At 39.2% G+C, this 72,089-nt stretch overlaps 1 protein-coding gene across 1 annotated transcript; it reads right to left on the bottom strand.

Annotated features, from left to right (window-relative positions):
* Positions 1 to 20,509: 20,509 nt before the first annotated feature.
* Positions 20,510 to 71,388, bottom strand: LOC130077158 (uncharacterized). The gene is made up of 16 exons (XM_056242303.1): positions 71,193 to 71,388; positions 70,855 to 71,075; positions 70,621 to 70,809; positions 69,970 to 70,030; positions 69,704 to 69,786; positions 31,197 to 31,389; positions 28,880 to 30,056; positions 23,721 to 23,763; positions 23,473 to 23,512; positions 23,390 to 23,439; positions 23,131 to 23,280; positions 22,509 to 22,752; positions 21,979 to 22,077; positions 21,834 to 21,904; positions 20,964 to 21,062; positions 20,510 to 20,881 (listed from the first exon to the last, which is right to left on the bottom strand). The coding sequence occupies exons 1-9, from the start codon at positions 71,386 to 71,388 to the stop codon at positions 23,489 to 23,491; spliced, it is 2,187 nt and encodes a 728-aa protein (XP_056098278.1). The 3' UTR covers positions 20,510 to 20,881; positions 20,964 to 21,062; positions 21,834 to 21,904; positions 21,979 to 22,077; positions 22,509 to 22,752; positions 23,131 to 23,280; positions 23,390 to 23,439; positions 23,473 to 23,488.
* Positions 71,389 to 72,089: the final 701 nt, after the last annotated feature.

The raw sequence follows: 72,089 nt of genomic DNA, 5'->3' as shown, positions 1-72,089 counted from the left end.
TAATACGAGTTTAACACCCACTATCACACAGGGATCTACTCGCACAGTAATCTCAAAAATTACAAATCCCTGGAGGCTCACAACTTTAACGGGTTTGTTGGTTGTAGAACTTCAATGTATACATTTTGTTTATATTGGCACTTGGCAGTAGAAAACGACCAGTGTTGGGCAGTAACGCGTTACTGTAACGCAGTTACTTTTGACAGTAACTAATACTGTAACGCATTACTTTTAAAATAAATTAACTCCGTTACCGTTACCATATGGCGCGTTGTCCGTTACTTTTTTAAATTAATTAGTTGCTGGAGCGGCTGAGAAGTGTGCGCTGTCATTACACAGTACGAGAGCACTGAAGAGACTGCTAGCATTATACTGAGCGAGAGGACACCTGAGGACACATAACAAACTCACTGGCTGAGTTGTTTACGTACACGTGAGGCAGCGCGAGCACGGAGATTACAAGCTGCACAGAGAGCGCTGAGCACTTGATGCGCATTTAAAACACAGACAGCGAAACGGTATGAATACAGAACACTTAAGTACACATTACCATATCATTATAAAATAATAAATTTTTTGACTAGATGCTGCATCAGCAGAGAAAGAACAGAAGCTTGCCGTCGAGTCTGAGAGGAATAACATTAGTAACGGCTAACTTACCTCAAGCGATTAAAGCAATGTGACAAAAACACACGCAGACCTGACCCACATGTTTTATGTCGCAATTGTTACCATCTATTTGCATTAGTTTATGTCCAGCTGGTCACTTTTATGCATTCATTAGCCGGCGAAGTTGTATTTTTAAAACTAGTGACGTGATTGATTGCTTACATTGATGTGTTCATGCAGCCGACATCAAGTCTAATCAAGTGTTCTAAAATTTAAGCAAATAAAGTGAAAGACTGTACATGTAATATAGGTCTACATTTATGTAATTTTAATGCTCTGGCCTTTGCAGATATTTAAATATGGCCATCTTCTTTAAGCTTGAATCATATAAATGGCAACACTTTACAATAAGATAACAATTTTAGCATTAAATATGGTTAATAAATGTTGTAGAAGTATCATTCATTGTTAGATGTATTTGTATCTCCTTAGTTAATGTAGGCCTACTATGAACTAACAAGAATGATCAAGGTACAATTGTATTGCTCAAATATTAATTCATGCAGTAAAAACCACAGTAGTAAAAACGTATACTGTCAGCTGCATGAACATATCAATGTTGAAAAAGCAAACAAGTCACTAGCTTTAAAAATGCTTGTTTTGTTATTTATTTCAGAAATCCTTGATATATTCAGTTTGTGCTGGTCTGACTTAAATAAAATAGTGTTTAAAAATTACTTTCTGTTTAAGTCAGTTTTGTGTTTGTATAGACCATAACGCATTAAAGGGCATTAATGGGAACATTTAAGAACTTTCTTTAAAAAAGTTACTAAAAAGTTACTTTTAACAGTAACGCATTACTTTTTGGTGTAAGTAATCAACAAAGTAATTGAGTTACTTTTTGAACGAAGTAACTAGTAACTGTAACTAGTTACTATTTCTTAGTAACTAGCACAACACTGAAAACGACACAACAACTCTTCTGCATGATTGTCGCGTGTATTTCAATGAGCGCCAAGCCAATGTTTTTCCCCACGGGGAAAATTCACATCGTGTGACGGGGAGTTCCCAGGGGCGTTCCCAGACCAACCGTCTGTATCTATGGGATGTATAATGTTCAGTGACGTGACATCACTACCAGATTCGCGCGTTGGTTGGCACTGAGTCAGAGACGGACGAGCTCATGCGCTGTCATTTATCAAAACTATGCAGTGTTTTCAACCTCATAATGTTTTATTTTAGGTTTTAGACATTGAAATACACATAAACACTAGTAAAACAATACATTTGGAGTTTGTAAAATACACACGGATGTCTGTGGAAGCAGTAATAAATTAAAAAGGCTAATTATATATTCAAATATAATTAGCCAACGTGTGTTATTCATATCAGACAAACATAGTGGAACTGAAGTGACTATAAAGTTGACTCTATTCTTCTCACAGTTCACCGGCCACTTTCTTACATATATTTCGGGAGAAACTGATGACTGACTTCTGACAGGACTCTCTGAGCTGCGGCGCAAATAAACATGGTGGCGGGCTGGCGCGCCTTTAAATGATAATGAGCTTAGCTCACCCCGTCTCTCTGTTCTGTGCTTACACCGTTTGTAACACAATAACACAATAACCATAACGCGTTGTTCAGTATAAACGTGGGATTATGAATTATATTGAGAACGTCATACATAGAAAACATGCCGTAATGTACCCTGAGTGTAAACCTTAGACGCATTCATTGTGAAGCTTGAAGCGTGCAGCTAGCGAATTGCACAGATTCATGTAAATATTATAGTGCTGGGTAACGATTAAACATTTTAATCGCGATTAATCGCATGAATTTATTGCGATTAATCGCATTGTTACGCACAAGAGTGAATAATGAATTCTAAAGTAGTGTATTGCGCACTTTTGATTTAAATGTATTGCTATATACACAAAAGTGCAATAACATGTGGTTTGCAAAAACTTTAAACAAACAAGGTGCTTTATACCAGCAGTATTACCTTTACACAGTAGCAATAAAATATTTATTGTAAATCTGAACAGGTATTTTTTATCAGGGAGCAGCAGAAACAGTCTATGTAGTCAGAGGTCATGACCACTACTACAGATATAAGTCGACCAACGTTACTTCTCTGATAGTAGCTTATGACATGGTTTCCCACGTACACGAAGATTACATTAAACAGATGTAAAGCCCAATTTATACTTCTGCGTCGAACTCACGCCATAGCTATGTACCTGCTGTGTGTAGCGCGCGTACCCTGACGTGCACCTCTCCAAAAATGTAACAATGCGTCAATTCTACCCGTACCGCAAGCGCTGTGATTGCTAGAACCGCTCCCAGGGTTTCACATGCATGCTCCCTCTGCATGTGTAATTGCGCGTCAAGGGGGACAACGACGCAGAAGTATAAATAAAAACCAACGCGTAGTCTATAGCGTAGAGGCTCCGGCGTAGGTCCGACGCAGAATTATAAATCAGCCAAGAGTGAGGTGAAGTGGTTGAGCACAGGTGCAGCGACAAGCGGGTGAGTTCCTGTGAAACTGTTGCGGTCATGCTCGCCTCACGCACGCGCCCGCGCTCTCCTGTTGCCGAAATTGAATGGTCTATGTTTGTAGCTACACGACGCGCAGCACAAATCATTGGAAGAGACTGGACCTCGGCTCGCTGTTTGTGAGTTTCCCAATCTAAATAGTTATCAGGACGTCATCAACAGAAGGGAATTCACATGGCAGAGCATCTCCGCTAAACTAAACGCAGGCCTATCAGGTAAAGTTATGTATAATTTTAATTTAAGTTAAAAAGGCTACAGCTGCGTAGCGCACAGAAGCCATTGCCATGGTTACTATCCATGGAGCGCCTGTCATTCACTTGCGGAGCGCTGTCTCCCTTTCTGTTCACCTGAGAGAACCGGCCAAAGCCTCTCCACTGCTTGTTTGGGTGGGTTATTTGCTGGCTGACCAACATCCCACCCCTCCTGTGATCCATGGTTTGACTGTAGGCCTATGTGTATTCAGAGCCAGTGAGCAACGGACTTTCAAAATAATAATAATAAAAAAACTGCGTTAACGTGCGATAAAAAAATTGGGTTACACTTTATTTTAAGGTGTCCTTGTTACAGTGTAATTATATATTTAAGTACAGAGTAATATTAAGTAACTACATGTACTTACTATAGGAATAGGGTAGGATTAGGATTTGGTTGAGGGTTAGTTACATGTAATTATGCATAATTTACTGTTATTACTACAGTAAGTACATGTAACATGTGTAACAAGGACACCGTAAAATAAAGTGTTACCAAAAATTGTCGGCATTAATTAATAAATGTGTTAACGCGATAATAACGCGTTAACTTGCCCAGCCCTAAAATATTAATATAAAGTTTAATAAAACGTTACACTCACTTCAGTTCTTCTGGAGGTTCAGCAGGAACTTGAATATCTGGTACCGATCCTTTTTTCATGAGCAGCTTCTTAGCAAAACCAGCTTTATACTGACCCTCGTTTATAAAGCAGTCTGATGAGAAATGATTTGCACAAACATGAAAGCATTGACGTTGCTCGTGGGGAATATTCCCTTCGAAAACAAACTCAGCCACTGCGTCTTAAGCGGTTCGGATTTAGGAACATTTAAATGACTGCTGTGTTCGTTATTACACCCAAGAGCAGAACACCACAATCGCTTAGACGCCATTCTGCTCATAGACAGTGCTCCAGCATATCAACAATGACCGCACCGGTCCGCGTGGACTATGATTGACAGCTCGCTCACGAGCGAGGGCGGGTCTGTGTTGAAACGCTGCTGTCAATCAACAATCGTGGGAGGGGCTTCCGACCGTGTGACGTCACACGGTCGAACGGCTTGATTTGAGGCAGGGGAAAACATACAGGTCCTTCTCAAAAAATTAGCATATTGTGATAATGTTCATTATTTTCCAAAATGTAATGATAAAAATTAAACTTTCATATATTTTAGATTCATTGCACACCAACTGAAATATTTCAGGTCTTTTATTGTTTTAATACTGATGATTTTGGCATACAGCTCATGAAAACCCAAAATTCCTGTCTCAAAAAAATAGCATATCATGAAAAGGGTCTCTAAACGAGCTATTAACCTAATCATCTGAATCAACTAATTAACTCTAAACACCTGCAAAAGATTCCTGAGGCTTTTAAAAACTCCCAGCCTGTTTCATTACTCAAAACCGCAATCATGGGTAAGACTGTCAACCTGACTGCTGTCCAGAAGGCCATCATTGACACCCTCAAGCAAGAGGGTAAGACAGAAAGAAATTTCTGAACAAATAGGCTGTTCCCAGAGTGCTGTATCAAGGCACCTCAGTGGGAAGTCTGTGAGAAGGAAAAAGTGTGGCAAAAAACGCTGCACAATGAGAAGAGGTGACCGGACCCTGAGGAAGATTGTGGAGAAGGACCGATTCCAGACCTTGGGGGACCTGCGGAAGCAGTGGACTGAGTCTGGAGTAGAAACATCCAGAGCCACCGTGCACAGGCGTGTGCAGGAAATGGGCTACAGGTGCCGCATTCCCCAGGTCAAGCCACTTTTGAACCAGAAACAGCGGCAGAAGCGCCTGACCTGGGCTACAGAGAAGCAGCACTGGACTGTTGCTCAGTTTTGGATGTTATTCGGAAATCAAGGTGCCAGAGTCTGGAGGAAGACTGGGGAGAAGGAAATGCCAAAATGCCTGAAGTCCAGTGTCAAGTACCCACAGTCAGTGATGGTCTGGGGTGCCATGTCAGCTGCTGGTGTTGGTGCACTGTGTTTTATCAAGGGCAGGGTCAATGCAGCTAGCTATCAGGAGATTTTGGAGCACTTCATGCTTCCATCTGCTGAAAAGCTTTATGGAGATGAAGATTTCGTTTTTCAGCACAACCTGGCACCTGCTCACAGTGCCAAAACCACTGGTAAATGGTTTACTGACCATGGTATTACTGTGCTCAATTGGCCTGCCAACTTTCCGGACCTGAACCCCATAGAGAATCTGTGGGATATTGTGAAGAGAAAGTTGAGAGACACAAGACCCAACACTCTGGATGAGCTTAAGGCCGCTATCGAAGCATCCTGGGCCTCCATAACACCTCAGCAGTGCCACAGGCTGATTGCCTCCATGCCACGCCGCATTGAAGCAGTCATTTCTGCAAAAGGATTCTCGACCAAGTATTGACTATTGAGTGCATAACTGAACATAATTATTTGAAGGTTGACTTTTTTTTTTTTGTATTAAAAACACTTCTTTTATTTGTCGGATGAAATATGCTAATTTTTTGAGACAGGAATTTTGGGTTTTCATGAGCTGTATGCCAAAATCATCAGTATTAAATCAATAAAAGACCTGAAATATTTCAGTTGGCGTGCAATGAATCTAAAATATATGAAAGTTTCATTGTTATCATTACATTATGGACAATAATGAACTTTATCACTGTACTAAATTCCTTATACTGATATGGTATGGGTAGCCCTTTAATGTATATTATGCTGTTGTGCACGTACAGCGCGCTCACGCGCATTCCGCCAGAGTTTTAGTTTACTTTCAGTTTCGTCTCTGCCGCCATCTTCTACGAGTGGTAAATGTGCGTGCATGAATGTAAGTTCATTTATCCTTATATTTAGCTGTTATATTGTGATATATTAACACTTTCATGTCGCAGCTGTATATCCGATTGTTGTTATTCTGTTCATATTGTGATGAATGTGTTTAGAGGCGAGTGATGCCAGTGTAATTCCCGCGCATATGTTTAGCGCCATTTACCGCGCTGTGGACAATATAAAGATGATGTATACTGAGGTGAATCTTTATGTTTACTGTATTCAGACATATTCTGATATATTTATTTGTTTATTTCAGACTAAACCACATTTTACCACCTCAATTCTAATGCTGTATAGCCTAATGCTGGATATGTATATCGACACATCTGAAGAGATAAACAGTTAAATTATCTTCTGTCTCTTGTCACACTTCTTGCCGGAGTTCCGTAGTGGACTAGCCTTCCACCTAACTTAACAAAATAGAGTCCTTTACATTTGGTCCTTCGAGCCGGATTGCTATAGCCACTACGGTGACATGGAGCCACAGACACCATGTTGTTCTCCAGATACCACGCATCCTGCTCAAATGCAAGTCAGAGCACGTCAGATCCCTTCATATTTGCAAGCTTACGAGGTAGCCTTGCCTAAATCCCTTCTACCAGTTACTGGGCCTCACGAGACATATCAGCAGCTGAAGATGGATAATGCAGCGGCACCGTTGACCTTCAGTGGGCAGGCCGAGCCCGCCTCGACTGGGGTTCAGACGTCTCCAACTACAGCTCATATGGTGTACAGTACACCCACACCGCAACCATTTATTCAGCTGCCAGCAGCAATGTATGCGAGGCAGACAGCAGTGGCATGCAGTGCAATGTCCTCCCCTGCTTCCTATAATGTTATATCATCTTTGTCACAAACCATTACGTCATTGAAGCTGCCTACAGTCACAACAGTGCACAACACTCTGGCGCCACCAGTTTACCAATTACAGATCCCTACACATAGCCAACCAACACACGTGTCACACCCGTATCAGCCATCACCCATGGTCGCAGGATATTACACACCGCAGCCCTCCATTCAGTCATCAGTACAGAACTGGCATCCTCCTCCAGTGGCATCTACCGTGCCATATCTGGCCACACACGCACGTCCAGTATATCAGCCAGTACCTGCTGCACCTCCGCTCCAACCAGTCCCAGTCCCATCGCTACCAAAGCTTGTGAATGACAGTGAAAGAGAGTTCACAGATCTGAAAATAGCCCTCGACAATCTGCTGAACCCCCACACTGAGCTCACAGAACATTACAAATATCGTGTGCTGATGGAGCAGTTGGTCCTTGACGAAGCAAAGCTGATAGCCCAAGCGTGCCGTCATCACCCTGCACCTTACACAGCAGCCATGGCAGCCCTGCAGCGCCAATACGGCCAACCCCACCAGCTTGCACAAAGTGAGGTTGCGGATCTAATGAACTTACCAGATATCAAGGCTGGAGATTCAAAAGCATTCCAGAACTTTGCTCTTAACATTGATCTTCTGGTGGGTATGCTTATGTCTCTAGAGGGACCACAAGGAAGAGAGCTTACCTGTACCGGTCATGTTGACAGGTTGCTTAGTAAACTCCCTAAACACTACAGGGATGGTTTCATAGAGCACTTACAACTAAGGGGAAGACTGAATACAGACAGTCTTAATCCATATAATTTACACGATCTTGCAGAGTGGTTGAAGGTCAAGGCCGAAGCCCAACGGCTTTCATCAAAGATGGCTCAACGTTACCACACTGAGAAGGCTCCAGCTCCACGTAGGGAGCGTCCAGCTATTATTAAGCCACAGACCCGGGCCATCTCCGTTTATCATGGTAGTAATTAGCCCAAGGAGGTTAAAGAAGTAAAGCATGTCCGAACAGAGGCTCTTTCCAACCAGCAATTAGTTCAGAGAACAAAGCGCCTGTGTTTATTCTGTCACAGTGAAGAACACTACCTCTCTCAGTGCAATGAAATCGCGGAATGCCCACCTGAGCGACTTATCAAGTGGATAAAAGAAGCTAAGAGATGCTGGAAATGCGGACGCACCAACCACAATTGTAATGAGTGCACATTGAGAAAACCATGCGGGGAATGTGGGGACGTGCATCTTAGAGTTCTTCACCGCATAGCACAGCAAGGGCCGAGCATCATGCTAGTTACTACCTCAAGTGACCGCATCTATGTGACACCACCTAGCCATACAGGTCGGGTCTTCCTAAAGGTCACCCCCGTGTTGCTGTGGAAAGGCGAGAAGTCTATTCAAACCTACGCAATCCTTGATGATGGTGCACAGCGCAGCATTATTCTTCCCGCAGCGGTACAAGAGCTAGGACTACAAGGAAAGAAGGAAGTTATGGCCCTTCGTACCATTCGTCAAGATATTACCCAGCTGGAGGGACAGTCAGTCCACTTTCAGCTCTCACCCCAGTCCAGGCCGAAAGAAAGGTACAACCTCGCTGGTGTATTCTCTGCACCTCTCCTGACCTTGACTGAGCAGACATACCCTAGCAAGAGACTTCAGAGGAGCTACTGCCACCTAAAGGGTATTCCTCTTCCATCATTCAGCAAAATTCAGCCCCTTCTTTTAATTGGATCTGATTATCCAGGTCTAATCAGTGCAAAAGAGCCCACCAGATTAGGCCCAGATGGCGGACCAGCAGCTGTACATACGCAGCTCGGTTGGGTTCTCCAGGGACCAGACGGGCTTCTCCCGCACCAAATACCATCTCAACAGTGTTTGCTCACTTCCCTTACATCTGTGCGAGATCCGATACTCCAAGAGGCCGAACGGCTGTGGCAGTTGGACATTCTTCCTTACCGCAACGAGAAGCTAGTAACGCAGTCACGACAGGACCAAGTAGCCATGGAACTTTTGGAGAGCAGAACTCAGCGTGTGGAAGTGGATGGAATCTGGCGTTATGCTACCCCCCTCGTACGCACTCCAAATGCACCACCATTGAAGGCTACCAGGGAGTCTGTTCTACCCAATCTTAGGGGTACGGAGAAACGCTTGGGCAGGGATCCAGGGAAGGCTAAGGTTTATGAGGCAGAGATCCAGAAGCTCTTGGATGCAGGATATGTTGTCAAGATCCCGCCAGAACTTCTACATATGGATAAGGAATCGTGGTTCATCCCACATCATCTTGTCCACCACAATGGCAAGGACAGATTAGTTTTCAACTGCTCCTTCATTCATCAAGGCCTCTCCCTCAACCAGCAGCTCCTTCCTGGCCCATGCCTTGGTGCTTCATTATTGGGAGTCCTTATTCGGTTCCGACAGCATCCAGTTGCTATCAGCGGAGACATACGCGCTATGTTCCATCAAGTAAGGCTCCTGCCGGAGGACAAACCTCTTCTGAGGTTCATCTGGCGAAACATGCGGAAAGGAGATCAGCCTGATATCTACCAGTGGGAGGTCTTGCCTTTCGGAACAACCTGCAGCCCATGCTGTGCGACCTTCGCACTGCAGAAGCATGTCAGAGACCACCAGGCAGGCGACGAAGCAGTGAGACAGTCCATAGAACAGAGCTTCTATGTGGACAACTGTCTACAGAGTCTCCCCACTGTGGAACAAGCTAGGCAGTTAGTCAACAAGATGAGATCCTTTCTTGCCTCTAAGGGGTTCGAAATACGGCAGTGGGCCAGCAATGTCCCCTCAGTGGTCGACCACTTACCAGTGGATGCTAAATCACAGAGTATAGAGCTATGGCTGCAGAAGAATCATTCTGACCCTCAGGAGCCAGCTCTAGGTCTGATGTGGCACTGTCTCAATGATTGTCTGGGTTACAGACACCGCCCGACGACAGAGTGTCTCCCGACAATGAGACACATCTACAAAGTCCTGGCATCCCAATATGACCCTTTAGGGTTCGTCAACCCCTTCACCACCAGGGCTAAAGTTTTAGTCCAAAAGCTCTGGGCTAAACCGAGAAGTTGGGATGACCCAAACCTTCCCACAGATCTGCTTGAAAGCTGGAGAGCGTGGGAACACGAGTTACCGAACCTTGCTATGGTTGTGTTTCCCCGTTGTTACATTCCTTCACGTTTCAAGGATGAGGCGCCCGATTCAGCTTGCACATTTTCTGTGATGCAGCCGAGGTGGCATATGGAGCAGTGGCGTACCTGCTCATCGAGCAACAGGGTGAAGTCCACACTTCCTTTGTGATGGCCAGGTCAAGGGTAGCTCCAAAGCGACAATTGGCAATGCCGCGGTTGGAACTTTGTGCAGCCTTGGCGGGGGCACAGCTCGCTAAGCTTCTATTGCAAGAGCTGACCATTCAAATTGAGACGACGACACTCTGGACTGACTCTACTACCGTCTTGACCTGGATACAGTCTGAGTCCTGCCGGTATAAAGTTTTTGTCGGCACAAGAGTGGCCGAAATCCAGGAATTGACTGATCTGCATTCATGGAGATATGTGGACTCAGCAAATAACCCGGCAGACGACATCACCCGGGGGAAGACACTGGTAGAGCTGGCAAATCCCAGTCGGTGGAATCAGGGACCTCATTTCCTCCGTGAATCACCAGAACAGTGGCCAGCTATACCCCCTATGGAGAATCGAGATGATTCCTCAGAAACCAGAAAGACTGTATTCTGTGGATTAACTGTAGAGGACCCGAGTCCGCAAATGCCTGATGCAGCTCAATTCACCTCCTGGAAAGCTTTGGTTAAGGCAACATACCAGTCCCTTTACAGGGCGGCCAACTCAGATGCTGGAACTCCGAGTCCTGATTATCGAAGTGCTGAAGCGTTTTTGTTAAGTCGGTCTCAGGCCTTTCCTCTAGATTTCAAAGCTTTGAAGGCAGGCAAACCAATGGGCTCTTCTAGTTGTCTGAAAACACTGGCACCGGAGTTTGATCAGGCATTAGGTCTAATTCGAGTTGGAGGACGGCTCCGGAGATTGGAAGGCCTGAGTCCAACCGAGACTCATCCAGTAGTTTTAGACTCCCATCATTCTGTTACCAAGCTCCTGATCCAAGACTTTGATGAACGCTTATTTCATCCCGGTCCTGACAGAGTTTTTGCTGAGCTCCGTCGTTACTACTGGGTTCTGAGAGGCAGGCAAGCAGTGAAGCAACACCAGAGGGGGTGCGTTCAATGCCAGAGGTGGAGGGCTAAGCCAACAGTACCCATAATGGCTGATCTACCCTTGGCTCGTCTACGACTTCATCAACCACCATTCTTCTCGACAGGTGTCGACTGCTTCGGCCCTTCACTGTAAAAATAGGCCGCCGCTCAGAAAAAAGATGGGGTGTGATCTTTAAATGTCTGACTACCCGCTGCATACATCTCGATCTCCTCAATAGCCTGGATGCCGATGCTTTTTTACTTTCCCTGAGATGTTTCATAGCACGGCGAGGTACTCCTTCGGAAATTCTCTCTGACCAAGGGACTAATTTCAGAGGTGCCGAAACAGAACTGAGAGAAGCTTTCAGGAGACTGGAACCTCAACTGCAGGAACGGGCTGGCAGACCATCAGATCACTTTCAAGATGAATCCTCCTGCGGCACCGCATTTTGGCGGCTCATGGGAGCGCGAGATCAAATCTGTGAAGTCAGCCCTGCAGGTCGTTGTAGGAAGTCAATCCCTGCCTGAAGATGTCTTGCACACTGTGTTAGTGGAGATAGAGGGTATCCTGAATAGTAAGCCACTGGGTTATGTCTCGTCTGACGTTGCAGATGTAGACCCAGTCACGCCTAACTTCCTCCTCATGGGGCGGCGGGACTCTTCACTACCCCAAGTGGTCTACACTCCAGAACCTCTGTCTAAGCGTCGATGGCGCCATGCCCAGACTATAGTTGATCACTTTTGGGCGCATTATACCCGGCATTACTTACATAACCTCCAGCCTCGTCTTAAGTGGCAGCGTGAGACTCAGGATCTGACTCAGGGTACGGTGGTAATGGTGGTGGACCCACAACTGCCTCGTGCTCACTGGCCCATTGGTAAGGTTGAGAGTCTGGTTCCCAGCGAAGACGGCCATATTAGGTCAGCAAAGGTCAGAATAAAGGATCGCCTGTATCTTCGACCAGTGGCTAAACTAGTTCAACTCCCAGCACTCCCGGATGATGATGAAACCGACGTTAAGAACTAAGGAATTTACATCTTCTACATTTTAGCTATGCTAATCTGGGGGCGGCTGTACTAAATTCCTTATACTGATATGGTATGGGTAGCCCTTTAATGTATATTATGCTGTTGTGCACGTACAGCGCGCTCACGCGCATTCCGCCAGAGTTTTAGTTTACTTTCAGTTTCGTCTCTGCCGCCATCTTCTACGAGTGGTAAATGTGCGTGCATGAATGTAAGTTCATTTATCCTTATATTTAGCTGTTATATTGTGATATATTAACACTTTCATGTCGCAGCTGTATATCCGATTGTTGTTATTCTGTTCATCTTGTGATGAATGTGTTTAGAGGCGAGTGATGCCAGTGTAATTCCCGCGCATATGTTCAGCGCCATTTACCGCGCTGTGGACAATATAAAGATGATGTATACTGAGTGTTAGGAATAATAGACAGAAGATTCAATTGCAAGTAAAAGCTGGATGTTTATTGTAGTACACTAGTGGATGCACAAAAGTCCGTGGGACGGCCGTATGGCAGCACAGGGACGCTGTGGGGTCTCGCAGGATGAGCAGCGATGAACAGTCCGAGAGTGCAGGAGGAGGAACAATCCAGACGTGCAGGTGAAAGTAATCCGAGGTGACCAAACAGAAGTGCCAAAACACCGACGAACCGAACAGGACTGGAACAGGCAGGAACACGGCGAACAAGAGACAGGTGGGTAACACTGGAACATCCAACAACGATCTGACAAAGACAGGGAGAAAACAAAGGGACTAAATAGGGCTCACTGATCAGCCACAGCTGACGCGCAGATAGAGCGCAGCTGGAACAATCAACCGCGGTGATCAGCGACCCCGCCCACGCACAACATGAGACGAGAAGGAGACAGCGAATTCATGAACCGTGACAGTACCCCTCTCTCTAGGAGCGCCTCCTGGCGCTCCCAGACGCACCTACCTTTTGATTGTAATCATCAATCAGGGAGTGATCCAGTATGTCCCTGGCAGGAACCCAACTTCTCTCCTCCGGACCGTAACCCTCCCAGTCCACCAGATACAGGAATCCGCGTCCCCTCCGTCTCGAGTCCAGAATACGGTTAACCGAATATGTAGGTTCCCCGTCTACGAGTCGCGGCGGTGGGGGAACCGGGGCCGGCGGATTAAGATGAGAATGAAAAACTGGTTTTAATTTGGACACATGGAAGGCGGGATGAATTCTCCTGTACGCCGGAAGAAGTTTGAGTCGGACTGCCACCGGACTAAGGATTTTGGTGACAGGGAACGGGCCAATGAATTTAGGAGCTAATTTGTTAGACACGGAACGGAGCGGAATGTTCTTGGTAGAAAGCCACACTTTTTGACCCACGACGTATACGGGAGGCCTTGACCGGTGGCGATCGGCCTTGGCCTTGGTGCGCGACCCCACCTGGAGCAGAGTCTCGCGGGCTCTGGTCCATGTGCGGTGGCACCTCTGGACGAAGGCGTGAGCGGAGGGAACCGCGACTTCGGATTCCAGACTTGGAAAAACAGGTGGCTGGTACCCTAAACTACACTCAAACGGTGAGAGGCCCGTGGATGACACTGGTAACGAGTTGTGTGCGTACTCCACCATAGAGAGTTGTTGGCTCCAGGACGAAGGATTCTTGGACACCAAACATCGCAACACTCTCTCCAAATCTTGGTTGGCTCGCTCGGTTTGACCATTGCTCTGGGGATGAAAACCCGAAGACAGACTGACCGTGGCTCCTAGTAATCTACAAAACTCTCGCCAAAATTTGGACACAAATTGGGGACCTCTGTCAGAAACCACGTCCATCGGAAGGCCATGTAAACGAAAGACGTGATCTACGACAGTCACCGCTGTCTCCTTGGGAGATGGTAATTTGGGCAAGGGGATGAAATGTGCCGACTTCGAGAACCGGTCCACAATGGTCAAAACAACCGTCATGCCATTAGAAGGCGGGAGGGCGGTAACAAAATCTAGCGCTATGTGGGACCAGGGTCTCGAAGGGACAGACAGTGGTTGAAGTAACCCATCAGGAGGCCGGTTAGACGTCTTACCAATGGCACAAATCGAACAAGCCAACACAAAACTGCGAATGTCGCGAGCCATTAACGGCCACCAGAATCGTTGCTTGACTAAACAGCGAGTGCGATTGACTCCTGGATGACAAGCCACGTTGGGGCAATGACCCCATCGTATGACATCGGACCGTAACCCCTCCGGCACAAATAATCGATTCGGTGGGCAACCGGGCGGAGGCGTTACCCCTTCTAAGGCCGTCTTGACCTTCGTTTCGACCTCCCATGTGAGTGTGGAGATAACTATCCTCTCGGGTAAAATACACTCGGGGAGTAACCGGGCGTTCGGATGGATCAAAAATACGAGATAAGGAAATGGGTTTGATGTTCTTAGACCCCGGGCGGTACGAGAGAGAAAAGTCAAAACGTCCGAAAAAAAGTGCCCACCGAGCCTGCCTGGAATTGAGTCTTTTAGCAGATCTAATATATTCAAGGTTCTTATGATCGGTCCAAACGATAAAAGGTACCCCCGAACCCTCTAGCCAATGACGCCACTCCTCCAACGCCAATTTGACTGCCAACAACTCTCTGTTACCAATGTCATTGACTCCATTGTGAAAAAGCCCCAGCAGAGACTGTACTTCCTTCGCCAGCTGAGGAAGTTCAACTTGCCACAGGAGCTGCTGATTCAGTTCTACTCAGCCGTCATTGAGTCTGTCTTATGCACTTCCATCACTGTCTGGTTTGGTTCAGCTACCAAATCAGACATCAGGAGACTACAACGGACAGTCCGGACTGCGGAGAGGATTATTGGTGCCCCCCTGCCAAACCTCCAGGACCTGTACTCTTCCAGAGTGAGGAAGAGAGCAGGTAAAATCATCACAGACTCCACTTACCCTGGACACCACCTATTTGAACTGTTACCGTCAAGACGGCGACTCAGATCATTGGCCACTAGAACATCTCGGCACAGGAACAGTTTCTTCCCACAGGCCATATCCCTCCTGAACAGTTAACACACCTCCCAAGGCATATGCTTTAAGTGCAATACTCCCACTGTTTAGTGCAATATCCTACAACTCAGGTGATACTTATATGTAGATTTATTTATTCATAATATTCACTGTAATTCACATAATAAAACACTGTAATATATGTGATACTTGTGACAACTGTGATACTTTTATTCTCATATATTTATATTTTTATTTTTTATTCTTAGAATTTGTAGTATTATTAGGGGCCAAGCACCGAAGGTGCAGAGGCACCTATTGTATCTGTTGGTTTTTAGGGGCCAAGCACCGAAGGTGCAGAGGCACCTATTGTATCTGTTGGTTTTCTTATTATTAGGGGCCAAGCACCGAAGGTGCAGAGGCACCTATTGTATCTGTTAGTTTTTAGGGGCCAAGCACCGAAGGTGCAGAGGCACCTATTGTATCTGTTGGTTTTCTTATTATTATTCTTCTTCTTCTTCTTCCGCAAATGGAAGTCTATGGCAGCCCTATGAACCGTACATAGGAAAATGATGAAATTTGGCACACTTGTAGTGATGCTAGTGAATAGTAATTGGACCAATTTTTGACCCTCTAGGACCAACTCTATAGCGCCACCACCAGTTCAAAAATTCAACATTGAAATGGTTATAACTTTTGAACCCTTTGATCTAGAGACATGAAACTTAGTACACCTGATTCCACTCATCATGCTGATCACAACCAATACCTTACATTAAGACCCCGCCCATTACAGTAGTGGCCATTTTGAAATGTACAGTATTCAGTTTTTTCGCTACTCCTCCTTCAAATTTTGTCCAATTTTCTCCAAACATGCACTCAAATGATCTTCAGACTGAGCCGCATAAAAGTACTGTTCCCGATTTTTTTGTTATACTGGAAAAAAAAAGTTATAATGTCGCAAACTTAACGAGGTCCACCCAAAATAGGCTAAGAGGCTGTATCTCGGCCAAAGTTTGATCAATCAAAACGAAAATTGGTACACTTCATCAGAAGCATGTGTTGAGGTTCCAATGCAAAGTTGGGAATAGCGCCACCTATGGGTCATGAGATATGAACAATTGCTATTTTGACCAATAACTTTTGAACAGTTTGTCAGAAAATCATAATTGTGGTATCTATGGATTCCTTGCATCATGCCGAATCCGTGGATATCGATTTTGCCATGATGGGATGTACCACGTGTCCGCCATTTTGAATTTTGTCATAAATTGCAATATCTTTTAAACTATTTGACATATCAGCACACAATTTGGTAGGGATGACCGACACCATGTCCTAAAGCGACATGAGAAGTTTGATCACAGCGCCACCTAGTGTTCCAGATATATCATTGTTTTTTGAAAAAACGCTTATAACATTTGAAAATATTGTTCAAATTTTGAGTTCTTTATGACAGTATGTTCCTTGGTTTATGCCGATTTAGACGATATCTCATTTGTCATTTTCCAACAATGTGACTGGCCGCCATATTGGAGCGAATGTAAAACAGTTTTTTCGCTACTCCTCCTTCAAAATTTGTCCAAAATTGTCCAAAATTTGCTCAAATGATCTTCGGACCGAGCCGCATAAAAGTACTGTTCCCGATTTTTTTGCTATACTGTAATAAAAAAGTTATGATGTCACAAATTTAACAAGGTCAACCCAAAATTGGCTAAGAGGCTGTAACTTGTGAACAGTTTATCACAAAATCATAAAATTGGTGTCTATCGATTCCTTGCATCATGTCGAATCCGATGATATCTATTTTGCCAGGATTGGATGTACCACGTCATAAGCTAAATTAGCAATAAGCTAGCTTAGCATGCTAATCTGGTTAACATGTCATGGAACTTTTTTGTGAACTCATTCTCACACTGAACCCTCTCCTCTGCTGGTTTGAAATTCACGTCCTCTGAGTGGCGCAATCGGCTAAACCATGCTTCTCGAATCCCAAACCATTGTGGTTGTGGGTTCGAGTCCCATGTGAGACGACTTTAAAATTGTGTATAAAGTTGTCATTTCAATTCCTTCCGGCTCTGCTCTGCTGTTGGTGCTTAAATGCTCGCTGTGCTTCATTTACATGTATATTCAATTTGTTCTCTTTTTGTTCTTGCGGCTCTGCACTGCTATTGGTGCTTAAATGCTTGATGCGCTGCTGTACTTGCAGTACTTGCTGTGCTTGCTGTGCTTGCAGTACTTGCTGTACTTGCTGTGTTTGCAGTACTTGCTGTACTTGCTGTGTTTGCTGTACTTGCAGTACTTGCTGTACTTGCAGCTTGCTGTACTTGCAGTTTGCAGTACTTGTTCTGCTAAGCCTTTGAACTTTGCTGTACTTGTTCTAATTGCGGTGCCTTGCAGGGCTTGGCCCCGTGTTGCTGCTTGCAGCTATATTCTTATTATTAGGGGCCAAGCACCGAAGGTGCAGAGGCACCTATTGTATCTGTTGGTTTTCTTATTATTATTATTATTATTCCGTGAATGGGAGTCTATGGCAGCCCTATGAACCGTACATAGGAAAATGATGAAATTTGGCACACTTGTAGTGATGCTAATGAATAGTAATTGGACCAATTTTTGACCCTCTAGGACCAACTCTATAGCGCCACCACCAGTTCAAAAATTCAACATTGAAATGGTTATAACTTTTGAACCCTTTGATCTAGAGACATGAAACTTAGTACACCTGATTCCACTCATCATGCTGATCACAACCAATACCTTACATTAAGACCCCGCCCATTACAGTAGTGGCCATTTTGAAATGCACAGTATTCAGTTTTTTCGCTACTCCTCCTTCAAATTTTGTCCAATTTTCTCCAAACATGCACTCAAATGATCTTCAGACTGAGCCGCATAAAAGTACTGTTCCCGATTTTTTTGTTATACTGGAAAAAAAAAGTTATAATGTTGCAAACTTAACGAGGTCCACCCAAAATTGGCTAAGAGGCTGTATCTCGGCCAAAGTTTGATCAATGGAAACGAAAATTGGTACACTTCATCAGAAGCATGTTCTGAGGTCCCATTCCAAAGTTGGGAATAGCGCCACCTACGGGTCATGAGATATGACAAATTGCTATTTTGGCCAATAACTTTTGAAAAGTTTGTCAGAAAATCATAATTGTGGTATCTATGGATTCCTTGCATCATGCCGAATCCGTGGATATCAATATTGCCATGATGGGATGTACCACGTGTCTGCCATTTTGAATTTTGTCATAATTTGCAATATCTTTTAAACTATTTGAAATTTCTTCACCAAATTTGGTATGGATCATCATTAGCATGGCCCGAAGGTACCTGAGAAGTTTGATCACAGCGCCACCTAGTGTTCCAGAGATATCATTTTTTTTTTTAAAAACGCTTATAACATTTTAAAATATTGTTCAAATTTTGAATTCTTTATGTCATTATGATCCTTGGTTTATGCCGATTCAGACGATATCTCATTTATCATTTTCCAACAATGTGACTGGCCGCCATATTGGAGCGAATGTAAAACCGTTTTTTCGCTACTCCTCCTTCAAAATTTGTCCAAATTTGTCCAAAATTTGCTCAAATGATCTTCGGACCGAGCCGCACAGAAGTACTGTTCCCGATTTTTTTGCTATACTGGAAAAAAAAAGTTATGATGTCGCAAATTTAACAAGTTCGACCCAACATTGGTTCAGAGGCTGTAACTTGTGAACAGTTTGTCACAAAATCATAAAATTGGTGTCTATCGATTCCTTGCATCATGTCGAATCCGAGGATGTCTATTTTGCCAGGATTGGATGTACCACGTAATAAGCTAAATTAGCATTAAGATAGCTTAGCATGCTTATGGAACTTTTTTGTGAACTCATTCTCACACTGAACCCTCTCCTCTGCTGCATTGAAATTCACGTCCTCTGAGTGGCGCAATCGGCTAAACCATGTGTTACAAATCCCGAGCCGTTCCGATTGTGGGTTTGAACCCCGTGTTGGATGAGTATAAAAATTGTGTTGATTCCTGCATTGTTCTAATCTATTGCGCTGCAGCAGCTTGTTTTCATTTCATCCATAAGTACTTCTGAACCTATCTCTTCTTCATGTACATTCTATTTCTGCTCTTTTTTCTCTTCTGGCTCCACATTAGCTAACCATAAGTTACATTAGCATTAAGAGATCTTAGCATGGTTAACTGGTTGAGATGCCAAGTAATTCTTTTGTGTGATTATTGTGTGCTCATTCTTACACTGAAGCATATCCTCTGCAGCTTAAGCGTAAGCTTAACCATGTGCCATGAGCCAAAACCATTGTGTTACAGACATAGTGTCTTTCTGAAAAGTAATCATTAGAATATGATGTGGCACATTCATATAAAGATTCATGCTTGACTTGATTAATGGAACTTTGGCATCTTGGTAAAAAACATATATAAAAAAAAACAATTTTCCCCAATGGTCCTACTAGATGAGTAACAGTCACATCACCCAGAGATTGTGAGTTAGAGTCCTGTCCAACTTTATAAAATTGTTCCTTTATTATCCAGGTAAGCATTGTTTTAATCTTTCTTTTGGTTTTAGAAACATTGTTCATTCTTTCATTCTCGAGTATCCAGAAAGTTTTGTGAAAAAAGGATTGCTATAGCGGTCCTTGACAATCTACTATTCTTGCAATGTAAGCGGTTTTCTTCATATTAATACTTTTTGCCTTTGTGTGTTCATGGTCATGTCAATTTCCTTTTGTGTATTGTGTGTAGTGAGCTAGAGAGTAGAAGGGTGTGATTGGATGTTTGTCATGGTCTAAGTAAACTTAATTTTTTTTAATTAGGCTGGCTTTTATAAATTTCAAGTTAACTACATAAAGCTTTAAACCAAACAAATGCATATATAATAGTTTAACTTTGCCCACTGACAATACTTAAAGTTAAAACATTCAAGTTTGACAACATTTTAACTGTTGTCCTGAAGACAGTCACTTACTAATTTTAATATTTCAAAATAAAAACAACTGTTAAAAAATTATAGCTTACTACAAATTAAATGAAAATTATGTAAATGCTCGATCCACTAAGCTGTTTTATGATGCACTTTTTGTAAAAGACACCAAGTTTGTAGAATCAATTCATATACTAAATATAGTGTCTACATCCATTTAATACAAGTAGAAAATCAAAGACATTAAAATGAAGTATATGGCTACAGAGACAAAGTATATTTCACTCAATTTATTTAAAAAAAAATCTTTATTACTTTATTTAACATGTTGTGCCTTAATACCCCAGTGAGCAAGCCAAAAAGGCGACAGTGGCAAGGAAAAACTCCCATAGATAGCAGTGTGGAACATCATGGACCAAGGGCTGGAGCATAATCAGCGTAGTGGCAAAGGAAGAAACCTTGAGAGGAACCAGACTCAGCAGGGGCAGGCCATCCTCTTTTGGCTGGCACATATTAAAGTAACTATACATAGGCCAAATGTAATACAAGCCATCCATTCAACATTGTTACTGTGGAGATTATGTATTCATTTGTAAAATAACAATTGACTATTGACTGCCTGCATAGGTTTAAAGTTTTTTCAGAACAATTTTTGAATTGATAGTTCAGAAGAATGTTGTTGTCACTATTTCTAGAAGGGGAAAAGAAATAAACCAAATCACAAAAATGATATGTTTTCAGTAACTAGTTTGAATATATGCATTATACATTACCTTTTTTAATCAGTTGTACACTTTAGAGAAGTTAATGCCGCATACAATCTTTTCATTGGTATATGTGAGGAAGTTTTGACTTCAGTGCATTTCAGATATCTGAAAATATTACATTCATTGAACAAAGTGCTATAAGTAAAGTCTTCACATTAAACATTTCACAACTAACATAGCCATGGTCTGTTACCTTTCTGTTTGTGGACATTTGTTTAGGGATATGTGGACTTCAAAATATCAATAGTACGAGTTTCTGCACAAATCTGAAAGTGTACCATTAGATTAATCAGTGCTTGTATAAATGTCCACAACTTAAATTTACTTTAATAATAAAACTTACCGTTTTATCAGTTGTGCGCTTCTTTATAAAAGTTCATGGAGCAGAGGATCTTGTGATGGGTATATGGAGGAAATTATGACTTGGGTGAATTTTAGTAATCTGAAAATATTACATTCATTCAACAAAGTGCTATAAGTGAAATCTTAACATTAAACATTTCATAACGAACATGGACATGGTCTGTTAGCTTACTTTTTGTGGACATTTGTATAGGGATATGTGGACTTCAAAATATCAACAGTAGTTAGAGTTTCTGCACAAATCTGAAAGTGTACCATTAGTAGATTAATCAGTGATTGGATAAATGTCCACAACTTAAATTTACTTCAATACAACTTACTGTCTTAATAGTTGTGCGATTCTTTATAAAAGTTCATGGTGTAGATAATCTTGTGATGGATATATGGAGGAAGTTAGGACTTTGGTGAATTTCAGAAATCTAAAAAATATTACATTCATTCAACAAAGTGCTATAAGTGAAGTTTTCATATTAAACATTTCACAACTAACACAGACATGGTCTGTTAGCTTACCTTTTGTGGACATTTGTATAGGGATATGTGGACTTCAAAATATCAACAGTAGTTAGAGTTGCTGCACAAATCTGAAAATGTACCATTAGATTAATCAGTGTTTGTATAAATGTCCACAACTTAAATTTACTTCAATAAAACTTACTGTTTTATCAGTTGTGCGCTTCTTTATAAAAGTTCATGGAGCAGAGAATCTTGTGATGGGTATATGGAGGAAATTATGACTTCTGTGAATTTCAGAAATCTGAAAATATTACATCCATTCAACAAAGTGCTATAAGTGAAATCTTAACATTAAACATTTCATAACTAACATGGACATGGCCTGTTAGCTTACCTTTTATGGGCATTTGTATAGGGATATGTGGACTTCAAAATATCAACAGTAGTTAGCGTTGCTGCACAAATCTGAAAGTGTACCATTAGTAGATTAATCAGTGCTTGTATAAATGTCTACAACTTAATTTACTTCAATAAAACTTACGGTCTTAATAGTTGTGTGATTCTTTATAAAAGTTCATGGTGCAGATAATCTTGTGATGGATGTATGGAGGAAGTTAGGACTTTGGTGAATTTCAGAAATCTGAAAATATTACATTCATTCAACAAGTGCTATAAGTGAAGTCTTCACATTAAACATTTCACAACTAATATAGACATGGTCTGATAGCTTACCTTTTGTGGACATTTGTATAGGGATATGTGGACTTCAAAATATCAACAGTAGTTAGAGTTGCTGCACAAATCTGAAAGTGTACCATTAGTAGATTATCAGTGCTTGTATAAATGTCCACAACTTAAATTTACTTCAATAAAACTTACCATCTTAATAGTTGTGCGATTCTTTATAAAAGTTCATGGTGCAGATAATCTTGTGATGACATATGGAGGAAATTATAACTTCAGTTCATTCAGAAATCTGCAGAGATTACATACATATAACAAACTGCTTGATGAAAGTGAAGCAGTTTACACAAAAACATATTGCCATTAATGTAGATAATCTGTTAACTGAAATTGACATGCTTTCATTCAAGCTTTGCAGACATAGCTGATCAAAAAAGATATTATTTTTATTTTGTGTGCTTCTATAGAGGAGTTCATGGAGCAGAAAATCTTGTGATGGGTATATGGAGGAATTATGACTTCAGTGTTTCAGAAATCAAAAAAAAAAAAATTACTGACAAAAAGGTAAGATAACATACAGTTTATAAATCTGAAATTATATTGTTAGTTGATAGTGCCTTAAATATTTTCTTTTTAAACTATTAAAATGTACACAATCATGTCAACTTACCTTTCTATGTGAAGTTTTCTAGATCATTTTTAGATGTTTTCTTGTAATCCTATTAACTTAATTGCATTTTATAAGACAACTGTAGGAATGCAGGCAGTCTTTGTGGATGCTTCCTATGCTGATTGGAAGCATCCAGTGTTGTTTGGATGGCTTAGACTGGCAGAAATTAGATCAAAAACAAATTCAGCTAAAAAACAAAACCATTGTCTAAAATGAAGAAAAATCAAACACAAATTTAATGCATAAAAACTACAAAAACCTTGACTGGATGTAGCTTTGGAGCTCCAGAAAGAAGAGCAATTATGGGAGGTGCTGGTTTGTGCCCGATGAACAATGGATAGAACTTGGTATGGAATGGTCAGGACTGTATAGACCTTGGAATCTCAAGATGTGCGTCACATTGTACGAACAAAAACAGAATAGACAGTGTAATTATATACATTTCTTAGTTCAGCGTGCTGCATAAATCAGACATATTACCTTACATGAGTAAACCTTTCTTGATAGCATACTAGTGGACTTGCAGAAATTACAACAAATGAATCATTTTCTTATTGAAATGATTTGAAATAAATGGTCTAATAACATACCGTTTTCACTTGTGAACTTGAACAGACCTTCATGGACCTCAATCTCAGATTAATTGTAGCAGGGCAGGGGCACAGAAAAGAAAAATGCAGTTATACAGTCTTCATTATGTGTCAGAAATGTCAATTACCTTACTGAAACTAGTATTGCTTCATGGTAACTATAGTAAGTTGAAACAATTTCAATTGTAACATTTTCTGCATCTTTAATATAGACATGGTCTATTAACGTACCCTTTTCAGTTGTAGGACATTGCACATGTTGACTGTATCCATGGACTTCCATTAGTGTCCCAATTGAAGATGATGTTAAGATGTCCTCATTGAAGTCTCCCATAATTACTTTTTTTCCTGGATGTTTTTCCAGCTCAGTAATGACATGTAACAGATTTTGTCGAAACACATCAATTTGATATGAATTAGGCCTGTACAGCAGAGCAGCATTCAAACTGATATGTGGAACTGAGAAGTACAAACATTCCAAATTGCAAGGTTCTGGAATGATGACTTTAAAAAACATGTTTTCACAACAGTAAATAGCAACCCCACCTCCTCGCTGTTGTTTTAAATTACTGAAAAGGGGAGTGCTGTTGTCATAGCACTTAGCTCTTGGATTATGCTTGAAAATAAATCCTGGTATTTGTACTTGGTCTTCAACTTTTAGCCATGTTTCAGTTAAACAAATACAATCTGCATTCATAAGTTGTCTGTGAGCTTGAATATCTTGAACATGAGCTTGAAGACTTTGCACATTCTGAAGAGCAATTGTAAATATACCAGGTGTCTTTGAGAAAGTGTGACTTTCTAATGGAAATTTTGGTATATTTTTCATTGCCAAGTCAATTTGATCATTACAGTATATTACAGACTCCTTGAAGTTTTGAATAATTAGTCCATTGAGAGTTCTCACACGACTCAATGCAACATATGCTTGTCCTGAAGTAAAGATCTTGTCAAGGGATACGACAGCTTTATCTACTGTGAGCCCTTGGACTTTGTGAACAGTGCATGCCCATGCCAGTCTAAGTGGAAATTGGCGCCTTAATCCACCGTTGGTTGTGACTTGATCTTCTTGAACTTCAATTACTGTAGAATTTTGGGAAAATCTATGTCGTTGGTTTGATCTCTGAATTTTTCCCACATTTGGATCATCAAATTCCACATGAATGGCTGATGGAAAGTCATCATCATAATCATCGTCGTCCTGATTTTGACTTCTGCTAATATGGACAACTGTACCAAATGCTCCATTCACAAGTCCATCCGAAACATTAATATTTTTCTTTAACATAACTCTTGCTCCAACACCCAAGGAAACACATTTAGCCAAACAGGAGTTGAAAACGGTTAAATGAAATCCAACTTTTTTTTCAATCCTTCCAGTTTTTGGATTTCTCTCAAAGTCTTGAGCTCGAATACTGATTGCCTCAGGACAAACCTCATTTAGTCTCTGAATATTGTATTCATCAACCTCTTTATTTGTAGGAAATATATGAACATCACCGCATTCTTCTCCTGTTTCACGTTGCTTCAACATGTTGATGTCACCTGAGCTTAGAGGTTCATTCTTTTTACGAACTCTCAGACGATTTAAGGTTTCAGCAAAAGTTACATCTTGTTGCCGAACAACTTCAGTTAATTCAGCAATTTCAAAGTGGTTTTCCCAAAGGTTCACTCCTTTTGTATCAGCATAGAGTGGAGTTCCTTTGACAGGCGGCAGCTGATAAAAATCTCCTACAGCTACAAGACTTACTTTTCCAAAGAGGGAGTAATCACCAGTTTGTTTGATTTGTCTCAATCTCCCATGAACATATGACAAAAGGTGATGGTCAACCATGGATACTTCATCAATAATCAAAATCTGCAAACATCCAAGTTTGGAACGCAGAGAATTGATTTTGTCATCACTTAGTGGTTGATATGGCAGTTTGACATTAGCACCAATTGAAAAAGTGTGGTGTATGGTAGCAGCGCCAATGTTGTATGCAGCTACTCCAGTTGATGCACATAAAATCACACTCCGCTCATCAGGGTTGTCAGACAGCTGAGACAAGAGTCTAGAAGATTCATAGCATATTGCTTTGATTAAATGGCTTTTTCCTGTGCCTGCTCCACCAGTAACAAACAAGCGAAACGGTTCAGGATTTTCTCCATGCAGTTTTTGTAAACACCAGTCGCGAACTTTGTAAAATATTGCAGACTGTTTAGCATTTAATGATCTTAGTAAACCCAATGCTTCATCTCGAGACATTGCAGCATTACTGTTCTCAATTGTGAATGCAGTTCGAGGGTTCGCTACAAGATCTGGAATAAGTGTGTCAGAATCATCTTCTTCAGGAAGTACGTTATTCTTCTTTAGCTCGATACATTCATGGCGCTCCTTCTCTGTTTCAGGACACAATGCAGCCCAAGCATCTTCCAAATCAACACCCAGCTCCAAAACCTGTTGAGCTCGGTCCATTTCATCGCTGTCCTTTTCAAACAGTGCTCGATTAGAATCAACAATAGATTTTACTTCAGTCACATTACTTCCGCATTTCACAGCACCATTGTTGTAGAAATCCTCATAAGTGTGGAACTTCTCAGGCTTCAGCTGGTAATCTTCATAATGTGGTAAAAAAAGTTGTAGCAGTGAATGATAGTACTTCTCAGGATCTTTTGTTGGTGAAAATCTTGGATACCTTATTACTGCAGGTTCAGTTCGAGTTCTTCTTATCATATAACCACAATTGTTGTCAAGCTTGATCACATTTTCTTTGTTTTGTGAAGATAGCTCAGATGTTGACAATATCCTGTATTCTGAACAAAAACTGCCCAGACACAGAATCTCAAAATGTTCTGTTTTTGGTCTACTCTTGTATCGGTCAACCAAACTATTCATCCAAAAATTCTCTTCACCACAATGGTCATCTTTGTTTTGGAGAACACGCAAAGGCAAACTCATCTTCACAGGATCAGTTCCAATTGGAATAAACTGGACTTTGCGAGAGCATTCTTTCAAGTGCATACCTGTTAGGCGATACACTGCCTCTTGTGCTGAAACTTCTCTGTTGTGTAGATATACACTTCCCAACATTTTTAATGATGATCTTGCTTCAAGATTTCCATTCATAGCTTCATTTTGTGCACGTTGCAACAACAGTCCCATTTCTTGTTCTGCTTTTGTGATGTAACTAATAATATAAACCACTACAGAGTAAGCATCTGTGACATACTGGATATCCATGTTGCCTTGCCATGCACGCAATAAATGAGGGTTATATTGATTTACCCAAACATCTTTTGGACTTCGTTTCAAGACGACACTTTTCTTTTTAGAACATTTCTTGTACGCCTTCTCAAACACAGCTTGATTAATTCCAATGGATTGGAAAAAGGCATCTGTTGAATCAAAATTGACTTCAGATTCTGTTAACGCAGTTTTGATTTTCTTCAGAATTGCACTTGCAGTCTCATTTCCATCATTGCCTTTCAAGTCATCTCGTATAGCTCTTGTTATAAAGGTGCGGCTAGATGGAGGCCGTGGAAAATTAAATCTACACACTGTGTTTTTCTTCCGGCATGTCTTGGAATGTCTTCTGCTGTGCTTTTGAACACTGTTCACAGTCTCATAAAGTTCTGCGTCATCATCTCCTGGTGTCTCACAAGTGATATAATGATCTATGAAAGCAGCAACCAAAGCATCACTGTCTTCGTTGTCTTCATTTAACTTTGGAGCATTTTCAACCCAAAACAGACAATGAACATGAGGAGATCCACGCTGTTGAAACTCTACACGATAGAAGTAGTCTTTGATCTTTCCAATAGGTTGAGCAGGTGACATAATGACATCCTTCAAAAAACAATGCCATCTATAATCAAACATCCTTGCAGCAGTGACTGGGTTTCGTCGAATTAGTCCACATTTCTCAGACCAGTCAAGCTCATCAACACTGACATTTTTCTGTTCTTGCTCCAGGATGGTGTTGATCATTTCAGGCCATCTGAGATCAGCAGAGCTAAAGGATGCAAAGAAAGTTGGAATACCTAGTTGTCTTATGAGAGCAAAAAGGTCTTTTTGAGTCGATTGCCAATAGGGTGGCGTTCCACGGACTGGTCTCAAAAATTTGTATCCTTCATCATAATTCAATATTTTAGCTAACGACTCTGGGTTTGTCAGCATATCCGAGGTTACTCCTTGCAACAACCTCTTGTCCGACCCTTTTCGCAAAGCAATAGAAACATTAGATACAATTTGATCCAACTCCGACATGTATTGTGCATAGAAAATAAAGTCTGTACTCCGTGCAAAACGTCCATCTGCGTTGAGGATTCTTGCATTCAAGTATCGTGACAGTGTGATCTTTCTTTCTCTCTCATCATGGAATGTTGGACCACCAGTTGGAAAGAGAACAGGAAAACATTTTGCTTCATTGCTTTTATCAGACAGTAATTTAACAGGACTGTTACCTTCAGCTGGTGCCACATTTAATACATCTTGAAAGTGCTGATCAATTACTTCTGAACCAAGATCGACAGGTTGTAAACATGTGTCTGACAAAAGACCACTCTGCTCTTTGATGTAAGTCAAGTCTTCCTCTGGCTGTTCTTCAGTATCATTTTCCTCTTCACTCTTTTCAACGTCAGCTTGTTCCTCCATTTCTTCAGCAACATTCTCTTCTGGTTCATTCAAAGAGTTGATCCATTGTTCATTAATCTCCACATCCTTGTACCATTTATTGCACCTGATCAAACGTCGCAGAGCATTTCTAACACGATCAGTGTGAACATGCTTGTACTCATAATGCCCTTTGTAGGTTAACTTGCGCTTCAGTTTTATCCTTATCATCTTGTCATCACATTCATTTCGTGGAAGAATATTTGACACATCTGCAGTATTTACAGGAACACACACCACCGGTCCATGGCAGCCATTTTGTTTTCCACGGGGAAGACAGAGTAACTTCAAAAAAGGAATATTACGTGCCACAAGATGTTGTTCCAAAGAGTTAAGACACTTTAGTTGATTTGGAATGTCCACCAAATGCATATTGTTAGCAACACTCTCTTCAGGCAGTTTTCCACTGATAATTTTTCGATGACAGGTTGGACAAATCCACAATTTGCACCTTGGAGAAAAACCAGAAGTATTATGACATTTTTCATCACAAACATGCACATACCTCAGGGTGATGCATCTTCTTGCCAAAGCAGCAATTTTGTCTCCTTTGTCTTCATAGCATTCTGGTTTGCATTCAGTAACCTGCTTTCTGAAAAGTAAACGGTGACAAACACAGCACACAAACTCTGGACCTCTACTCACTTCTTGACGAAAACCAGCAATGGCAACACCAATGTCTTTCTGTTTTTCCCTTTTTTTTGCATATACCTCACAGCCTTTTTGTATTTTACTGAAATGAAAGTTTACATCTTTGTGATATTTTGTCTTAGAATACTCACGCACTCTTACTTTAAAGTCCAGGTTTTGAAGATATTTCTTCTTGGAATACTCACGTACTCTTGTGTTAAAGGCCAGGTTTTGAAGATATTTCTTCTTGGAATACTCACGCACTCTTGTGTTAAAGGCCAGGTTTTGAAGATATTTCTTCTTGGAATACTCACGCACTCTTGTGTTAAAGGCCAGGTTTTGAAGATATTTCTTCTTGGAATACTCACGTACAGTTGCCTGAAATGAGACATTATTTTTATATTTCATCTGAGAATACTGGCAAACATGTTTCTGAAACTGAACATCACGGTATTTTGTTTTGGCATGGGCAATTTTATTCTGTCTGAAATCAATGTCACTATCATACTTGGACTTCTCATACTTCCATTGTTTCTGTCTCTTGGTCTCTTGGTCACATTCTGCAGCGTCACTTACCTTCCTTTTACGCAGACATAGCATTCTCACCTCATTTGAAGTAGCATTCCCACACTTTGCTGCGCAAATGTCTTGATCTCTGTGCTTGACACATGTCACAACTTCATAATGATTACCATTACAGTTTTTCAAATATATTGCATTGTTTACAATTACCTCTCCAGTAGGTTTGTGTGCATTCCACCGGCCATCATTAAAAGTCATTATTGTTGTTTTAAATAGATCAGCAGAAGCAAAGATGTCAATTTCAGTGACCCATGACCCAGAATAATAGACTCTAGATTGTATCAAGTAGTCCTCTACTGAAGTATACTCACTTCTCACATACCTCTCAAATATTGAAGCGTTCATTTTCAGGTGTTTGACAACTGCACGGCGAATCTTCAAATGTTTGTCCTCACTTCCACAAATCGCATATGCCAGTGATCTGAAAAAGCAGTTACCATCTGGTTTGATACTCTTTGTCTGACACGGACCTGCAATGGGACCAAAGTTTGTTGCAACATCACAGTCACTGTTATCATTTGTCAAAAGCAAAAGTTCACATAAAGCTTGCTGATCTCTAACAGTCAAGAGAGAAAAAAATATTTCTGGAATTGAAACATCAGTAATAATTATGTCATCTACAACATTTTCAACATGAGATTTTTCAACCCGTTTCTCAGAGACCTGCTCATCCTGCTTTTTTCTTCTCCCCCTTTTTCCTTTACTCGGCAATACATTACACACCGGCTGTGACATGGGAACATTATTGCTTGTATTTTGAACTTCAACCTCAGGTAATTGAAAGTCAGGTGACCTTACCTCAGTCGTCACAGATTTGCATACCTTAGGTTTGCGTTTTAAGACTTCACTGTAAAGTGCTTTACCAGAAGAGCATGGAAAACTGCTGCGGTCTGCCTCCAGCGAGTGGGACTTCGTAACCCATTTCTCTGATAGTTCATACTGATTTTTACTTCTCCCCCTTTTTCCTTTACTCGGCAACACATTACACACTGGTTGTGGCATGGGAACATCAGTGCTTGTATTTTGAACTTCAGCCTCAGGTGATTGAAAGACAGATGACCTTACCTCAGTCGTCACAGATTTGCATACCTTAGGTTTGCGTTTTAGAACTTCACTGTAAAGTGCTTTACCAGAAGAGCATGGAAAACTGCTGCGGTCTGCCTCCAGCGAGTGAGAAACTTCAGCATCTGCATGAGCAAAAACTCCAGTTATCTCAAATCGTGGCGCAATTACCCCAAATGACTGTGCCATCTCATTAATGTAGTTATACAAAGATTCTATGGTGCTGTGATAAGCAACACAACTTGTCTCTGTCATGTTAGCATGAGAATCAACAAAGGCATACCATGAGCCCTCCTTAATAACTGCACATGTGTTGGCACAAATACATAAAAGGAAAGCATCAGCACTCAATAGAGCTCGCTGAAGAGCTACATCAACTGGCATGGCCACATTCCTTAAGGATTCATCATAGTCATCAACATTAACAAATCCAGTGAGAGACTCTGCATATTCTATGGAAAAGACAGTATTACCCAGCACATGTCTCCTTGGTAATTCATGGACAGCAATGTAATGCCTACCCATGACTTCCCGGTCATTTATGTTACCCTGGTTTCGTAAAGATTCATAAAGGCGTGTTCCTGCAACCAATACACCATTGAGATCTTGTGTTGTCCAGGTCAACACGTTCTTCATCTTGCTCATCAACACTGCTATCAGACTGATGGCACCACACTGTCTGCCACGTGAATTTCCAAAGCGGGCATCACCTTGATGAAAGGAACCTTTCAGTAATGGTTTCTGTAGAAATTCAACACATGCAGGTAAAGTATTCAAAGCATTTTCATGTAAAGTTCTGTACATTTTAAAGTTTTGTTCAGAGTTCTGTGGAGGTGACTGGGTTTTTGACTGGGTTTTTGACTGGGTTTTTGACTGGGTTTTTGACTGGGTTTTTGACTGGGTTTTTGACTGGGTTTTTGACTGGGTTTTTGACTGGGTTTTTGACTGGGTTTTTGACTGGGTTTTTGACTGGGTTTTTGACTGGGTTTTTGACTGGGTTTTTGACTGGGTTTTTGACTGGGTTTTTGACTGGGTTTTTGACTGGGTTTTTGACTGGGTTTTTGACTGGGTTTTTGACTGGGTTTTTGACTGGGTTTTTGACTGGGTTTTTGACTGGGTTTTTGACTGGGTTTTTGACTGGGTTTTTGACTGGGTTTTTGACTGGGTTTTTGACTGGGTTTTTGACTGGGTTTTTGACTGGGTTTTTGACTGGGTTTTTGACTGGGTTTTTGACTGGGTTTTTGACTGGGTTTTTGACTGGGTTTTTGACTGGGTTTTTGACTGGGTTTTTGACTGGGTTTTTGACTGGGTTTTTGACTGGGTTTTTGACTGGGTTTTTGACTGGGTTTTTGACTGGGTTTTTGACTGGGTTTTTGACTGGGTTTTTGACTGGGTTTTTGACTGGGTTTTTGACTGGGTTTTTGACTGGGTTTTTGACTGGGTTTTTGACTGGGTTTTTGACTGGGTTTTTGACTGGGTTTTTGACTGGGTTTTTGACTGGGTTTTTGACTGGGTTTTTGACTGGGTTTTTGACTGGGTTTTTGACTGGGTTTTTGACTGGGTTTTTGACTGGGTTTTTGACTGGGTTTTTGACTGGGTTTTTGACTGGGTTTTTGACTGGGTTTTTGACTGGGTTTTTGACTGGGTTTTTGACTGGGTTTTTGACTGGGTTTTTGACTGGGTTTTTGACTGGGTTTTTGACTGGGTTTTTGACTGGGTTTTTGACTGGGTTTTTGACTGGGTTTTTGACTGGGTTTTTGACTGGGTTTTTGACTGGGTTTTTGACTGGGTTTTTGACTGGGTTTTTGACTGGGTTTTTGACTGGGTTTTTGACTGGGTTTTTGACTGGGTTTTTGACTGGGTTTTTGACTGGGTTTTTGACTGGGTTTTTGACTGGGTTTTTGACTGGGTTTTTGACTGGGTTTTTGACTGGGTTTTTGACTGGGTTTTTGACTGGGTTTTTGACTGGGTTTTTGACTGGGTTTTTGACTGGGTTTTTGACTGGGTTTTTGACTGGGTTTTTGACTGGGTTTTTGACTGGGTTTTTGACTGGGTTTTTGACTGGGTTTTTGACTGGGTTTTTGACTGGGTTTTTGACTGGGTTTTTGACTGGGTTTTTGACTGGGTTTTTGACTGGGTTTTTGACTGGGTTTTTGACTGGGTTTTTGACTGGGTTTTTGACTGGGTTTTTGACTGGGTTTTTGACTGGGTTTTTGACTGGGTTTTTGACTGGGTTTTTGACTGGGTTTTTGACTGGGTTTTTGACTGGGTTTTTGACTGGGTTTTTGACTGGGTTTTTGACTGGGTTTTTGACTGGGTTTTTGACTGGGTTTTTGACTGGGTTTTTGACTGGGTTTTTGACTGGGTTTTTGACTGGGTTTTTGACTGGGTTTTTGACTGGGTTTTTGACTGGGTTTTTGACTGGGTTTTTGACTGGGTTTTTGACTGGGTTTTTGACTGGGTTTTTGACTGGGTTTTTGACTGGGTTTTTGACTGGGTTTTTGACTGGGTTTTTGACTGGGTTTTTGACTGGGTTTTTGACTGGGTTTTTGACTGGGTTTTTGACTGGGTTTTTGACTGGGTTTTTGACTGGGTTTTTGACTGGGTTTTTGACTGGGTTTTTGACTGGGTTTTTGACTGGGTTTTTGACTGGGTTTTTGACTGGGTTTTTGACTGGGTTTTTGACTGGGTTTGAAGCAGAGCTTGAAGCAGAGTTTTTGTCAGAATTTTTGTCAGAATTTTTGTCAGAATTTTTGTCAGAATTTTTGTTTTCAGCCATTTTTTTACGAGGAAGCCGCAAAACCTCGGCTCGACTTGTTTTAAGAGGGAGCTGTGCAGCCTCTGCCTGACTTGTTTTAAGAGGAAGCGGTTCAGCCTCTGTTTGCCCTTTTTTAAGAGGAAGTGGTGCAGCCTCTGCCATTTTTTTAAGAGGAAGCGGCCGAACCTCTGCTTCACTTGTTTTAAGAGGAAGCGGTGCAGCCTCTGCCTTTTTTTCAAGAGGAAGCGGCGGAACCTCTGTATTTGCACACCGTTGTGCAAGCCTCTTGGCTATGCGGGCCCTTTTCTTAGGTCGTGGCATCTGTAAATATAAACAAAAAGATTTTTATGTATACTTGCGTAACTCAAGTTGCCAGTTTTACAAAACACCCAAAAATATTTCACTGCATTACACTATAATGATTTTCTAGCCATTTTCACATAGAAATATAATTCTGAAATCAATAAGCATTTAATTAAGATAAATAAAATATTTGATATGCACGTATGTGAATATACATATAAATATATATTTAATTTGGCTTGTGAAAGTCAACTTACTGAAATGCTATTTAAACTTAATATTATTAGTATTCTTTTTCTGAGACTTAAATTTCTTACTACTACTCCTCCTAGAGCTTTAACTTCACATACTCCAAACTCGGCACGGACACTCAAACTGTTCTGACTCGAGTTTTTCAGACTGATCGGACTTACGGTTTTGCTAAAACCCATTGACTTAACATTGTGGAATCTTCACATTTTCAAACTGCCCAACTGTCAAAAATTCAAATCTAAATACTTTGAAGCCCTAGACTCAATCAAACTGCCATTCTATACACTATATGAGCTATTGAGACTCATTTAAACTAATACACTCATCTATATACAGAGGCGTAGGTTTGATTTTGAAATTGGTGGGGACGGGGACATCAATTTTAGGGCTGGGTATCGATTCACATGTTCAATTTCGATTCGAAAGCTCTCAGATTGATTCAATTTTGATTCTCGATTCGATTTTCAATTTCGATTCTTGATTCCTGATTTGATTCTTGATTATATTCTTTGACTATAATGAATATAGATGTAATACAAATCCTATATTTATAAAAAAAAAAAAAAAGAACAGTGGACATAAGTTTACTAGTGGTTAATTAATACAAATAAATTAAGAGCCACAAACCTGTATACACAGTAAAACTCTTTATTTTAGGTACACTAGCTTATACACTAAATGCATACAATGAATGGACAGGATTTTGATGCTAATTTAAGACATAACCGACTGTCTTTACGAGGTTACTAACCAAGACAGTATTGACATAATTTTGCGTGTTTTTAACTGTTACAGTAAAGCGATATAATCCAGTGATAAAACTTTTGTTTCTGGCGAGCTGTTTGTGAGGCGGATTTAGGCTTTATTAACGTGCACGCAGTGAAAGACATCTCTGAGAGTGCGCGAGCACAGCATGGTTTAACATTGCTTGAATGTTTAAACTGGTAAAATCAATGATAAACTTTAGTTACGGTGCAATGCTGGCCCGATTGTGCAAGTGAATATTCAGCGCTTGCCTAGTGCTGAGAGAGAAGACGCAGCACCACCGCGAGTCCTTAATATGGAAAAAAATAGAAAGAATCGATTTTGAATCGACCACATTTTAAAAAACGATTAATCGAAAAATCTATTTTTTTTGCCCTGCCCTAATCAATTTATAAATATATTTTAAGTTTTGATCGAAATTATTGCTAGGGATATATCAGGGTCACTGGATATTGGTAGGGACACGTCCCTAGCGTCCCTACTAAATTCTACGCCCCTGTCTATATATGACACTTATCTATCTAATCTTAAACTCTTAAACTCATAATAAATTAATAAACTCTAAACCCGAACTCTTAGACTCATTTAAACTTATAAATTCTAGCTCATAAACTCTAAATTCATAAACTCATACTCTTATAAACTCTCATAAAACTATTAAACTCATAAATTAATAAACTCTGGACACTTACTCATTTAAACTCATAAACTCTAAATTCACACACCATAGCAACCAGTTACAGCACCCTAGCAACTGTAGGCCGTACTAAATAGCGATGATTTCTCAGAAACTTGTAATATACCACATTTGAAAAGGCTGACAGGCTCTGTAAGAAAATACCTCACAGTGGAGTAAAAGTTGCACCCCTGGGGGGCAGGAGCAGCCCAAAGTTGACTTACTATGGTGTAGGACAGCCCATGACATGCAACTGCCTAGTAACACCATAGCAACCACCCAGAACACCCTATCAACCCCCTAGCAACACCATAGCAACCACACAGAATACCCTACCAACCGCTTAACACCATAGCAACAACCCAGAACACCCTAGCAACCGCCTAGCAATACCCTAGAAACCACCCAAAACCTCCTAGCAACCACCTAGCAACACCCTAGCAACACCCTAGCAACACCCTAGCAACACCTTAGCAACCCACTAGAAACACTGTAGCAACTTTAAATTACTTGAAACTATACTTTTACACTTTAAACTGTTAAATTTCAAACTAATTTAAACTTTAGACTAATTTAAACTAATTTAACTTTAAACTACTTTAAAATTCAAACTAATTTAAAATTTAGACTATTTTAAACTATAAACTAATTTACACTATAAACTACTTTAAACTTTAAACTAATTTAAACTATAAACTAACTTTAACTTAAAACTTTCTGTTCCAAACTTTCACAAGCCAACTTAAAATTTGTCTCGACGAACTTTGTCTAGTTTATTATTATCATTATTATAAAACAGACATTAAGTTATATTATTAAACAAACATTCAGATTGTCTTATTAACCAAGTATTAATTGTAGCAGACATGTGCAGTGCACCTGCACAAACATTAAATAAATAGTTTGTCCAAAATCAACATCACGTGCCTATTCAATTTCAAAATTCAACATACTTTAACAAAGTAATGTAAAAAATTTACATTAAAATTGTGCTAAACTTTTTAACCAAACTTATTTAAAGCACTATCACCATTGCATACTTTTTAGCATGAACAGGGCTATTAATATTAAATGTTTGTAGAAAGCATGTGGCAGCCCTTCATGAGAGCAGCCATTTTGTCAACATTCATTCAAAACACACATAATTAAGATGTCTAAAATACTTTCAACAACCTAACTCTTAGTTTCATACAGAAGAATTGGAACAGCACACTGATATAATTTCAAATGAGATTGCTTAATCTATGACCTGCTTAAACTCACCTTGTCAAGAAACACAGAAACAAGTCTCCTTGTTTGCCAGCCTTATAAACCTCACTAATTACTCCACTTAATTACACTAATTGCATTACACTAATTACACCACTTAACCAATCATTAATAATTATTATTTTTACACTGAAGCCTCTCCTCTGCAGCGTTCCATTTCAGCATCCTCTGAGTGGTGTGAGCTGTTGACCCACATGCTACAAACCCTGAGCCCTTCTTGATCATGGGTTCAAATCCCGTGTGACACATGACCACACTACAAAAAATATTCCTCTCATTAAGGTGATTGCAAACAATAAAAAGCATTAAGACTTAACCCTTTACATTACTGCACATTTAGAAAAAGTACAGTTTTCAGTTCTTTGCTACTTCTCATTCAACGTTAGATAAATTCCTACAAAAAATAGAGCAGATGATCTTCCATCTGAGCAACACAGAAACGTATATTTATGTTTATCTTCATTCAATAATTATGATGTCACAACTTTAACAAGGTCAACCCAAAATTGCTTCATTGCAGTTCAATATTCTTAGTAGTACCAAAAGTCCAGAATTGTAAGATTCTTACAAGAACCTGTTAATCTTAATGTTGTAAAATAATATTTTATTGATCTATATACTGCATCTTGGACTAACTTTATTTGTTAAAGGTGCAGGACAACCACCTAACAGTGAATCACAATAATATCAACTAAACTCATTAAACGTAACATGCTGTCCATTTAAATACTAAATCTTCATTTTGAGTTGATTCTCATTTGAACTATGGAACTTCTACATCTATGGAAACACATGACTTCCCAGGGGCTCAATGAGTGACAGGCATATGACCCAGAGATTGTGGGTTCAAGTCCTTTGTCTTACAACTTTATAAAGTTGTGTCATTTCAATTTCTTTATCATACTGAAACGCGTTGTACTATTCTTTCTTCCTATTAAATACAACGTGTGTTTTATTTATATGCAAAGTCTTTATTTTGAGTTCATTCTCTTTTTTACTACTGAACCTCGGCAGCTGGATGATCTCATTTCTTTTGTGAGGTAAGAAGTTAATGAGTAAGAATACTTTGGTTATTAAAGTTTCTTTTAAAGTTTTGAAAGCAAAGTATTTTTAAGTACTTTTTGAACCCATGGAACCATTGAAGGCTTGGCCCCGTAAGGCTGCTTGCAGCTTTAATTAGGGGCCAAGCACCGAAGGTGCAGAGGCACCTATTGTATCTGTTGGTTTTCTTATTATTATTCTTCTTCTTCTTCTTCCGCAAATGGAAGTCTATGGCAGCCCTATGAACCGTACATAGGAAAATGATGAAATTTGGCACACTTGTAGTGATGCTAGTGAATAGTAATTGGACCAATTTTTGACCCTCTAGGACCAACTCTATAGCGCCACCACCAGTTCAAAAATTCAACATTGAAATGGTTATAACTTTTGAACCCTTTGATCTAGAGACATGAAACTTAGTACACCTGATTCCACTCATCATGCTGATCACAACCAATACCTTACATTAAGACCCCGCCCATTACAGTAGTGGCCATTTTGAAATGTACAGTATTCAGTTTTTTCGCTACTCCTCCTTCAAATTTTGTCCAATTTTCTCCAAACATGCACTCAAATGATCTTCAGACTGAGCCGCATAAAAGTACTGTTCCCGATTTTTTTGTTATACTGGAAAAAAAAAGTTATAATGTCGCAAACTTAACGAGGTCCACCCAAAATAGGCTAAGAGGCTGTATCTCGGCCAAAGTTTGATCAATCAAAACGAAAATTGGTACACTTCATCAGAAGCATGTGTTGAGGTTCCAATGCAAAGTTGGGAATAGCGCCACCTATGGGTCATGAGATATGAACAATTGCTATTTTGACCAATAACTTTTGAACAGTTTGTCAGAAAATCATAATTGTGGTATCTATGGATTCCTTGCATCATGCCGAATCCGTGGATATCGATTTTGCCATGATGGGATGTACCACGTGTCCGCCATTTTGAATTTTGTCATAAATTGCAATATCTTTTAAACTATTTGACATATCAGCACACAATTTGGTAGGGATGACCGACACCATGTCCTAAAGCGACATGAGAAGTTTGATCACAGCGCCACCTAGTGTTCCAGATATATCATTGTTTTTTGAAAAAACGCTTATAACATTTGAAAATATTGTTCAAATTTTGAGTTCTTTATGACAGTATGTTCCTTGGTTTATGCCGATTTAGACGATATCTCATTTGTCATTTTCCAACAATGTGACTGGCCGCCATATTGGAGCGAATGTAAAACAGTTTTTTCGCTACTCCTCCTTCAAAATTTGTCCAAAATTGTCCAAAATTTGCTCAAATGATCTTCGGACCGAGCCGCATAAAAGTACTGTTCCCGATTTTTTTGCTATACTGTAATAAAAAAGTTATGATGTCACAAATTTAACAAGGTCAACCCAAAATTGGCTAAGAGGCTGTAACTTGTGAACAGTTTATCACAAAATCATAAAATTGGTGTCTATCGATTCCTTGCATCATGTCGAATCCGATGATATCTATTTTGCCAGGATTGGATGTACCACGTCATAAGCTAAATTAGCAATAAGCTAGCTTAGCATGCTAATCTGGTTAACATGTCATGGAACTTTTTTGTGAACTCATTCTCACACTGAACCCTCTCCTCTGCTGGTTTGAAATTCACGTCCTCTGAGTGGCGCAATCGGCTAAACCATGCTTCTCGAATCCCAAACCATTGTGGTTGTGGGTTCGAGTCCCATGTGAGACGACTTTAAAATTGTGTATAAAGTTGTCATTTCAATTCCTTCCGGCTCTGCTCTGCTGTTGGTGCTTAAATGCTCGCTGTGCTTCATTTACATGTATATTCAATTTGTTCTCTTTTTGTTCTTGCGGCTCTGCACTGCTATTGGTGCTTAAATGCTTGATGCGCTGCTGTACTTGCAGTACTTGCTGTGCTTGCTGTGCTTGCAGTACTTGCTGTACTTGCTGTGTTTGCAGTACTTGCTGTACTTGCTGTGTTTGCTGTACTTGCAGTACTTGCTGTACTTGCAGCTTGCTGTACTTGCAGTTTGCAGTACTTGTTCTGCTAAGCCTTTGAACTTTGCTGTACTTGTTCTAATTGCGGTGCCTTGCAGGGCTTGGCCCCGTGTTGCTGCTTGCAGCTATATTTATTATTATTCTTCTTCTTCTTCCGCAAATGGAAGTCTATGGCAGCCCTATGAACCGTACATAGGAAAATGATGAAATTTGGCACACTTGTAGTGATGCTAATGAATAGTAATTGGACCAATTTTTGACCCTCTAGGACCAACTCTATAGCGCCACCACCAGTTCAAAAATTCAACATTGAAATGGTTATAACTTTTGAACCCTTTGATCTAGAGACATGAAACTTAGTACACCTGATTCCACTCATCATGCTGATCACAACCAATACCTTACATTAAGACCCCGCCCATTACAGTAGTGGCCATTTTGAAATGTACAGTATTCAGTTATTTCGCTACTCCTCCTTCAAATTTTGTCCAATTTTCTCCAAACATGCACTCAAATGATTTTCAGACTGAGCCGCATAAAAGTACTGTTCCCGATTTTTTTGTTATACTGGAAAAAAAAAGTTATAATGTCGCAAACTTAACAAGGTCCACCCAAAATTGGCTAAGAGGCTGTATCTCGGCCAAAGTTTGATCAATCGAAACAAAAATTGGTACACTTCATCGGAAGCATGTTCTGAGGTCCCATGCCAAAGTTGGGAATAGCGCCACCTACGGGTCATGAGATATGACAAATTGCTATTTTGGCCAATTACTTTTGAACAGTTTGTCAGAAATTCATAATTGTGGTATCTATGGATTCCTTGCATCATGCTGAATCCGTGGATATCAATTTTGCCATGATGGGATGTACCCCGTGTCCGCCATTTTGAATTTTGTCATAATTTGCAATATCTTTTAAACTATTTGAAATTTCCTCACCACATTTGGTATGGATCATCATTAGCATGGCCCGAAGGTACATGAGAAGTTTGATTACAGCGCCACCTAGTGTTCCAGAGATATCATTGTTTTTTGAAAAAACGCTTATAACTTTTGCTATCATTGCTTGAAATTTGATTTATTTATGTCAATATATTCCTTGGCTTATGCCGATTTCAACGATATCTCATATGCTATTTTCCAACAATGTGACTGGCCGCCATATTGGAGCGAATGTAAAACAGTTTTTTCGCTACTCCTCCTTCAAAATTTGTCCAAAATTGTCCAAAATTTGCTCAAATGATCTTCGGACCGAGCCGCACAGAAGTACTGTTCCCGATTTTTTTGCTATACTGTAATAAAAAAAGTTATGATGTCGCAAATTTAACAAGGTCGACCCAACATTGGTTCAGAGGCTGTAACTTGTGAACAGTTTGTCAAAAAATCATAAAATTGGTGTCTATCGATTCCTTGCATCATGTCAAATCCGACGATATCTATTTTGCCAGGATTGGATGTACCACGTTATAAGCTAAATTAGCATTAAGCTAGCTTAGCATGCTTATCTGGTTAACATGTCATGGAACTTTTTGTGAACTCATTCTCACACTGAAACCTCTACTCAGCAGGCTGGTGAACGTGCATGAGTGATTAGCTCAACGTGTTACACCACGGATCCCGATGTTCAGCGTCGTGGGTTCGCCACTCAGTGTGACATGTGCCCAGACCGCATGAGGTACTGTGGCAGGAAAAGATGCAGAAGTTGCATCTGTTCCAGGCATTGTGCATAAGAATGATCTCATCTGAAGCTGCCACACACAACATGCAGTGCTTTTACGTCCAATTCATTGTTGTTCTTCTTCCAGAAGGGTAGTCAATGGCAGCCCTATGAACCACAAGTTAGAAAATTGGCACACTTGTAGTGATGGTAATGAGTAGTAATCTGACCAATTTTGGATGATTTAATCTAAACTTTTTAAATACAAAATGTTCTCCATTTACTTCAAAATTCTTAATTTTGACTTGATTCTCTCTTGAAAATATTGAATTTCGGCAGCTGTGTAGATGCATGTCTGGCAAGTGGCTCAACGAGATGAGTGACAGGCATCTAACCCATAGATAGTGGGTTCGAGTCCCGTGTGGGACAACTTTAAAATTGTGTATTATGAAATTAATTGATTATGAAACACTTGTAGTGAGTAGTCCAACGTGTGATCAGATGATCTTTGGACCGAGCTGCACAGAAATGATGAACAGGTTTTTGATAGTAGCCCCCATACCAAAGATCTTCCTCTCTGCAGTTGACCTAGCCTGTGTTTGTTGCCTTATCTTAGTTAGCTTAGCATACTAATTGGTTAGCATGCTAGCCAGATGCCATTCTTTCTAATGTGGCTCTTCAGTTATCAGGCTAAACCATAAGGCTTTAAGTGGTGGACAAGTTGCTTCTGTTCCAGGTGAAGGAGCTAGTAGAATAGAACACACAGATAATTTATTTAAAAATTCTTCATTTTGAGTTGCTTCTCACTTGAACTATGGATCTTCTGCATCTTGGCCAAAACACAACTTCCAAGTGGTGCAATGAGATGAGTGACAGATATCTGACCCAGAGATAGTGGGTTCAAGCCCCATGTGGGACAACTTTAATTTAAAAAAAAAATGTGTTAAGTTGTCATTTCAATTCCTTTATTATCCAGATAAGCATTGTTGTAATCTTTCTTTTGGGATTAGAAATGTGTTTTTGTTCATTCTATGTTGATTCTTACCTGAAGTCTTAAATATCCAGAAAGGTTTGTGAACAAATGAGCAGTCATTGACTTTCAACTATTCTAATTGCATTGTAAGCAGTTACATAAATTGGTTGTTTTCTTCCTATGTATAGTCGTATCCTCTTTTTTTTTTTGCCTCCATGTGTTAATTCTCAACTTCATATATGTGTTTGTGCATTGTGTGTAAAGTAGTGAACTGGAGAGCAGAAGGGTATGATAAGATGTTTGTGGTGGTCTAGGTAAACCTCTATTTTTTTAAATTGTGCTGCCTTTTTTACATTTCAAGTTAAATACATAAAGCTTCAAACAGAACACAAATGCCTATTCAATTGATCAACCACTGGCAACATTTTATTGCAAAGTATATAGTAAAGAATACTTTCAATTCCATACAAGAAATGGTTTGACCAACTCCACAATATTAACTGATCTGACATTAAACATTTGAATGTGTACATATGCATATCTTTTAATTATTTTAAGTCCCATAAACATTAGACTTACTTAGTGACTTGAATATCAGTTTTTCCTTCTCGTCATGTGGACAATAAATAAAAGTAATTTTATCATAATAGTAAACCATAAAATCACATTAAAATACATGAACATTTTTGTATTATCTAACATTAAGAATTGTTTTAAAAAATAAATTGTAATTGTAAATAGAAGTTAATTAGTTACTACATGAATGTTAAATTACAAATAGTTACTATTCTAACAGTACATTATTTGGATCAACATCAATTAGTTGAGGTATATTGCCAAAAAGACTAGTAAAAGCTAACCTAAAGAATTTACATAATGTATACAATTATTTATTCTCAAATAAGCAACAAAATATCATTACACATCAAACAATACACTATCATTATACACAGAGCTGCACTCCAGGTTTATTGCTGCTCCTGATGCTTTGAATATTTTCCCAAAACAATCAGAGTAAAGCTTAATTAAGTTCAAGAGGCTTCATTTCTCCATCCCTAAAAGGCATTATACAAGTAAATTTACCTTTCAATTATTTCCAGCAGACTTTCAGATCCATTTCTTGCCTCCACTAAACCAAGCTTCCCAATTCTAAAATGATTAACTCAGCAATTTGATGAATGTATTACTAATTCCTGCAATCACCCTAATTGAATCGTTTGTTAATTGCATACCAAGCATTGTCAATTTCTGTTCTAGTAGGCCTAATCTACTATAAATCACACCACTTGCAAACCTCTTTTTTCATGCAACAGCAAAAATGAACAAATATTTAAATAGACCAGAGACCAGTGAATCTGACAACTGCATTTATGTTTACATTCATGCAGTTTCCAGAGTGCAACTGTCTAGAACAAACTCAAAGTTTTTTAATGCAACTTTGCAAACAGGTCGCAGTGAATATCACCAAGCTGTCATCTTTGCGCACGAAAAACATCAAACTTGGACAACATTAGCATTAAATCGGACAGCGGTTAAACTGTCAAACATAACAAAAAAGCCAAGTAAGTGGTAGTCTAGCTATTTAATCCTGTTTTCTATCTGATAAACTTTCAGTAATCGTATTCCTTTCAAATTCATTGTACAAACAAGCCCATATCAATTCTCACTTTTTTCATTCTTTAGGCCTCAATAATTCTGAATATTTCATTCAGTGTGATCGGAGTACTGCTGTGGAAGTCGCAACATCTACATTTCCCCACAAACCACCAAAAGAGATAGAAAAACTCACTGTAGAAGAAGCAAAAACTCTGGGATCACGACAATTGGTAAGCTGTTTTTTTTTCAACCTTCTCACTGTGTAAATAGCCTACAGGGTTGTTTACTTGTTGTAGTAATGCTCTGGAGAGTAGTACAATCACATATATTAGCCCTCTGTAGATTGTGCAAAATCGTTTTTATGGGGAGAAAAACATTTTAAAGTAGCCTGACGTTCAAAAAAATGCTAAAATGTGAAAGATTTTTCAGATGCACAGGCAAAGATTACTCTGCTTCTCAGTTATCTTTGCTAGATGCTTTACAAACATGATTAATGCGTTTCAAATTGGTTAATGTGTGGAAAAGTTTGGCTATTTCCTCTTCTTATGACCACAACAGCAGTTGTATACATTTCCCTTGTAATCATGTTTATTGATGTATATTTTTGATTGTACATGTACGATTTTCTTTAAATTTTCAGATCACTAAAATATCTGCAACAGTATGCAAGCTAAACAACGCAACTACTGTAAAGGCCTGGGGTACAGACTGTGAGATCCAAGAATGTTCCTTGCAAGATCCATCTGGAGAAATTCAACTTACTCTTTGGGAAAACCAAGTTTCAAAACTGCAACTAGGTAACTCCTACACCTTTACCAATCTTAAAACTAGACTGTACAACAGCCTTAAGAGCCTCACAACAACCCTGAAAACAACCATGGAACCTATTGCACAGGACCAAGTTTTCCCACCTGGTCAAGGCCCTAAAATCAGTAAAGAACCCTCTCTACCTAATACAGTGGTGAAACAAAAGCCAATAGGGGTGCAAATAAACATTAAAAAACAATGTCCAAAATGCCACAAATCACAAGAACAATTCAACATCAAACAGCAATTTCACCGTTGCCCGACTTGCAAAATTCTACGGAACACAAAAAGCTATATAACAAAATGCAATGGAATAATTGAGATAAATCAAGACAGTCAAATAACTTCTCTTACGGTTTCGAACTCAACTTTGTCAAAATTCATAGCACCAGAACTTGAACTGTCAACTTGTGATTCACAAGATATAGAAGAACTCTTTCTATCCTCCGATGAACTGACTTTAACATATAATAACTGTTTGGAAGTCACCAATATTGAAAACGCTTCATCCGCTCATCCCAGTGATGAGGATTTATTTGAAGTTAATATCGATGAAATCAACCCTGTCCTCTGTGTCACAGAGACACAAAGCACTCCAGAACCCAAGTCTCCAGTTAAAAGACCATCTGAGCCAACAACGCCTCCTATTACACCAGCTAAAAAACCTTTGACTAAGAAGAGTGCTGTAAAAATAATACAAAAATGACTTTGTATTGAAATGCACAACTAAGATGGTTGTGTGTGTGTGTATATATATTGAAATGATGGTATTGGTGTTTTTTTTTTTTTTTTTTTTTTAATGAATGGCAAATATTGATTTAAGTCATGTTTTCTATTGAAATTAGGTTAATTTTGTCCATTATGTTCTGAAATGCTACTGATTGATTTTTATTTCATTTTTATGGCAAAGCTTTGTTAAATGTTGTTTAATGTATTTTTTTTTTTTATTAAAACAAATGTGTGTCAATTCTTGGAATATGTGACCTTTATTGCATGGGCTTATCTTACATTTGGAAAGTTGCGTGCATTCTTCTAGCCATTCTTAACTAGGCACTAAGTTTAGTTTCACAAACCATACTGGGAAAAGCAAGTAGTGTAACCATAAGTGTCATTGTGAATAACTAAAGAAACGGTTGGTATTCTGTTCTGTAAAGATTTAAATATGCAACAATGGTGCTTTAAAATCACTTCAAAGGCCCCCTCTAATTTGCTTACTTTATCCAATGTGCTAAATGGTATTTAAACTAAAAATAATCGTTATTTTTAATTCACATTTTTATCACCTCTCACAATATTGTTTCTAGGCAGCATAAAAAAAAAAAACTTAATTGTACAAGACATTATCAAAGATGACTGTCAAAGTAATGTACTTGTAGCAAAAATATAGGTTACAGTTGCATATGGCAGTTAACCCATGTAATTCCAATTTCTTTTCCCTGAGATAACATGTATGAATACATAAGGATATTAAACAATCTTTAACAATTACGTCAAAAATATATATCAAAATCCATACAAAAAACTTGATTATTCGTCAGGTCACAATTGTGACCATTAGTAGAACAAAGGGAGGCTAGGTATATGGTGTTAATGGATTTATAAACTGACAAACTTCTACAGTTTAAAGACCAGGTTCAATAATTGTTTTAAGCTTTAGTTAATAGTGTTGTATTACATCAAGACACACCATGCAAAATTTCCATTTGTCAAACAGTGACCCCTAGAGTCGCTGTGGAGTACTTGTATTTTTTCTGAATATTAACTTAATGACCTAATATCTAATATGCCCATGACAATTTAGAAACTGAAAATAGAACATAAAAATATATGTATTAGATCTAATATAACAAAATTACAAGATTATAAAATGCATTGCGTGAATTCTTGTTTAAAGAGAAGTGTTTAATCTACAATTAAACTAGGAATGTTTGACGGAATAGTGAATATTATCAGGAAACCTGCTCCAGACTTTAGGACCCACATGCAAAAACAAAACATTCTCTCCTTTAGTGCAGTTCAATATCCTAAGTAGTACCAAAAGTCCAGAATTGTAAGATTCTTACAAGAACCTGTTAATCTTAATGTTGTAAAATAATATTTTATTGATCTATATACTGCATCTTGGACTAACTTTATTTGTTAAAGGTGCAGGACAACCACCTAACAGTGAATCACAATAATATCAACTAAACTCATTAAACGTAACATGCTGTCCATTTAAATACTAAATCTTCATTTTGAGTTATTTCTCATTTGAACTATGGAACTTCTACATCTATGGAAACACATGACTTCCCAGGGGCTCAATGAGTGACAGGCATATGACCCAGAGATTGTGGGTTCAAGTCCTTTGTCTTACAACTTTATAAAGTTGTGTCATTTCAATTTCTTTATCATACTGAAAAGCATTGTACTATTCTTTCTTCCTATTAAATACAACGTGTGTTTCATTTATATGCAAAGTCTTTATTTTGAGTCCATTCTCTTTTTTACTACTGAACCTCGGCAGCTGGATGATCTCATTTCTTTTGTGAGGTAAGAAGTTAATAAGTAAGAATACTTTGGTTATTAAAGTTTCTTTTAAAGTTTGGAAAGCAAAGTATTTTTAAGTACTTTTTGAACCCATGGAACCATTGAAGGCTTGGCCCCGTAAGGCTGCTTGCAGCTTTAATTAGGGGCCAAGCACCGAAGGTGCAGAGGCACCTATTGTATCTGTTGGTTTTCTTATTAGGGGCCAAGCACCGAAGGTGCAGAGGCACCTATTGTATCTGTTAGTTTTCTTATTATTATTCTTCTTCTTCTTCTTCCGCAAATGGAAGTCTATGGCAGCCCTATGAACCGTACATAGGAAAATGATGAAATTTGGCACACTTGTAGTGATGCTAATGAATAGTAATTGGACCAATTTTTGACCCTCTAGGACCAACTCTATAGCGCCACCACCAGTTCAAAATTGTAACATTGAAATGGTTATAACTTTTGAACCCTTTGATCTAGAGACATGAAACTTGGTACACCTGATTCCTCTCATCATGTTTATCACAACCAATACCTTACATTAAGACCCCGCCCATTACAGTAGTGGCCATTTTGAAATGTACAGTATTCAGTTATTTCGCTACTCCTCCTTCAAATTTTGTCCAATTTTCTCCAAACATGCACTCAAATGATCTTCAGACTGAGCCGCATAAAAGTACTGTTCCCGATTTTTTTGTTATACTGGAAAAAAAAAGTTATAATGTCGCAAACTTAACAAGGTCCACCCAAAATTGGCTAAGAGGCTGTATCTCGGCCAAAGTTTGATCAATCAAAACGAAAATTGGTACACTTCATCGGAAGCATGTTCTGAGGTCCCATGCCAAAGTTGGGAATAGCGCCACCTACGGGTCATGAGATATGACAAATTGCTATTTTGGCCAATAACTTTTCAACAGTTTGTCAGAAATTCATAATTGTGGTATCTATGGATTCCTTGCGTCATGCCGAATCCGTGGATATCGATTTTGCCATGATGGGATGTACCACGTGTCCGCCATTTTGAATTTTGTCATAAATTGCAATATCTTTTAAACTATTTGACATATCAGCACACAATTTGGTAAGGATGACCGACACCATGTCCTAAAGCGACATGAGAAGTTTGATCACAGCGCCACCTAGTGTTCCAGATATATCATTGTTTTTTGAAAAAACGCTTATAACATTTGAAAATATTGTTCAAATTTTGAGTTCTTTATGACATTATGTTCCTTGGTTTATGCCGATTTAGACGATATCTCATTTGTCATTTTCCAACAATGTGACTGGCCGCCATATTGGAGCGAATGTAAAACAGTTTTTTCGCTACTCCTCCTTCAAAATTTGTCCAAAATTGTCCAAAATTTGCTCAAATGATCTTCGGACCGAGCCGCATAAAAGTACTGTTCCCGATTTTTTTGCTATACTGTAATAAAAAAGTTATGATGTCACAAATTTAACAAGGTCAACCCAAAATTGGCTAAGAGGCTGTAACTTGTGAACAGTTTGTCACAAAATCATAAAATTGGTGTCTATCGATTCCTTGCATCATGTCGAATCCGATGATATCTATTTTGCCAGGATTGGATGGACCACGTCATAAGCTAAATTAGCAATAAGCTAGCTTAGCATGCTTATGGAACTTTTTTGTGAACTCATTCTCACACTGAACCCTCTCCTCTGCTGTTTTGAAATTCATGTCTTCTGAGTGGCGCAATCAGCTAAACCATGCATTTCGAATCCCGAACCATTCTGGTCGTGGGTTCGAGTCCCATGTGGGACGACTTTAAAATTCTGTATAAAGTTGTCATTTCAATTCCTTCCGGCTCTGCTCTGCTGTTGGTGCTTAAATGCTCGCTGTGCTTCATTTACATGTATATTCAATTTGTGCTGTTTTTGTTCTTGCGGCTCTGCACTGCTATTGGTGCTTAAATGCTTGATGCGCTGCTGTACTTGCAGTACTTGCTGTACTTGCTGTGCTTGCTGTACTTGCAGTTTGCTGTACTTGCAGTTTGCTGTGCTTGCTGTACTTGCAGTTTGCTGTACTTGCAGTTTGCAGTACTTGTTCTGCTTGCGGTGCCAAGCCTTTCAACTTTGCTGTACTTGTTCTAATTGCGGTGCCAAGCCTTTTAACTTTGCTGTAATTGTTCTAATTGCGGTGCCTTGCAGGGCTTGGCCCCGTGTTGCTGCTTGCAGCTATATTTATTATTATTATTCTTCTTCTTCTTCCGCAAATGGAAGTCTATGGCAGCCCTATGAACCGTACATAGGAAAATGATGAAATTTGGCACACTTGTAGTGATGCTAATGAATAGTAATTGGACCAATTTTTGACCCTCTAGGACCAACTCTATAGCGCCACCACCAGTTCAAAAATTCAACATTGAAATGGTTATAACTTTTGAACCCTTTGATCTAGAGACATGAAACTTAGTACACCTGATTCCACTCATCATGCTGATCACAACCAATACCTTACATTAAGACCCCGCCCATTACAGTAGTGGCCATTTTGAAATGTACAGTATTCAGTTATTTCGCTACTCCTCCTTCAAATTTTGTCCAATTTTCTCCAAACATGCACTCAAATGATCTTCAGACTGAGCCGCATAAAAGTACTGTTCCCGATTTTTTTGTTATACTGGAAAAAAAAAAGTTATAATGTCGCAAACTTAACGAGGTCCACCCAAAATTGGCTAAGAGGCTGTATCTCGGCCAAAGTTTGATCAATCGAAACGAAAATTGGTACACTTCATCGGAAGCATGTTCTGAGGTCCCATGCCAAAGTTGGGAATAGCGCCACCTACGGGTCATGAGATATGACAAATTGCTATTTTGGCCAATAACTTTTGAACAGTTTGTCAGAAATTCATAATTGTGGTATCTATGGATTCCTTGCGTCATGCCGAATCCGTGGATATCGATTTTGCCATGATGGGATGTACCACGTGTCCGCCATTTTGAATTTTGTCATAAATTGCAATATCTTTTAAACTATTTGACATATCAGCACACAATTTGGTAGGGATGACCGACACCATGTCCTAAAGCGACATGAGAAGTTTGATCACAGCGCCACCTAGTGTTCCAGATATATCATTGTTTTTTGAAAAAACGCTTATAACATTTGAAAATATTGTTCAAATTTTGAGTTCTTTATGACATTATGTTCCTTGGTTTATGCCGATTTAGACGATATCTCATTTGTCATTTTCCAACAATGTGACTGGCCGCCATATTGGAGCGAATGTAAAACAGTTTTTTCGCTACTCCTCCTTCAAAATTTGTCCAAAATTGTCCAAAATTTGCTCAAATGATCTTCGGACCGAGCCGCATAAAAGTACTGTTCCCGATTTTTTTGCTATACTGTAATAAAAAAGTTATGATGTCACAAATTTAACAAGGTCAACCCAAAATTGGCTAAGAGGCTGTAACTTGTGAACAGTTTGTCACAAAATCATAAAATTGGTGTCTATCGATTCCTTGCATCATGTCGAATCCGACGATATCTATTTTGCCAGGATTGGATGTACCACGTTATAAGCTAAATTAGCATTAAGCTAGCTTAGCATGCTTATCTGGTTAACATGTCATGGAACTTTTTGTGAACTCATTCTCACACTGAAACCTCTACTCAGCAGGCTGGTGAACGTGCATGAGTGATTAGCTCAACGTGTTACACCACGGATCCCGATGTTCAGCGTCGTGGGTTCGCCACTCAGTGTGACATGTGCCCAGACCGCATGAGGTACTGTGGCAGGAAAAGATGCAGAAGTTGCATCTGTTCCAGGCATTGTGCATAAGAATGATCTCATCTGAAGCTGCCACACACAACATGCAGTGCTTTTACGTCCAATTCATTGTTGTTCTTCTTCCAGAAGGGTAGTCAATGGCAGCCCTATGAACCACAAGTTAGAAAATTGGCACACTTGTAGTGATGGTAATGAGTAGTAATCTGACCAATTTTGGATGATTTAATCTAAACTTTTTAAATACAAAATGTTCTCCATTTACTTCAAAATTCTTAATTTTGACTTGATTCTCTCTTGAAAATATTGAATTTCGGCAGCTGTGTAGATGCATGTCTGGCAAGTGGCTCAACGAGATGAGTGACAGGCATCTAACCCATAGATAGTGGGTTCGAGTCCCGTGTGGGACAACTTTAAAATTGTGTATTATGAAATTAATTGATTATGAAACACTTGTAGTGAGTAGTCCAACGTGTGATCAGATGATCTTTGGACCGAGCTGCACAGAAATGATGAACAGGTTTTTGATAGTAGCCCCCATACCAAAGATCTTCCTCTCTGCAGTTGACCTAGCCTGTGTTTGTTGCCTTATCTTAGTTAGCTTAGCATACTAATTGGTTAGCATGCTAGCCAGATGCCATTCTTTCTAATGTGGCTCTTCAGTTATCAGGCTAAACCATAAGGCTTTAAGTGGTGGACAAGTTGCTTCTGTTCCAGGTGAAGGAGCTAGTAGAATAGAACACACAGATAATTTATTTAAAAATTCTTCATTTTGAGTTGCTTCTCACTTGAACTATGGATCTTCTGCATCTTGGCCAAAACACAACTTCCAAGTGGTGCAATGAGATGAGTGACAGATATCTGACCCAGAGATAGTGGGTTCAAGCCCCATGTGGGACAACTTTAATTTAAAAAAAAAATGTGTTAAGTTGTCATTTCAATTCCTTTATTATCCAGATAAGCATTGTTGTAATCTTTCTTTTGGGATTAGAAATGTGTTTTTGTTCATTCTATGTTGATTCTTACCTGAAGTCTTAAATATCCAGAAAGGTTTGTGAACAAATGAGCAGTCATTGACTTTCAACTATTCTAATTGCATTGTAAGCAGTTACATAAATTGGTTGTTTTCTTCCTATGTATAGTCGTATCCTCTTTTTTTTTTTTGCCTCCATGTGTTAATTCTCAACTTCATATATGTGTTTGTGCATTGTGTGTAAAGTAGTGAACTGGAGAGCAGAAGGGTATGATAAGATGTTTGTGGTGGTCTAGGTAAACCTCTATTTTTTTAAATTGTGCTGCCTTTTTTACATTTCAAGTTAAATACATAAAGCTTCAAACAGAACACAAATGCCTATTCAATTGATCAACCACTGGCAACATTTTATTGCAAAGTATATAGTAAAGAATACTTTCAATTCCATACAAGAAATGGTTTGACCAACTCCACAATATTAACTGATCTGACATTAAACATTTGAATGTGTACATATGCATATCTTTTAATTATTTTAAGTCCCATAAACATTAGACTTACTTAGTGACTTGAATATCAGTTTTTCCTTCTCGTCATGTGGACAATAAATAAAAGTAATTTTATCATAATAGTAAACCATAAAATCACATTAAAATACATGAACATTTTTGTATTATCTAACATTAAGAATTGTTTTAAAAAATAAATTGTAATTGTAAATAGAAGTTAATTAGTTACTACATGAATGTTAAATTACAAATAGTTACTATTCTAACAGTACATTATTTGGATCAACATCAATTAGTTGAGGTATATTGCCAAAAAGACTAGTAAAAGCTAACCTAAAGAATTTACATAATGTATACAATTATTTATTCTCAAATAAGCAACAAAATATCATTACACATCAAACAATACACTATCATTATACACAGAGCTGCACTCCAGGTTTATTGCTGCTCCTGATGCTTTGAATATTTTCCCAAAACAATCAGAGTAAAGCTTAATTAAGTTCAAGAGGCTTCATTTCTCCATCCCTAAAAGGCATTATACAAGTAAATTTACCTTTCAATTATTTCCAGCAGACTTTCAGATCCATTTCTTGCCTCCACTAAACCAAGCTTCCCAATTCTAAAATGATTAACTCAGCAATTTGATGAATGTATTACTAATTCCTGCAATCACCCTAATTGAATCGTTTGTTAATTGCATACCAAGCATTGTCAATTTCTGTTCTAGTAGGCCTAATCTACTATAAATCACACCACTTGCAAACCTCTTTTTTCATGCAACAGCAAAAATGAACAAATATTTAAATAGACCAGAGACCAGTGAATCTGACAACTGCATTTATGTTTACATTCATGCAGTTTCCAGAGTGCAACTGTCTAGAACAAACTCAAAGTTTTTTAATGCAACTTTGCAAACAGGTCGCAGTGAATATCACCAAGCTGTCATCTTTGCGCACGAAAAACATCAAACTTGGACAACATTAGCATTAAATCGGACAGCGGTTAAACTGTCAAACATAACAAAAAAGCCAAGTAAGTGGTAGTCTAGCTATTTAATCCTGTTTTCTATCTGATAAACTTTCAGTAATCGTATTCCTTTCAAATTCATTGTACAAACAAGCCCATATCAATTCTCACTTTTTTCATTCTTTAGGCCTCAATAATTCTGAATATTTCATTCAGTGTGATCGGAGTACTGCTGTGGAAGTCGCAACATCTACATTTCCCCACAAACCACCAAAAGAGATAGAAAAACTCACTGTAGAAGAAGCAAAAACTCTGGGATCACGACAATTGGTAAGCTGTTTTTTTTTCAACCTTCTCACTGTGTAAATAGCCTACAGGGTTGTTTACTTGTTGTAGTAATGCTCTGGAGAGTAGTACAATCACATATATTAGCCCTCTGTAGATTGTGCAAAATCGTTTTTATGGGGAGAAAAACATTTTAAAGTAGCCTGACGTTCAAAAAAATGCTAAAATGTGAAAGATTTTTCAGATGCACAGGCAAAGATTACTCTGCTTCTCAGTTATCTTTGCTAGATGCTTTACAAACATGATTAATGCGTTTCAAATTGGTTAATGTGTGGAAAAGTTTGGCTATTTCCTCTTCTTATGACCACAACAGCAGTTGTATACATTTCCCTTGTAATCATGTTTATTGATGTATATTTTTGATTGTACATGTACGATTTTCTTTAAATTTTCAGATCACTAAAATATCTGCAACAGTATGCAAGCTAAACAACGCAACTACTGTAAAGGCCTGGGGTACAGACTGTGAGATCCAAGAATGTTCCTTGCAAGATCCATCTGGAGAAATTCAACTTACTCTTTGGGAAAACCAAGTTTCAAAACTGCAACTAGGTAACTCCTACACCTTTACCAATCTTAAAACTAGACTGTACAACAGCCTTAAGAGCCTCACAACAACCCTGAAAACAACCATGGAACCTATTGCACAGGACCAAGTTTTCCCACCTGGTCAAGGCCCTAAAATCAGTAAAGAACCCTCTCTACCTAATACAGTGGTGAAACAAAAGCCAATAGGGGTGCAAATAAACATTAAAAAACAATGTCCAAAATGCCACAAATCACAAGAACAATTCAACATCAAACAGCAATTTCACCGTTGCCCGACTTGCAAAATTCTACGGAACACAAAAAGCTATATAACAAAATGCAATGGAATAATTGAGATAAATCAAGACAGTCAAATAACTTCTCTTACGGTTTCGAACTCAACTTTGTCAAAATTCATAGCACCAGAACTTGAACTGTCAACTTGTGATTCACAAGATATAGAAGAACTCTTTCTATCCTCCGATGAACTGACTTTAACATATAATAACTGTTTGGAAGTCACCAATATTGAAAACGCTTCATCCGCTCATCCCAGTGATGAGGATTTATTTGAAGTGAATATCGATGAAATCAACCCTGTCCTCTGTGTCACAGAGACACAAAGCACTCCAGAACCCAAGTCTCCAGTTAAAAGACCATCTGAGCCAACAACGCCTCCTATTACACCAGCTAAAAAACCTTTGACTAAGAAGAGTGCTGTAAAAATAATACAAAAATGACTTTGTATTGAAATGCACAACTAAGATGGTTGTGTGTGTGTGTGTATATATATTGAAATGATGGTATTGGTTTTTTTTTTTTTTTAATGAATGGCAAATATTGATTTAAGTCATGTTTTCTATTGAAATTAGGTTAATTTTGTCCATTATGTTCTGAAATGCTACTGATTGATTTTTATTTCATTTTTATGGCAAAGCTTTGTTAAATGTTGTTTAATGTGTTTTTTTTTTATTAAAACAAATGTGTGTCAATTCTTGGAATATGTGACCTTTATTGCATGGGCTTATCTTGCATTTGGAAAGTTGCGTGCATTCTTCTAGCCATTCTTAACTAGGCATTAAGTTTAGTTTCACAAACCATACTGGGAAAAGCAAGTAGTGTAACCATAAGTGTCATTGTGAATAACTAAAGAAACGGTTGGTATTCTGTTCTGTAAAGATTTAAATATGCAACAATGGTGCTTTAAAATCACTTCAAAGGCCCCCTCTAATTTGCTTACTTTATCCAATGTGCTAAATGGTATTTAAACTAAAAATAATCGTTATTTTTAATTCACATTTTTATCACCTCTCACAATATTGTTTCTAGGCAGCATAAAAAAAAAAACTTAATTGTACAAGACATTATCAAAGATGACTGTCAAAGTAATGTACTTGTAGCAAAAATATAGGTTACAGTTGCATATGGCAGTTAACCCATGTAATTCCAATTTCTTTTCCCTGAGATAACATGTATGAATACATAAGGATATTAAACAATCTTTAACAATTACGTCAAAAATATATCTCAAAATCCATACAAAAAACTTGATTATTCGTCAGGTCACAATTGTGACCATTAGTAGAACAAAGGGAGGCTAGGTATATGGTGTTAATGGATTTATAAACTGACAAACTTCTACAGTTTAAAGACCAGGTTCAATAATTGTTTTAAGCTTTAGTTAATAGTGTTGTATTACATCAAAGACACACCATGCAAAATTTCCATTTGTCAAACAGTGACCCCTAGAGTTGCTGTGGAGTACTTGTATTTTTTCTGAATATTAACTTAATGAACTAATATCTAATATGCCCATGACAATTTAGAAACTGAAAATAGAACATAAAAATATGTATTAGATCTAATATAACAAAATTACAAGATTATAAAATGCATTGCGTGAATTCTTGTTTAAAGAGAAGTGTTTAATCTACAATTAAACTAGGAATGTTTGACAGAATAGTGAATATTATCAGGAAACCTGCTCCAGACTTTAGGACCCACATGCAAAAACAAAACATTCTCTCCTTTAGTGCAGTTCAATATTCTTAGTAGTACCAAAAGTCCAGAATTGTAAGATTCTTACAAGAACCTGTTAATCTTAATGTTGTAAAATAATATTTTATCGATCTATATACTGCATCTTGGACTAACTTTATTTGTTAAAGGTGCAGGACAACCACCTAACAGTGAATCACAATAATATCAACTAAACTCATTAAACGTAACATGCTGTCCATTTAAATACTAAATCTTCATTTTGAGTTGATTCTCATTTGAACTATGGAACTTCTACATCTATGGAAACACATGACTTTCCAGGGGCTCAATGAGTGACAGGCATATGACCCAGAGATTGTGGGTTCAAGTCCTTTGTCTTACAACTTTATAAAGTTGTGTCATTTCAATTTCTTTATCATCCTGAAACGCATTGTACTATTCTTTCTTCCTATTAAATACAACGTGTGTTTCATTTATATGCAAAGTCTTTATTTTGAGTTCATTCTCTTTTTTACTACTGAACCTCGGCAGCTGGATGATCTCATTTCTTTTGTGAGGTAAGAAGTTAATGAGTAAGAATACTTTGGTTATTAAAGTTTCTTTTAAAGTTTTGAAAGCAAAGTATTTTTAAGTACTTTTTGAACCCATGGAACCATTGAAGGCTTGGCCCCGTAAGGCTGCTTGCAGCTTTAATTAGGGGCCAAGCACCGAAGGTGCAGAGGCACCTATTGTATCTGTTGGTTTTTAGGGGCCAAGCACCGAAGGTGCAGAGGCACCTATTGTATCTGTTAGTTTTCTTATTATTATTCTTCTTCTTCTTCTTCCGCAAATGGAAGTCTATGGCAGCCCTATGAACCGTACATAGGAAAATGATGAAATTTGGCACACTTGTAGTGATGCTAATGAATAGTAATTGGACCAATTTTTGACCCTCTAGGACCAACTCTATAGCGCCACCACCAGTTCAAAATTGTAACATTGAAATGGTTATAACTTTTGAACCCTTTGATCTAGAGACATGAAACTTGGTACACCTGATTCCTCTCATCATGTTGATCACAACCAATACCTTACATTAAGACCCCGCCCATTACAGTAGTGGCCATTTTGAAATGTACAGTATTCAGTTATTTCGCTACTCCTCCTTCAAATTTTGTCCAATTTTCTCCAAACATGCACTCAAATGATCTTCAGACTGAGCCGCATAAAAGTACTGTTCCCGATTTTTTTGTTATACTGGAAAAAAAAAGTTATAATGTCGCAAACTTAACAAGGTCCACCCAAAATTGGCTAAGAGGCTGTATCTCGGCCAAAGTTTGATCAATCAAAACGAAAATTGGTACACTTCATCGGAAGCATGTGTTGAGGTTCCAATGCAAAGTTGGGAATAGCGCCACCTATGGGTCATGAGATATGAACAATTGCTATTTTGACCAATAACTTTTGAACAGTTTGTCAGAAAATCATAATTGTGGTATCTATGGATTCCTTGCATCATGCCGAATCCGTGGATATCGATTTTGCCATGATGGGATGTACCACGTGTCCGCCATTTTGATTTTTGTCATAATTTGCAATATCTTTTAAACTATTTGAAATTTCCTCACCACATTTGGTATGGATCATCATTAGCATAGCCCGAAGGTATATGAGAAGTTTGATCACAGCGCCACCTAGTGTTCCAGAGATATCATTGTTTTTTTTAAAAACGCTTATAACTTTTGCTATCATTGCTTGAAATTTGATTTCTTTATGTCAATATATTCCTTGGCTTATGCCGATTTCAACGATATCTCATATGCTATTTTCCAACAATGTGACTGGCCGCCATATTGAAGCGAATGTAAAACAGTTTTTTCGCTACTCCTCCTTCAAAATTTGTCCAAAATTGTCCAAAATTTGCTCAAATGATCTTCGGACCGAGCCGCACAAAAGTACTGTTCCCGATTTTTTTGCTATACTGGAAAAAAAAAGTTATGATGTCGCAAATTTAACAAGGTCGACCCAACATTGGTTCAGAGGCTGTAACTTGTGAACAGTTTGTCACAAAATCATAAAATTGGTGTCTATCGATTCCTTGCATCATGTCGAATCCGATGATATCTATTTTGCCAGGATTGGATGTACCACGTCATAAAGCTAAATTAGCATTAAGCTAGCTTAGCATGCTAATCTGGTTAAGATGTCATGTAACTTTTTTGTGAACTCATTCTCACACTGAACCCTCTCCTCTGCTGTTTTGAAATTCACGTCCTCTGAGTGGCGCAATCAGCTAAACCATGCATCTCGAATCCCGAACATTCTGGTCGTGGGTTCGAGTCCCATGTGGGACAACTTTAAAATTGTGTATGAAGTTGTCATTTCAATTCCTTCTGAATCTGCTCTGCTGTTGGTGCTTAAATGCTCGCTGTGCTTCATTTACATGTATATTCAATTTGTGCTGTTTTTGTTCTTGCGGCTCTGCACTGCTATTGGTGCTTAAATGCTTGATGCGCTGCTGTACTTGCAGTACTTGCTGTACTTGCTGTGCTTGCTGTACTTGCTGTGCTTGCTGTACTTGCTGTACTTGCTGTGCTTGCTGTGCTTGCTGTACTTGCTGTACTTGCTGTGCTTGCTGTACTTGCTTTACTTGCTGTACTTGTTGTACTTGCTGTACTTGCTGTGCTTGCTGTACTTGCTGTACTTGCAGCTTGCTGTACTTGCAGTTTGCAGTACTTGTTCTGCTTGCGGTGCCAAGCCTTTGAACTTTGCTGTACTTGTTCTAATTTCGGTGCCTTGCAGGGCTTGGCCCCGTGTTGCTGCTTGCAGCTATATTTATTATTATTATTATTCTTCTTCTTCTTCTTCCGCAAATGGAAGTCTATGGCAGCCCTATGAACCGTACATAGGAAAATGATGAAATTTGGCACACTTGTAGTGATGCTAATGAATAGTAATTGGACCAATTTTTGACCCTCTAGGACCAACTCTATAGCGCCACCACCAGTTCAAAAATTCAACATTGAAATGGTTATAACTTTTGAACCCTTTGATCTAGAGACATGAAACTTAGTACACCTGATTCCACTCATCATGCTGATCACAACCAATACCTTACATTAAGACCCCGCCCATTACAGTAGTGGCCATTTTGAAATGTACAGTATTCAGTTATTTCGCTACTCCTCCTTCAAATTTTGTCCAATTTTCTCCAAACATGCACTCAAATGATCTTCAGACTGAGCCGCATAAAAGTACTGTTCCCGATTTTTTTGTTATACTGGAAAAAAAAAGTTATAATGTCGCAAACTTAACGAGGTCCACCCAAAATTGGCTAAGAGGCTGTATCTCGGCCAAAGTTTGATCAATCGAAACGAAAATTGGTACACTTCATCGGAAGCATGTTCTGAGGTCTCATGCCAAAGTTGGGAATAGCGCCACCTACGGGTCATGAGATATGACAAATTGCTATTTTGGCCAATAACTTTTGAACAGTTTGTCAGAAAATCATAATTGTGGTATCTATGGATTCCTTGCATCATGCCGAATCCGTGGATATCGATTTTGCCATGATGGGATGTACCACGTGTCCGCCATTTTGAATTTTGTCATAAATTGCAATATCTTTTAAACTATTTGACATATCAGCACACAATTTGGTAGGGATGACCGACACCATGTCCTAAAGCGACATGAGAAGTTTGATCACAGCGCCACCTAGTGTTCCAGATATATCATTGTTTTTTGAAAAAACGCTTATAACATTTGAAAATATTGTTCAAATTTTGAGTTCTTTATGACATTATGTTCCTTGGTTTATGCCGATTTAGACGATATCTCATTTGTCATTTTCCAACAATGTGACTGGCCGCCATATTGGAGCGAATGTAAAACAGTTTTTTCGCTACTCCTCCTTCAAAATTTGTCCAAAATTGTCCAAAATTTGCTCAAATGATCTTCGGACCGAGCCGCATAAAAGTACTGTTCCCGATTTTTTTGCTATACTGTAATAAAAAAGTTATGATGTCACAAATGTAACAAGGTCAACCCAAAATTGGCTAAGAGGCTGTAACTTGTGAACAGTTTGTCACAAAATCATAAAATTGGTGTCTATCGATTCCTTGCATCATGTCGAATCCGATGATATCTATTTTGCCAGGATTGGATGTACCACGTCATAAGCTAAATTAGCATTAAGCTAGCTTAGCATGCTAATCTGGTTAACATGTCACTCATTCTCACACTGAACCCTCTCCTCTGCCGTTTTGAAATTCACGTCCTCTGAGTGGCGCAATCAGCTAAACCATGCATCTCGAATCCCGAACCATTCTGGTCGTGGGTTCGAGTCCCATGTGGGACGACTTTAAAATTGTTTATAAAGTTGTCATTTCAATTCCTTCCGGCTCTGCTCTGCTGTTGGTGCTTAAATGCTAGCTGTGCTTCATTTACATGTATATTCAATTTGTGCTGTTTTTGTTCTTGCGGCTCTGCAGTGCTATTGGTGCTTAAATGCTTGATGCGCTGCTGTACTTGCAGTACTTGCTGTGCTTGCAGTACTTGCTGTACTTGCTGTGTTTGCAGTACTTGCTGTACTTGCTGTGTTTGCTGTACTTGCAGTACTTGCTGTACTTGCAGCTTGCTGTACTTGCAGTTTGCAGTACTTGTTCTGCTTGCGGTGCCAAGCCTTTGAACTTTGCTGTACTTGTTCTAAATTGCGGTGCCAAGCCTTTGAACTTTGCTGTACTTGTTCTAATTGTGGTGCCAAGCCTTTTAACTTTGCTTTAATTGTTCTAATTGCGGTGCCAAGCCTTTGAACTTTGCTGTAATTGTTCTAATTGCGGTGCCTTGCAGGGCTTGGCCCCGTGTTGCTGCTTGCAGCTATATTCTTATTATTATTATTATTCCGTGAATGGGAGTCTATGGCAGCCCTATGAACCGTAAGTAGGAAAATGATGAAATTTGGCACACTTGTAGTGATGCTAGTGAATAGTAATTGGACCAATTTTTGACCCTCTAGGACCAACTCTATAGCGCCACCAGCAGTTCAAAAATTCAACATTGAAATGGTTATAACTTTTGAACCCTTTGATCTAGAGACATGAAACTTAGTACACCTGATTCCACTCATCATGCTGATCACAACCAATACCTTACATTAAGACCCCGCCCATTACAGTAGTGGCCATTTTGAAATGTACAGTATTCAGTTATTTCGCTACTCCTCCTTCAAATTTTGTCCAATTTTCTCCAAACATGCACTCAAATGATCTTCAGACTGAGCCGCATAAAAGTACTGTTCCCGATTTTTTTGTTATACTGGAAAAAAAAAGTTATAATGTCGCAAACTTAACGAGGTCCACCCAAAATTGGCTAAGAGGCTGTATCTCGGCCAAAGTTTGATCAATCGAAACGAAAATTGGTACACTTCATCGGAAGCATGTTCTGAGGTCCCATACCAAAGTTGGGAATAGCGCCACCTACGGGTCATGAGATATGACAAATTGATATTTTGGCCAATAACTTTTGAACAGTTTGTCAGAAATTCATAATTGTGGTATCTATGGATTCCTTGCATCATGCCGAATCCGTGGATATCGATTTTGCCATGATGGGATGTACCACGTGTCCGCCATTTTGAATTTTGTCATAATTTGCAATATCTTTTAAACTATTTGAAATTTCCTCACCACATTTGGTATGGATCATCATTAGCATGGCCCGAAGGTACATGAGAAGTTTGATCACAGCGCCACCTAGTGTTCCAGAGATATCATTGTTTTTTGAAAAAACGCTTATAACTTTTGCTATCATTGCTTGAAATTTGATTTCTTTATGTCAATATATTCCTTGGCTTATGCCGATTTCAACGATATCTCATATGCTATTTTCCAACAATGTGACTGGCCGCCATATTGGAGCGAATGTAAAACAGTTTTTTCGCTACTCCTCCTTCAAAATTTGTCCAAAATTGTCCAAAATTTGCTCAAATGATCTTCGGACCGAGCCGCACAGAAGTACTGTTCCCGATTTTTTTGCTATACTGGAAAAAAAAAAGTTATGATGTCGCAAATTTAACAAGGTCGACCCAACATTGGTTCAGAGGCTGTAACTTGTGAACAGTTTGTCAAAAAATCATAAAATTGGTGTCTATCGATTCCTTGCATCATGTCAAATCCGACGATATCTATTTTGCCAGGATTGGATGTACCACGTTATAAGCTAAATTAGCATTAAGCTAGCTTAGCATGCTTATCTGGTTAACATGTCATGGAACTTTTTGTGAACTCATTCTCACACTGAAACCTCTACTCAGCAGGCTGGTGAACGTGCATGAGTGATTAGCTCAACGTGTTACACCACGGATCCCGATGTTCAGCGTCGTGGGTTCGCCACTCAGTGTGACATGTGCCCAGACCGCATGAGGTACTGTGGCAGGAAAAGATGCAGAAGTTGCATCTGTTCCAGGCATTGTGCATAAGAATGATCTCATCTGAAGCTGCCACACACAACATGCAGTGCTTTTACGTCCAATTCATTGTTGTTCTTCTTCCAGAAGGGTAGTCAATGGCAGCCCTATGAACCACAAGTTAGAAAATTGGCACACTTGTAGTGATGGTAATGAGTAGTAATCTGACCAATTTTGGATGATTTAATCTAAACTTTTTAAATACAAAATGTTCTCCATTTACTTCAAAATTCTTAATTTTGACTTGATTCTCTCTTGAAAATATTGAATTTCGGCAGCTGTGTGGATGCATGTCTGGCAAGTGGCTCAACGAGATGAGTGACAGGCATCTAACCCATAGATAGTGGGTTCGAGTCCCGTGTGGGACAACTTTAAAATTGTGTATTATGAAATTAATTGATTATGAAACACTTGTAGTGAGTAGTCCAACGTGTGATCAGATGATCTTTGGACCGAGCTGCACAGAAATGATGAACAGGTTTTTGATAGTAGCCCCCATACCAAAGATCTTCCTCTCTGCAGTTGATCTAGCCTGTGTTTGTTGCCTTATCTTAGTTAGCTTAGCATACTAATTGGTTAGCATGCTAGCCAGATGCCATTCTTTCTAATGTGGCTCTTCAGTTATCAGGCTAAACCATAAGGCTTTAAGTGGTGGACAAGTTGCTTCTGTTCCAGGTGAAGGAGCTAGTAGAATAGAACACACAGATAATTTATTTAAAAATTCTTCATTTTGAGTTGCTTCTCACTTGAACTATGGATCTTCTGCATCTTGGCCAAAACACAACTTCCAAGTGGTGCAATGAGATGAGTGACAGATATCTGACCCAGAGATAGTGGGTTCAAGCCCCATGTGGGACAACTTTAATTTAAAAAAAAAAATGTGTTAAGTTGTCATTTCAATTCCTTTATTATCCAGATAAGCATTGTTGTAATCTTTCTTTTGGGATTAGAAATGTGTTTTTGTTCATTCTATGTTGATTCTTACCTGAAGTCTTAAATATCCAGAAAGGTTTGTGAACAAATGAGCAGTCATTGACTTTCAACTATTCTAATTGCATTGTAAGCAGTTACATAAATTGGTTGTTTTCTTCCTATGTATAGTCGTATCCTCTTTTTTTTTTTGCCTCCATGTGTTAATTCTCAACTTCATATATGTGTTTGTGCATTGTGTGTAAAGTAGTGAACTGGAGAGCAGAAGGGTATGATAAGATGTTTGTGGTGGTCTAGGTAAACCTCTATTTTTTTAAATTGTGCTGCCTTTTTTACATTTCAAGTTAAATACATAAAGCTTCAAACAGAACACAAATGCCTATTCAATTGATCAACCACTGGCAACATTTTATTGCAAAGTATATAGTAAAGAATACTTTCAATTCCATACAAGAAATGGTTTGACCAACTCCACAATATTAACTGATCTGACATTAAACATTTGAATGTGTACATATGCATATCTTTTAATTATTTTAAGTCCCATAAACATTAGACTTACTTAGTGACTTGAATATCAGTTTTTCCTTCTCGTCATGTGGACAATAAATAAAAGTAATTTTATCATAATAGTAAACCATAAAATCACATTAAAATACATGAACATTTTTGTATTATCTAACATTAAGAATTGTTTTAAAAAATAAATTGTAATTGTAAATAGAAGTTAATTAGTTACTACATGAATGTTAAATTACAAATAGTTACTATTCTAACAGTACATTATTTGGATCAACATCAATTAGTTGAGGTATATTGCCAAAAAGACTAGTAAAAGCTAACCTAAAGAATTTACATAATGTATACAATTATTTATTCTCAAATAAGCAACAAAATATCATTACACATCAAACAATACACTATCATTATACACAGAGCTGCACTCCAGGTTTATTGCTGCTCCTGATGCTTTGAATATTTTCCCAAAACAATCAGAGTAAAGCTTAATTAAGTTCAAGAGGCTTCATTTCTCCATCCCTAAAAGGCATTATACAAGTAAATTTACCTTTCAATTATTTCCAGCAGACTTTCAGATCCATTTCTTGCCTCCACTAAACCAAGCTTCCCAATTCTAAAATGATTAACTCAGCAATTTGATGAATGTATTACTAATTCCTGCAATCACCCTAATTGAATCGTTTGTTAATTGCATACCAAGCATTGTCAATTTCTGTTCTAGTAGGCCTAATCTACTATAAATCACACCACTTGCAAACCTCTTTTTTCATGCAACAGCAAAAATGAACAAATATTTAAATAGACCAGAGACCAGTGAATCTGACAACTGCATTTATGTTTACATTCATGCAGTTTCCAGAGTGCAACTGTCTAGAACAAACTCAAAGTTTTTTAATGCAACTTTGCAAACAGGTCGCAGTGAATATCACCAAGCTGTCATCTTTGCGCACGAAAAACATCAAACTTGGACAACATTAGCATTAAATCGGACAGCGGTTAAACTGTCAAACATAACAAAAAAGCCAAGTAAGTGGTAGTCTAGCTATTTAATCCTGTTTTCTATCTGATAAACTTTCAGTAATCGTATTCCTTTCAAATTCATTGTACAAACAAGCCCATATCAATTCTCACTTTTTTCATTCTTTAGGCCTCAATAATTCTGAATATTTCATTCAGTGTGATCGGAGTACTGCTGTGGAAGTCGCAACATCTACATTTCCCCACAAACCACCAAAAGAGATAGAAAAACTCACTGTAGAAGAAGCAAAAACTCTGGGATCACGACAATTGGTAAGCTGTTTTTTTTTCAACCTTCTCACTGTGTAAATAGCCTACAGGGTTGTTTACTTGTTGTAGTAATGCTCTGGAGAGTAGTACAATCACATATATTAGCCCTCTGTAGATTGTGCAAAATCGTTTTTATGGGGAGAAAAACATTTTAAAGTAGCCTGACGTTCAAAAAAATGCTAAAATGTGAAAGATTTTTCAGATGCACAGGCAAAGATTACTCTGCTTCTCAGTTATCTTTGCTAGATGCTTTACAAACATGATTAATGCGTTTCAAATTGGTTAATGTGTGGAAAAGTTTGGCTATTTCCTCTTCTTATGACCACAACAGCAGTTGTATACATTTCCCTTGTAATCATGTTTATTGATGTATATTTTTGATTGTACATGTACGATTTTCTTTAAATTTTCAGATCACTAAAATATCTGCAACAGTATGCAAGCTAAACAACGCAACTACTGTAAAGGCCTGGGGTACAGACTGTGAGATCCAAGAATGTTCCTTGCAAGATCCATCTGGAGAAATTCAACTTACTCTTTGGGAAAACCAAGTTTCAAAACTGCAACTAGGTAACTCCTACACCTTTACCAATCTTAAAACTAGACTGTACAACAGCCTTAAGAGCCTCACAACAACCCTGAAAACAACCATGGAACCTATTGCACAGGACCAAGTTTTCCCACCTGGTCAAGGCCCTAAAATCAGTAAAGAACCCTCTCTACCTAATACAGTGGTGAAACAAAAGCCAATAGGGGTGCAAATAAACATTAAAAAACAATGTCCAAAATGCCACAAATCACAAGAACAATTCAACATCAAACAGCAATTTCACCGTTGCCCGACTTGCAAAATTCTACGGAACACAAAAAGCTATATAACAAAATGCAATGGAATAATTGAGATAAATCAAGACAGTCAAATAACTTCTCTTACGGTTTCGAACTCAACTTTGTCAAAATTCATAGCACCAGAACTTGAACTGTCAACTTGTGATTCACAAGATATAGAAGAACTCTTTCTATCCTCCGATGAACTGACTTTAACATATAATAACTGTTTGGAAGTCACCAATATTGAAAACGCTTCATCCGCTCATCCCAGTGATGAGGATTTATTTGAAGTTAATATCGATGAAATCAACCCTGTCCTCTGTGTCACAGAGACACAAAGCACTCCAGAACCCAAGTCTCCAGTTAAAAGACCATCTGAGCCAACAACGCCTCCTATTACACCAGCTAAAAAACCTTTGACTAAGAAGAGTGCTGTAAAAATAATACAAAAATGACTTTGTATTGAAATGCACAACTAAGATGGTTGTGTGTGTGTGTATATATATTGAAATGATGGTATTGGTGTTTTTTTTTTTTTTTTTTTTTTAATGAATGGCAAATATTGATTTAAGTCATGTTTTCTATTGAAATTAGGTTAATTTTGTCCATTATGTTCTGAAATGCTACTGATTGATTTTTATTTCATTTTTATGGCAAAGCTTTGTTAAATGTTGTTTAATGTATTTTTTTTTTTTATTAAAACAAATGTGTGTCAATTCTTGGAATATGTGACCTTTATTGCATGGGCTTATCTTACATTTGGAAAGTTGCGTGCATTCTTCTAGCCATTCTTAACTAGGCACTAAGTTTAGTTTCACAAACCATACTGGGAAAAGCAAGTAGTGTAACCATAAGTGTCATTGTGAATAACTAAAGAAACGGTTGGTATTCTGTTCTGTAAAGATTTAAATATGCAACAATGGTGCTTTAAAATCACTTCAAAGGCCCCCTCTAATTTGCTTACTTTATCCAATGTGCTAAATGGTATTTAAACTAAAAATAATCGTTATTTTTAATTCACATTTTTATCACCTCTCACAATATTGTTTCTAGGCAGCATAAAAAAAAAAAACTTAATTGTACAAGACATTATCAAAGATGACTGTCAAAGTAATGTACTTGTAGCAAAAATATAGGTTACAGTTGCATATGGCAGTTAACCCATGTAATTCCAATTTCTTTTCCCTGAGATAACATGTATGAATACATAAGGATATTAAACAATCTTTAACAATTACGTCAAAAATATATATCAAAATCCATACAAAAAACTTGATTATTCGTCAGGTCACAATTGTGACCATTAGTAGAACAAAGGGAGGCTAGGTATATGGTGTTAATGGATTTATAAACTGACAAACTTCTACAGTTTAAAGACCAGGTTCAATAATTGTTTTAAGCTTTAGTTAATAGTGTTGTATTACATCAAGACACACCATGCAAAATTTCCATTTGTCAAACAGTGACCCCTAGAGTCGCTGTGGAGTACTTGTATTTTTTCTGAATATTAACTTAATGACCTAATATCTAATATGCCCATGACAATTTAGAAACTGAAAATAGAACATAAAAATATATGTATTAGATCTAATATAACAAAATTACAAGATTATAAAATGCATTGCGTGAATTCTTGTTTAAAGAGAAGTGTTTAATCTACAATTAAACTAGGAATGTTTGACGGAATAGTGAATATTATCAGGAAACCTGCTCCAGACTTTAGGACCCACATGCAAAAACAAAACATTCTCTCCTTTAGTGCAGTTCAATATCCTAAGTAGTACCAAAAGTCCAGAATTGTAAGATTCTTACAAGAACCTGTTAATCTTAATGTTGTAAAATAATATTTTATTGATCTATATACTGCATCTTGGACTAACTTTATTTGTTAAAGGTGCAGGACAACCACCTAACAGTGAATCACAATAATATCAACTAAACTCATTAAACGTAACATGCTGTCCATTTAAATACTAAATCTTCATTTTGAGTTATTTCTCATTTGAACTATGGAACTTCTACATCTATGGAAACACATGACTTCCCAGGGGCTCAATGAGTGACAGGCATATGACCCAGAGATTGTGGGTTCAAGTCCTTTGTCTTACAACTTTATAAAGTTGTGTCATTTCAATTTCTTTATCATACTGAAAAGCATTGTACTATTCTTTCTTCCTATTAAATACAACGTGTGTTTCATTTATATGCAAAGTCTTTATTTTGAGTCCATTCTCTTTTTTACTACTGAACCTCGGCAGCTGGATGATCTCATTTCTTTTGTGAGGTAAGAAGTTAATAAGTAAGAATACTTTGGTTATTAAAGTTTCTTTTAAAGTTTGGAAAGCAAAGTATTTTTAAGTACTTTTTGAACCCATGGAACCATTGAAGGCTTGGCCCCGTAAGGCTGCTTGCAGCTTTAATGTTTCTTGTTGTATTTGTATTTGTATATGTCCACTGGAAGCCTCAGTACCAAAACAAATTCCTTGTGTGTGCAAGCACACTTGGCAATAAAGCTCTTTCTGATTCTGATTCTGATTCATAGTTACGTTCGGCAGGCGATAGAGGATGTGACAAAAACGCACAACGATGCATCTTGTCATCTGCAGAAGAGCGCTGAGAAAGTACTGCACCTACCCCCACCTCTGACGCGTCGACCTCTACCACGAACTGACGTGATGAATCAGGGGCGACTAAGATGGGAGCTGAAACAAAGCAGCTTTTGAGTTTGGCGAACACAGCCTCGGCTGTGTTCGACCACCTGAACGTCACTCTGGGAGAGGTCAAGGCAGTCAGAGGCGCGGCTAGTTGGCTGAAATTGCGAATGAAACGCCGATAGAAGTTGGCAAACCCCAGAAACCTCTGTAGGGCCTTACGGGAATCTGGACTTGGCCAATCCATCACAGCCTTAACCCTGTCAGGATCCATGCGCACTTCCCCAGACGAGACGATGTAACCTAGAAAAGGGACAGACTGTGCATGAAACGCGCATTTCTCCGCCTTGACAAAAAGCCCATTCTCTAGCAACCTCTGAAGCACTCGTCTGACGTGTTGAACGTGTTCCTGGAGAGACGACGAAAAAATCAATATGTCATCCAGGTAAACATATATGAATTGATCTACCATGTCTCTCAACACGTCATTGACGAGTGCTTGGAAAACCGCTGGGGAGTTGGACAGCCCGAACGGCATAACCAAATATTCAAAGTGCCCCCTGGGAGTATTAAAAGCGGTTTTCCATTCATCCCCCTCCCTGATGCGAACCAAATGATATGCATTACGTAAATCCAATTTTGTGAATATAGATGCTCCCTGCAACCGCTCGAAGGCTGAAGACATCAACGGCAAAGGATAAGTATTCTTTACCGTGATGTTGTTCAACCCCCGATAATCAATGCACGGTCGCAGAGATCCATACTTCTTACCCACAAAAAAGAATCCCGCCCCCGCTGGAGAAGAGGAAGGACGGATGAATTTGGAAGCTAGAGAATCAGAAATATATTTCTCCATGGCCTCCCTTTCAGGAACAGAAAGTGAGTATAACTTGCCCTTAGGCGGAGACTTACCTGGAAGTAAATCTATGGCACAGTCATAAGGACGATGCGGAGGAAGAGAAGCAGCGCGGGACTTACTAAACACCTCCTGCAGGTCGCGATACTCCGCGGGCACGTTAGATAAATTTGCCACCTCCGTCTGAAAGACAACACTGGACACAGACGAACAAGCAGACACAAGACAAGACTTATGACATTGAGTGCTCCAGGCTGACACAGAATTGTGTCCCCAATCAACTCTGGGACTATGCTGTATCAGTTAGGGGTGACCGAGGACAACGGGTGCCATGGGTGAGTCCAGAAGCAAAAATGAAATCTGTTCAGTGTGATTGCCAGACGTGACCAGTGTCAAGGGGTGTGTGCGATAGGTTATGGATGGAAGTTCTTGACCGTTAAGTGCGCTGACAGAAATGGTGTCTTTGAGAGTAGTGATGGGTAATCCAAGTGTCCGAGCAACAGTTATGTCCAGAAAATTACCCTCAGCTCCTGAGTCAAGAAGGGCTTGCGTGGGATGGGACTGGGTTCCCCACAGCAGTCTAACCGGGAGGAGAGTAGAGGAAGAGGCCTTGTTCACGGAGATCCCGCCCGACAGTAGCCTCTCGTTCACGGCCGGGCTCGATCTTTTACCGGGCAGGTGTTCAAGTAATGACCAGCCCCGCCACAATAGAGGCAAAGGCCCCTGGATCTCCGGAGCTCTCTCTCCTCCCGGGAAAGCCGAGCTCTACCCACCTGCATGGGCTCGGGATTGTAGGCGGGGCTGACCGCATCACTGCCGCTGGACTGCAGGTCTCTGACACTCACGGGCCCCTGGGCTGCTCTGGTCCGCTGCTCCAGTTGGTGTAAGCGAGCGTCCACCCTCAGAGCCAACTCTACGAGTTCGTCGAACCTCTTGGGTAGATCCAGCGTGAAGATTTGCTGCTGGATGCGGTCAGCCAGCCCATGCAGGAACATATCCCACTGCGCCTCCTCGTTCCAGTAACACTCGGCAGCCAGGGTGCGGAAGTCGATGGCGTAGTCCGACACTGAACGGTTACCCTGGCGCAGGTCTGCGAGCTGACGAGCGGCCTCCCGTCCAGTGGTCGCCCGATCAAACACTCGCTTCATCTCCTCCGACAGTGTCTGGAACGAGGAACAGCATTGATGTTGATTTTCCCACACCGCCGTTCCCCATAATGCTGCACGTCCTGTGAGCAGTGTTAGGACAAACGCCACCCTTGCCGTCTCAGTACAAAAGGTTTGGGGCTGCAAGGAAAAGTACATAGAGCATTTTGTTAAAAATGCTCTACAGAAATTCGGCTCACCAGCATACATCTCAGGCGCGGGTAGTCGAGGCTCAGGTTGATGGTCGGGTGCTGGCGGCAGTTGGGGAATCGGCGGTGGGCTGGGCGCAGTGGGAACAGCCAGATGTTGGAGCTGCTGGGTGAGCTCGGACACCTGTGCTACCAAGGCTTGAACGGCACGTCCCGTGACGGCCAGGTTCTCCTCTTGTTGATCCATTCTGGCACCGCTAATAGACAGAAACTCACTTAAGTCTGATGTGCCGCTTGCTGAATCCATCTTGGTCAGATCGTTTTGTTAGGAATAATAGACAGAAGATTCAATTGCAAGTAAAAGCTGGATGTTTATTGTAGTACACTAGTGGATGCACAAAAGTCCGTGGGACGGCCGTATGGCAGCACAGGGACGCTGTGGGGTCTCGCAGGATGAGCAGCGATGAACAGTCCGAGAGTGCAGGAGGAGGAACAATCCAGACGTGCAGGTGAAAGTAATCCGAGGTGACCAAACAGAAGTGCCAAAACACAGACGAACCGAACAGGACTGGAACAGGCAGGAACACGGCGAACAAGAGACAGGTGGGTAACACTGGAACATCCAACAACGATCTGACAAAGACAGGGAGAAAACAAAGGGACTAAATAGGGCTCACTGATCAGCCACAGCTGACGCGCAGATAGAGCGCAGCTGGAACAATCAACCGCGGTGATCAGCGACCTCGCCCACGCACAACATGAGACGAGAAGGAGACAGCGAATTCATGAACCGTGACACTGAGGTGAATCTTTATGTTTACTGTATTCAGACATATTCTGATATATTTATTTGTTTATTTCAGACTAAACCACATTTTACCACCACAATTCTAATGCTGTATAGCCTAATGCTGGATATGTATATCGACACATCTGAAGAGATAAACA

This window comes from Rhinichthys klamathensis, unplaced genomic scaffold (genome assembly GCF_029890125.1).
Source record: "Rhinichthys klamathensis goyatoka isolate OS25496 unplaced genomic scaffold, OSU_Roscu_1.1 h1tg000721l_1, whole genome shotgun sequence".
Classification (NCBI taxonomy): Eukaryota; Metazoa; Chordata; class Actinopteri; order Cypriniformes; family Leuciscidae; genus Rhinichthys; species Rhinichthys klamathensis.
The sequence above is the reverse complement of the archived record's forward strand: the minus strand, read 5'-3'. Positions and strand labels throughout refer to the sequence as shown.

Bases quoted from the DNA above. Each gene is read 5' to 3' on its own strand.
- LOC130077158 (XM_056242303.1), bottom strand. From the start codon at position 71,388: ATGGATCAACAAGAGGAGAACCTGGCCGTCACGGGACGTGCCGTTCAA. The intron at 30,057-31,196 runs GTAACATAAATG...GTCCCATTGCAG, and splicing joins TGAATCTTTACGAAACCAGG to GTCCGTGTCAGACAAAGAGT. The intron at 23,764-28,879 runs GTATGTGCATGT...AATTAATCTGAG, and splicing joins AGAAGATGCATCACCCTGAG to ATTGAGGTCCATGAAGGTCT.